Below are 66,841 nucleotides of genomic sequence, written 5' to 3' on the forward strand. Positions count from 1 at the left end.
TATTTTAGAATCAAAGTCACTTAGTATTAGAATCAAATATTAATCTACTTTGATTTTAAAAACAGTATTGAATTTGAATCAAAGTGGTAATGCATTTGTTTCAAATATGTGACATTTTTCTGCGTGTCCAAGAACCTTTTCCAGTATTCCTCCAGGAACTACTTCCAAGATTTTTTCGGGAGTATTATCTGGGGTCCTTCCGGGATATTTTTTCTCGACTTATGCCAGAAATTGCTTCTGGAATTCTTCAGGAACACCTTCGTGGGTTTCTTCGGGAAATTCTGGAATTCTTTTCACCTATGAACTATTTTCTGGATTCTTTCAAGCTTCGATATGCTCGTTTTTACACATTACTAAAATTCGGTGCAAAACATTCTGGGAAGGCGAAGTGGCATCTGTTTGTTGACGAGTTTTCCTAGTTACGGACGATTTTTCGATCTAATGTTCATTACAAATTGGTTCTTGAGTTCGATCTCTCCCTATCTCCTTCAATTTCGAGATGTAGAAAGTCAACTGTATAAAAAATTTGAACAACAGTTTTCGTTTATTTCCTTAACAAATATTGACTTGTATTGTCACGCTAAGCGTCGGCCCAAGTCCTCGAATCACTTTTTGCATTTACAGAATAACTTGAATGCGCAGATCAACAGAAAAAGTTTCTTTCGATCTGTCATTGGAACGGAAGGCCTTCATTCCGTTATCAACGATAATGGTTTGCGCTTTGTGGCATTCGCTGCTGCTAGAGGTATGTATGGCAATCAGCAATACCTACTTCGCACGTAAGAATACCCGAAAATGCACCTTGCGACACCCGAGTGGAACAACTTGTAATATCCTGAGATTACTGTTCCTAGGATAAGTCTTTTGGACACCACAAAGTGTCTCCCGATCAAGGTTGTTAATCGATAAATTATCGTTATCGTCGTTAACGATAATTGTGTTGAACGTTATCGCTCACTGCGATGATGATAAATTATCGCAAGGTTTATCGGCGTTCGATAATTCAACGCCAGTTAACTAGAGTTAACTTCAAGAATTTTGATCAAAGCAATCTTGGTCGAAAATCTTTGACAACCTACATAGATTCAATACGATTCAATATCTCGATAGAACTTGTGTTTCGCACCGCAAAGTCTGATTAGTAAATTCAACCATCGGCCATTTCGAGTCATTCCATCGATAATCAACCAGGAACTCCATTAGGGATTCCTTGCTACTACTCCATTGTGAGTCCAGCCAGTCCATCGAAAAACTGACATGATTTAACAAGAAACATCACAGAAATTGCCGCGGGAATTCCAAGGTGAATTCCTTCAAGTATCCGCTAGAAATTAGATAGCAAAACTCGCAATAGACTCTATCAATAATTCCTCGCATTTTATCGAAAGTTCCACCAGGAATTTTTCCGTATAGAGTCTGGGACCATTTGAGCAGGAGCATCTATTTTGGGCACTTGCTGCTATAACTCAGTCAATTTTGAACCGATGATTTGAATTTTTGAACATGGCTAAATACTGCGCCTTTCTGATCGTGTCTCAAAAATCAAGTTGGGCCATAGTTAAGCGGTTCAAAATTGACCGAGTTATAGCAACAAGTGCCCAAATGGTCCCACACGCTATTACTCCAGAGATTGTTATGGGAATTTCCCTTTCATCCGGAGCTCCTCCAATGATTCTATAGGGAATTCCATTTCTTGATAAACAGGATTGAACAAATGATTTTTATCCTGGGCAGCAATTTGTTGAAATGTATAACATTTTCATGCGCATCAATTTCCTTTAGATTATGATTTGAAGTTTCATTTGTCGCCAGATGTTGCAAGAGCACGATAACACAGCTAAGGTTCATAGTTTAGTCATACACACAGATTGGAACATTTAATAGCTGAAAACTTCACTCCATGTTTTTTTTGTAACGCACTGTTTATCGTTATCGACAGGTTATCGAAAAACTGTTATCGAGGTCATAGTTGGCGTTAAATTATCGACGATAATTTATCGCTTAACAACCTTGCTCCCGATGTATTCTAGCCATTTCTGGATAGGATTGAAACACGCACGTCTTGTTAGGTTTAAGTACAAAGATCAACTCCTTTACTTTCATTGTTGGTATTTACATTTTATACAAAGCCACTATTCATGTATTAGTGAACAGCTGCGAGAAACAGCGAGAAACTATCGTGTGGTACGATAGTACCGAGAGCCGGTTACTACAAAGCTTACTCCCAAGCAGACCACGTGCTGATCGACGGAAGACACTGTGAGGTCCTACTGAGGCCCGATCATTGACTCGGATCATTAATCATGTAGCTGCAAAAATCCGGACTCGATTATCCAGCGACACGAGATCAAGACACAACAGAACGATGCGTTTCAATATCTAACGCTTGCTGCACAGTACAATCAGAAGCTGGACGAGAGGATAGGAGAGATCAACGGATGTCATCAGTTTATGGGGGTTTATCCATGAAGCAGTGACAACAACAGCGCAAGAGGTGGTAGGTACCGCTCAGCGACGCCAACGTAATGGTTGATTTGACGAGGAGTGTCATCGAGCGACGAACAAGAAGAATGCCGTCAGAGGTCGAATGCTAGTGGCCGGTACCCGGCCCAACAAGGAGCGGAACAGGGTGGCAAGAGCAGCTGAAACGAATCCACCGCAGTAAAAAACGGCAGCACGAAAAGAGTGATTGGGCTGAAGCGCAGGGAAGTATGGACAGGAACGATATGCGGCAGTTTTATGCAACTGTCAATGGTGCGCGACACAAGACTGCGCCGATGCCCGCCATGTGCACTGACCGGGAAGGAAATTTGCTGACAGACATAACATAATGGTGCCAGTCAGGTGGAAGGAACACTTCGCAGATTTGTTGAATGGTACCAGTAAAGGAGCACCCAGCAACATGATTAGCATAGTGGATGACGGTCAAGCAGTGGAACCACCAACACTGGATAGGCCCTTTAGAAGCTGAAAACCAGCAATCCTGCTGGGAAGGATGAGATCTCGGTCGAACTTCTTAAACAAAGAACCGAGCAGCTACATCAATCAATCCACCAGATTATTGTAAAGATTTGAGAGGATGAAGAATTGCCTACCAGCTGGTTGGATGACCTCATATGCCCAATCTACAAGAAAGGGCGCTGACTAGAGTGGGCCAATTACAGAGGCATTACCCTTTTAATTCGGCATATAAGATACTAACTGTCGCATGTCCTGTTCAACAGACTGAGACCTCTTGAGGAGTTCTTCGTCGGCAAATACCAGGCTGGTTTTCGTGAGGCCTGATCAACCACGGATCAAACGTTTACCCTGCGGATGATCCAAGATATTTTTCGAGAATATAATTTGCAGACTCGCCATCTGTTCATTAATTTTGATGCAGCGTACGATTCAGTGAACATAAATTAGCTTTGGCAGACAATGTCAGAACATGGTTTTCCGGCAAAATTAATTAGGCTGATACGCGCAACGCTGGATGGATCAAAATCAAGTATTCGGATCGCAGACGAAGTGTCTACCTCGTTTGTGACCTTGGATGTATTGAAGCAGGATGCTGCTTTTTCAAATTTTCTGTTCAATATTGAATTCGAAGGATTGATTAGGAGCTCTGGCGTGCAGAGGAATGGCACTATCATCATACGGTTACTCAATCCTTGGCATTGTGGACAATATTGATCTATCCAATCTAATCGGTATCGATCTTAGGGCAGTGGAGGAAGCTTATTCTCTTCTGATAAGAGATACAACAAGGACAGGCTTGACGATTAACTCTACCAAGACGAAGTACATGACAGTTGGTAGAGACAGAGGCAGGCCTAGTGGTGTTAGTGCTGAGGTAGTAATTGATGGGGATGTGTTGGAAGTTGTTGAAGAATTAGTTAACACTAAGATGGACGCACTAAGTACATATCTCTGAAACTTAGCATACGAAGTATCAATTTTAACAAATGGTAAATGGTTTCAAGCAAAACATAATTCTCTCCACGGGATGTGTTCGGATAACTAACATGCTTTCATCTGGTTCTGGTGGGGTAGTGTAACACTACGTTTATTTCAAACGATGACTTTCAAACTTTCGCGTTCGTTACATATTCATGTTGGATTGAAGTTTTTGCATTTTTCACCACCTACATAGGTATATACGAGAACTAACGGTAATAGAAGCTTGTTGATAATGTATGCTTCAATAGACGGACAAATTTGTTCGAATATTTACGGCATTATTCACTAAAACAAAACAATGTAAACAAAACAATATTTACCAATTTACATATCATAATAGTGCTCTCCAGAATCAGAGAAAGAAAAGAAAATATTTGTCTCAATCGCTTTTTTTGTTGTTTTGGCTGGGACGTTTGTGTAAAATATAGAACATCGACTTACGGTTGGTATGAGTCTTTGCATACTACATATAGATATTAAGTTGATTTGGAATGGCCCTTGATTAATCTGTGCTGTTGGTTCCTAAATGAGTGACTGTAACTGCTTGTTCTTGTTTGCAAGTAATACTTTCCCTAGAAGGAAGCAAAATGCCATTTAACAATTTATATAAGAGAAGTTTATCAGTACTTACAACTTTTGGATCGTACGTATCATGAATCCAATTTCCTAAAGCTTACTCCTTGTCTCCCATCTTAACCTTGGAGGTCATGTAGATGCCAACAATCAGTCCAAACAAACCGATGGCCGATCCGAAGATCTCCACGATGAGAATCTTGACGAACAGGGCCGAGTTGGCAGCATCGGCCAGAGCCGCTCCGGATCCCACAATGCCGACCGCGATACCGCAGAACAGATTAACCAGACCGACGGCCAGACCAGCCCCGAACATTACATAACCGGAGAACCAGTTGTTGTACCGGACGTTCTCATTGGCCATAATCGTACCCCAGGAGAAGCTTTCCAACATACCGGACAGGACGATAGCCGTGATCAGACCGTAAATGGCAACCGCCTCGCAGAAGATAACCGAGATCAAATTCTTGGTCTTGATCCTGGGGGCCTTGACACCACCGCCGACGATGCTCACTCCGGTCGTGTGGATACCCATGGCCGCTCCGACGACGGACAGGGCCACGGCAAATCCGATGCCCAGGGTGGCCCACATGTAGGGCGACGTCTCCTCCAGGAACCATCCGACGCTGACACGTTCGCCCTTGCCCGTCAGGACGTGGTACAGGATCAACACTGTTGACACCGAGACCAGGGCGCCCGTGAAGGAGTAACCGAGAGTGTATCGCATCTTGGCTGGTGTTGGCTGCAACGAAAATACCGTTTCAACGTTGTTTTATACTCCGGGCACGATTCTACGATGGTTTTATGCGCTGCGCTTACCTGCTGGGGGAGTTTTTCCGAGTTTTTCCTCGCAGAATACACAATCAGTCAGTCACTTGATCCCTTGATGTCATATGACCCACAGAGCGAAAACACGAAGAAAAGCTAATGACAGCACGGATGACAGTGATTTTTTTTTGTGTTCGTTGTCACGCGTTGATCGACTTTTTTTGTCAGGGGTGGGCGCAAATCGATCAACGATGATTTTTATAGCATTTGATTTTCCTTCTTCTGCGATGTGATGTTCTCTATATACACACGCTAAAATTAAAGCGAAGACGGCTAATAACAAGACAGACAGCTCCCACCCTGTTTCAGGCGACATGGTCGAAACGCCCTCAACGATTCACAGAAACATTAAAACATGATTGTGTGCGTGTACATGCAAATACCTACACGGAAATGGTAACATCGCATGCACACTCATTCATAGCTCGCAAAGTATATGGAGCAGAAGAGGGTAGATGTCTGTCTTGTTATTGTATTTTTTACGAATAATCAGACTTTCGCGACGAAATTGAAATCGCCTCAAAATCGTACAAATCTGTCATCTCCGACAGCTTTTCGCTTTCGAGCCATGATTCTGGCGAAATCAGCGTGGTTTGTTGTGACAACAAGATCAGCTGGTGGTCGCCGAACAATGAGGATGAACGTAAACATCGGATGTCCAGCTGATTTTGTTGTGTAAACATGATCAGCTGGTGGACCGAGAACAATGAGAGAAATGTGTAAACATTGAGACGGCCGGCGAAATCTGTCATTATATCGGGCGAATTGCTAAAGACCGGCAACAGAGAGTGGCAGCGAAATCGAAGAACGACGAAATTTATTGCACTGAAGTCTAAGTGAAAAAAAAATCGCAATATTAGCCGTCTTCGATTAAAGCAATAATTAAGATGCAAGTACAGGGTCCGATTGAGTTTAAATAACATGAGATAGTTCTCTTCATCGACTCTCTCTTCTGCAAATAGGCTCCTAAAGTCCTATCGGGATTCTTGTTTTAAACCACAATATATGGTTCAAGAGTACATTTTTACTCATTTTTTGACCTTTTTATTAACCGTAGTTGAAAATATATGTATTTTTTATTTTTTTAGCCTTTTGTCTCGTCCCTAGCTTATAACACATACTTTGAGTGATTTTTTTCGCCGTGTATGTCAGATAGGAACCCAGTGCGAAAAATGTCGAGCTCAGTCACACAAGGTTGACCTCAAATGTCAAAGTAGAACTATTTACCATCTTACTTATTTCGAATTTTCTCATTATTCCTTTGTTTTTCAAGTTCGAGTAAAGTACAATTTCGATTAGAATACCATGCTTGATCGTATTATTCAATATAAGCAAGATTTCGTCTTTAATTTTAGGACCCTATTAAAGATTAAAGTGACAAGATGCAAATTCAATCGAACTTTTTTACACTTAGACGATAGATTGCATCGCAACCTAGCGATTTATGACCAAAAAGTGCAACCATACCTGCATCTTGTCACTTTAATTTGAAAAAAGAGAGTCGATGAAGAGAACTCGCTCATGTTACTTTCGCCCTTATTTAAACTCAATGTAGAGTTGACCAAAAAAAAAATATTTTCACCTCGTAAATTCGACAATGATTTCTCATAAGGGCCTAGGGTATTTTAACCAATAGTGGACCCCTTAGTAGCTGAAAATTGCTCTGATCGTTAAAACAGTATGATATTCCAATTAAATTACCCGTGCCCCTGTCAACGTTTGCTTAGCAAGTCCTATGTCTTTCCTGCACATTGCACACAAAAACCTTACCAAACCACCCTATATTTCCCATAAAATAATCATTTCAAATCTGGCTCAAATTATCCTATAGTGGTCCCCCGGGGTCCACTATAGGATTGTTGGGGTCCACTATAGGATAAATCGTATTCTCTTACCATGTTAAAACGGAGACAATAGTGGACCCCCTTGGATTTAACCAATAGTGGTCCCCCAGATTTGTTTACATTTACAAATTTGTTCAAAAAAATCAAATTATTGCTTTCCAGCGTAGCTCCACCACTACTGGCTAGGAACATGATCCATCGTCTCCCGGTGGAAGTTCACCGGTAAAAACAGATTTAAGCAGGAAAATTAGGAAAAATATAAGGGGGTCCACTATAGGTAAGAGGTCCACTATTGGCTAAAATACCCTAACTGACTTGATCGATTTCTCTTTGTCGACTCTCTCTTTCGCTAATAACCTTGATCAAAACAAACACAATCATTATTCTTTTTGTTTCTATAGCAACATGTAGTCGTCTTCTTCGCATTTCGATCAAAAAATCTTTGGAAAACTCAATACACATTCTGTGATAACACAAAGAGAGGATCGATGAAGAGCAGGGAATGAAATTATCAGCAAATTGAGACGAAAAACGGCGTTTTTCGAGCCACCGATTTTTTCTGTTTTTACTTTTCCTGTGAGAAATGTTTATCGGTCGTTGCTGTTTGTCCCCGATCAAAGATAGCCGAAAACTGGAAATCGCTGTTTTCATTTTCGCTATCCAACTTTATCGCCTGCAAAGTTATCGCGATAATTATCAAAAGGCAAATAACAAAAATTTGCCGCTAACGGGATTCGAACCTAGACCCTCCACAAAAATGTGTATGAGCGCGCATCATAACCACTCGACCGCACAAGCTGCTCGAGAGAGGATAGAAATTTTATACATAAAAGCTACAGCCGGTGACGACGGGACTACGGAAAGGCGAACAAAGAGCAGAAAGCAAACCAGTCAACTTTTCATTGCTGATGATAATCGATTTTCGGCGCTGCGGAACGAGCGAAAACACATTCTCGGGAGAAACCCGGGTCTGAATTTATCGCACGTCTTTTTTCGCCGATAATGCGTGTGGGAGAGTTTTCTACTATCGCGATCGTGATCGATAATTTCATTCCCTGATGAAGAGAACTCGAAAATGTCAGTTAGGCCCAAATGAAAAATCAGTGTCGAATTTTGTGAATCATTTTCTTAGCGTGTAAGAACATTAAAATTTTACCTCAGTTTCATTTCGTCGTGCAAATTTTATAGCGAGCTGATGGATGATGATTCAATGATTGACTGATTTTATTTTCCACAAATCAAAACAAAAATAAAACACAGTCCAGTGTGTCGCAGTAAATTTTCGAATCATACATATTTTCCTCAATTTGTGCAGAATATTCTATAAAATCACAGTTTCCCCGCAAAAAAAAAACGCAACAAATTGTGTGCAGTCTGCCAATGGCAGACTCTATCAACCATCAGCAAGACGAAGCTTCCGAATTGACACTGTTCGACATCGCCTGGGATGACGTCCTGTTCGCCAAAGTGCTACCGCTGCTGTCGCTGCAGGATTTATTCAATTTCCGGTGCTGCTCCCGGTTGAGTAAACACTTTGTTGACAATGGTTTCCAGCGGATGAGAATACTGAATTTGTCCGGAAATAATAATCGATGCATTGAACGCGCTTTCCAAGTGGTATCTAGGAACTCGGGCAACATCCGCACGGTTAACTTGGCCAAGTGCAGCTGGCTGCATGATGGGCTTTTGTCGAGCTTTCTACAACTCAATACCAGAATCACACGGATTAACCTGAGTGAATGTGTCAACATAACGTCCGCTTCGCTGCAACCGATTATTATCGAGTGCAAGGAGCTAACGGTCCTGAAACTAGCCCGCTGTAATTGGTTAACAATTGGAGCAATGGAAGCATTGACACTGCACCATTCTAAGATACAGGAGCTGGATATTTCCCACTGCAACTCGCTGAACGAACGGTGCATTTCGGTGTTTCTGCTGAACTGCCGTCGGTTACATACACTATCGCTGGCTTACCTGCCCAGTGTCACCGACAACCTACTGTACTCGATTGCCAAAAACACCAAAGAAATCCGACATTTGAACGTGATCGGATGCCAGATGATTACCGACCGGGGCATAGGGTATGTTTAATACCGTTAAATGTTTTAAATTCTTAAATACCAATTTGTATAATTTCAGAGCACTTTCACTGTACTGCAAAAAGTTGGAATCGCTAATGGTACGTGATTGCCCTTACATAACCGAGCGAAGTTTGTCCCTTCTACGAGGTAAAGTATTCATCGATAGGCCTCGAAACTACCAACAGCAGCTTCCCATGGCAGCAAATATCAGATTTCCGAGGCTATTCCTACAGGTATAAAGTGCCACTTGTACAAACCTCCAGGATGAAAGGTTAACTACTAAACAACATATTTTTATGGGAACTTACACACGACAGAAAAAAAGAAAAAAAAAACTATGTCTATTATATATAATCTTTAAATACAAATATTTATTGTACTCTTTGTAAAGTATTTCTTAGTCGTTAAGCGATGATTATTAAATTATTCACAACAAATAATTATTCTTGGGCTTTAACGAACTTTCCTGGCTTTTGCTTGTTCTTTTTCTTATTAGGATTCGTGTGTTGTGCTGTCTTCGGCCTACCTTTTCCGCCCTTGTTGAATCCCTTCTTGAGCTGAACCGTCTTGCCGCCACCCAGCTTGGCTTTCTTAGCTCCCTTCTCGTTCTCTTCCTTGTTGGCCTTGCGTTTCAGTTGCGCTTTCTGGGCGTGATCCGTTTTCTTCGATTTAACTCGCTCGACATGCACCGCCTTGCCGGCCAGCATCTCCTTATCCAGCTTCAATGCTTCTTCAACGGAAGCTGCGTCCGTAAACGTAACAAAACCGTAACCCCTCTTGGTGATAATTCTGCTGGACTGCACTTCGCCTGCCTTAGAGAAGAAATCTTCCAATTCTTTCTTGGAAAGCTGATAGTTGATGTGACCCACAAAAATCGTTGTCTTCATGTCACCTTCAACGGGTGCCGGTTCCTTCTTTTCTACCTGCTTGGTATCCTCCTCATCATCTGACTCTTCATCTTCATCTTCGTCTTCGTCTTCATCATCCTTTTCTTCCTGCTCTGCAACTTCTTCATCTGATTGTTCCTCTTGCTCTTCGTTCTCGTCAGACTCGACATCTTCCTCCTCCTCATCATCGTCTTCCTCTTCCTCCTCCTGGTGCTTTACCAACTTTGGAGAGGGTTTCTCCTGCTGTTTCTGAGCTTTCTTACCCTTGACGGCCATTTCTGAAAAGAGTAGGTAAATAAGTTCAAGTTAGGGTTTTTATCTAATTTTCGTCTTCCTAAATCTATAATTTTTCCTATTCTATTTTAGATGTGAAAACGAACACCCAAAGAGGATCAAGTTGGGAAAGGAACCAGGCATCAATCAAAAATATTTTGTGCATCTAAACGTTGACCAAACGTTTCCTTTGAACTTTACCCTTCCACTAACACCCAAATTCCCGTGACGCCTAGGCCTGAAGGAATGTAGAGGTCTATTCTTTCCCATCCCTCAGCTGTCGTAAGGACGTGGCCAGGACAGCACTCGACCGTTGGAGGATTGCGTCAATCTTGTCTAAGAGTCAGAGATTAGTCCCAAACCTTTGTGCTTTGGTAACGGACATGAAGGATGCAATCCTCATAACAGCGATCCAGGGCTGTAACACCTACGAATTTGTGCGACTTGCTTAATATGCTAATGGCTTCCATATCACGTAAAAATATATAGGGTGCGGGCACCGGTTTTGGCCAGTCTAAGGGAAATCATTTTTATAAAAATAAAAGTGGCACTGGCCAAAACAGAAGCATTGCCGCAGTTTTGGCCATATTCTTAGCTATGGTTTCTATTTTGGCCAATCACGTGTATTTCTTATGGGAGTGGCCAAATTAGAAGCAACCTGGCCAAAATAGATATATGGGAGCTGATTTTTTAAGGAAAATTATTTTTTTATTCCAGTTTTTAATCAAAATGTATGGTTTTCACAGCTGTAATCATCATACTATATTAGAACCTACTAATAAAAAATAAATTTATGCCGATTTAGATCTTAACAGGCTAAATACCGCACTATGGCCAAAACTCCGGGCTGGCCAAAACTGAAGCTTCTACCCTACTGAAAGAACTAAATCAATACTTGATTTGAATTGAATTATTTGAATTATTCATGTTTTCAAAGTATGATTGAACAGAAAGCTGCTAAAATAAGATTGATGTAGCTTTCAAATAACTACCAGAACATTTTAATTAATATTTTTGCCCACCAGATCAAAATACGCCAACACTGTGCTCCGCAGTATTCATTCTCTGTGGTTGTGAAACACAAGTCTTGTTCAACGACGCAGGTTGTACTTGCTCGAAGTTGCTGCATCTTGCTCTTACCCATTAGTCAACAAACGGGTAAGAGTAGGATGCAGCAACTTCGAGCAAGTTTAACCTACGTCGTTGAACAGGACTACAATGTTTCGTATGCAGCAGAGGTTCCCAAACTTATTGCTATCGCGGCGCCCTTTGACATTTCCAAAAATGTCGCGGCGCACCAATGTTTTTAACAAAGTTTATTAAAGTTATCTTATTGAATGAAAATGATTACACAGTACTTGACCAAAGCTTCAACTTTTTGCGGAAATTACAAAGCACCACTTTTATTTTTTTTGGAAAATTTCGGCAAACTGGGACATATGAAGAGATTGTAAAGACCTGCCCGGTGGACTTTGATTGAACTCATATTCATAAATTTCAACTTAACCCTTTGGGCATGGATTGGCCATATATAACCCCATTGATGAAACCGAGCATAACAGACTTATTCGAGTTCAGCGAGGTTCCGGCAGTACTGATGAAACAGTCCGGTTCAAAAAGGTCAAAGCTAGCTCTTCACACTACCAGATCGGTAAACCTGCATGCCACTAAGCTGTTCCGAAGACCTTGTAATTATTCTGAAAAGAACGTAAATAATGTTCTTGAAAATAAAGCTTTGGACAAGTTATAATAAAATCAAAAGCTAAGCTGAATCTTAAAAATTCCAAAAACAATTTCAAAACTTCAAATTTTAAATGTGGTTTTAATTGATATGTTTAAAAAGGATATCAGAAATCCTATGGAACAATCAAAGAGTCATGAAAGATTAAAAAAATGTAAGCGACACTAGTTTTACTAATAAAAAAAATAAAGGTGTTCCGCAATACAAATAGAGAGTTTGTTTTTTTTTTGTTTCGTCACGAAAGCCAAAATCCTGCGGCGCACCTGGGAAAGGTTCGCGGCGCACCAGGGCGCCGCGGCGCACAGTTTGGAAAGCACTGGTATGCAGAAAAGCGACGCACACTTTTGCTTGCATCCTCCTTAGACGCTTGTTGTTTATATTTTATTGTTTGCTTGTTGTTTATATTTTATTGACGGGGAAAAAGTGATTTATTTGATCAATGCAACAGCTTTTGCTGCATTCTGCAGCAGTGAAATCCAACTTTGAAGTTCTACAGAGATTTTGTGGGGAATGATTGATGGTTGGGTCAATAAATAAGTGCATCTGGTGAAGTGTGATGAATTGAACGGTGATGAAGATCAACTCGGCTAGCTGCTGCTTTGGTGCGGTTGCCGCCGTCTAATGCAAAACGAGAAAAAATGTAAAATTGCAAGTGGAGTGAAATTGAAACGTGAAATTTTGCGTAATTCTTCAATTTCCAGTGCTAACGAGGCTGATTATCGATAGTCTACATCTTTTTGCTTCTACCTAATGCGGCACTGGCAAAGGTAAGTCAGAATATCTGTAATAATTAGATATTTTTCTTCCAAGGAGACGAATATTAGCGCATGCGACGAAGTAAGTTTTTACCCTAGCATAAATTGCCTAAACTTTTGCTCAAACAGCATCAAATTAGTCAAGAAATCATAATACATACCCACGCTGTTTGCAGCTTTTCATTGTAGAAATGAAGAATTATTGATCATCTCACCATACAAAAATCCAGCTCACTACTTTCAATCTAGTACTTTCCCGATTGCTTCCTATTGGATTTTTATCACGTGCGATCGAACCAAGGATCGAACTCTGAACTGCTCAGCGATGACCAGCGGCGATGAGGTGACAAAACGAACATGATGCAACTCATAAACGATTTTGTACACATCCGACAATGCCGCCACACGCTCGCCCGAACAGCCAAACCACGCCGAATGGGATGCTTGTAGAGGGTACGTCAAGAACGCTCGACACGCACACAGAAGCAACACCTACACCACACCAATAAAGTTTCCAGCTAACGATACTTCGCGATAAGCTATCGATAAGCATCGTGCCCACACATCACTTTTGTTCATCGATTTTAAATCGGCGTATGATACAATCGATCGAGAACAGCTATGGCAGATTATGGCCAAAGTCCACGCTCCATACAAATTTCGGAAATTTTGTATGAACAAAAGTCTACGAGGGGGGAGGGGGGGTTCTGAGATGGCCGAAAAAAAGTCTACGTAGTTTATGGACAGTGCCTTTTGGGATTTCTCCAGGAATTGTTTATTGGATTTATCTGGGAAATCCTTCCTCCAGCAACTTATTCCGGGATTCCTCCAGAAAATCCTTCTAGGTCTCCTCTAACAGTAAATTTGTAATAGTTCCTTCGGAAATTTCTCCAGGATTTTCTTCTAAGATTACACCCAGGAGTTGCAACTCCAAAAATTTCACCCGGAGTATCTTCCAGGAATTTTTCAAAAGTTCTTTCCGGAATTTTTTCAGGACTTCCAGACTCCTGCAAAATAATTCAATGTTCTTCCAGGGGTTCCTTCTAAGATTTGTCCAATAATTCATCCAGGATATATTTCCGGGGTTCCTTCAAGAACTTCTTCTGGGATTCTTGCAGGATTTCCTGCTAGAATACTTGCAGAAGACATATTCTGGAATTAATTATGGATATTTCTTGAATTTTGCTCATGGAAATACTCCAGAAGTATTTTTTTTTATTCTTGGAAGTATTCAAGACTTGCTCTTGTTCTTTACGAAATTCCTCCAGCAACTTCTCAAGGAATATCTCCAGCAGTTTTGAAGGAATTTCTACACGAACGATTTTTGAGATTCTTTCGTTTCTTCCCAGAAAAAAATCTGAAGACATTCCAAAAGGTTCTGGAGAAATCTTAAAAGAAACTCGTGAAGGAATCCCTGAAAGAACTTCTAGAATAATTTCATAGAAATCATCTGGGGGAAACTCGGAAGGACTTTCTAGAGAATTCTAGGAAGGAATCCCGTATGGAGCCACAGCAGTAATCCTAGAGAAAACTTATGGAAGAACCCCAGGTCACTCTTTGGCGAGCGTTCGTGCGAGACAGTCGCAACTTTTCGTTCGTCCGGTTTGTCTCCCGATACTATCCAGTTCGGTGGCTTTTTCCAGTGCTAGTTTTCCGAGTGATCAAGTGTTGAAGTGAAAATCCCTAGTGGGACGCGTGCGGTTGGCTAGGCCACAATTTTTGCCGCAAAAGTTCGTTTAGTTTGAGTAAAGTTCACGTTTTCATTTTATCACGTGGCGCATTGACCGATTATCGAGCACATCAGTGCAGCACCCCCCGCACACCGCGCCGCTCGCGCGGCCGTGATCGGCTTCTTCCAGTGAGTACCCAAGCTCATCGTCGTCGACAGCAGCAGCCCACCGAGAGAAGAGCAGAGAGCGTTCAACCGCCGCACACCAGCGCAGCGTCGGGCGCTCAGCAGCAGCTCGCTTCCTCCCTGTGCGGGCCATCCGATCGCTTGGACCTGTCGTCGTCGAGCCTGTGGCTAAACAGAGTGCACAAAGATAAGTACATAAAGTTACCTCTCGTTGTTCCCCCCTCTCCACTGACTCTTTGATTAGATTTAATTTGGTACATAAGCAGTTTTTTCTCACTTTTCCTGTAGCGTTAATTTTGTCCCTTGTTTTTTGATTATTTCTCGTCCCTGTGATAGTGGTAGTTTAAGATTTTTGAGTGACCCGTGGTGGTAGTTAGCTACCACAATGGGCGATGATGATGATGGCGGGGGAACATCGTACCGCATCAACGAAGCTTCGTTATTGGCATCGGACTGCTCGAGCCAACAAGGCGATGTAAATGCTAATCCCTTTGTCTCCCTTCACCCTGGTGCTTCTGCAATGGACACCAACAGTAAATCTGTTTCGACGTCCCCCCGCCTCAAGGCCTACCCTCCCGACTTTGGCGGGCCATATGTTGTTTTCTTCCGACCCAAAGGCAAACGTTTGAACACCGTTCAAATCAGCAAGGATCTGACTAAGCGGTATTCTTCCGTTGTCTCCATTGACATGGTTGGTACAGCTAAGCTTCGGGTGACAGTAGGCGACCGAAAACACGCTAATGAGATTGTGGCCTGCGAGTTGTTTACACTTGAGTACTTCGTTTACCTACCAAGCGCGTCGATAGAGATTTCGGGGAAGGTCGCCGACGCATCTTTGACCTGCGAAACGATCATGCAAGGCTGTGGTCGTTTCCATAACCCTTCTCTCCCTCCTGTCCAGATACTGGATTGCCGGCAACTGCATTCGGTGTCCCAGGAGGGCGAGAAGAAGGTTTACACACCATCTGAAGAATTTTCTGTGACCTTCTCCGGATCTGCATTACCAGATCTGCTGGTGATTGGCAAACTTCGGCTACCTGTGAGGCTGTATGTACCGAAGGTAATGAATTGCATCAATTGCAAGCAGCTGGGCCACACCGCCCAGTACTGCAGCAATAAACCTCGCTGTGCAACATGCGGGGAGAGACATGTGGACGGTGCGTGTAAAACGCCGCCCAAGTGTGTTTATTGTGGCAGCGACCGTCCACATGATCTGATTGATTGCCCAAGGTACATACAGCAGAAAAAACATCAAAAACGATCGCTGCAGCAGCGATCACGGCGAAGCTACGCCGAAATGCTGAAAAAAGCTGCCCCGACCGTTGAATCCCGTAACATCTACTCGTCTTTATCTCTCGATGATCAGGGCTCTGACTCTGAGGTCGGGGACGGGGTTCCCTTTGTTTTCAAGGGTGAAACGAGGAAACGGATGAGGCTCCAGAGACCCACCAAAAAACCTCGGAATCTGCCTAGCAGCGACCCCCAACCCACCATGACAAATTTGAAGAGTGGTAAGAAAGCCACAAAACGTTCCCCTCCGGGATTCAAAATCCAGGACGAACGAGACTTTCCATCACTCCCGGGAACATCTAAAATCCCAGATGTCCCACGTTTTTCGAATTCTCAACCGGAAAGACAGCATTCGGAGCACCAGGAGCAACCTCAGGGTGCGCCATTGTTTACGCTCTCTGGCATTGTAGACATCATCCTCAGCTTCTTCAATGCTTCAGACTCCGTGAAGAATATTGTAAAAGGACTTCTTCCTTGCGTGACCCCTCTTTTGAAGCAGTTGGCTTCTAAAATGCCCCTCCTTGCGACAATCGTATCTTTCGATGGCTAATTTAACCACCGAGGTCGAAGATACGATTTCGGTTCTACACTGGAACTGTCGTAGTATTACACCGAAATTAGACGTTTTTAAATTTTTAGTTTACAATTTACAATGCGATGTTTTTGCACTATCCGAAACATGGCTGACACCTGATGTAACCTTACCTTTTCCCGATTATAATATCATTCGCCTTGATCGATCCGACTCTTACGGAGGGGTGCTTCTAGGGATCAAGAAGCAGCACTCATTTTACAGAGTCGATTTTCATCCGATGACAGGCATTGAAGCCGTCGCATGTGAGGTGACTATCCGAGGTAAAACCCTCAGTGTTGCCTCCATATATCTTCCACCGAGAACTGCAATATTTCGCAGGGATCTCGCCCACATCTGCTCGGTTATGCCCGAGCCTCGGCTGCTCATGGGAGATTTCAACTCCCATGGTACAGGCTGGGGGGAACTGTACGATGACAGCCGTTCAACGTTGATATATGACCTCTGCGACGACTTCAACATGACAATTTTGAATACCGGAGAAGTTACACGAGTGGCACCTCCAGCTCAAGATGGCAGCCCTAGAAACAGCCGATTAGACCTCTCAATCTGTTCGAGCTCACTATCGCTGGAGTGTACATGGAAGGTTATCCAGGATCCTCATGGTAGTGATCATCTGCCGATTGTTGTTTCTATTTCCAATGGGTCACATCAACCTCCATCTATCGACATCGCCTACGATCTCACCAAGCACATTGACTGGGAGAAGTACGCAGAAGCAATTATCGACGGTGAACAATCGGTAGAAGTCCTTCCACCGCGGGAAGAGTATCAGTTTCTATCAGAACTGATCATCAGTAGTGCGCGTCAGGCACAACGTCGACCAGTGCCAGGTCCGTCGGTTCGCAGGAAACCCCCCAATCCGTGGTGGGATAGTGAGTGTACAGAAATATATCGCGAGAAATCCGCGGCGTTCAAAGAGTTTCGGAAACGCGGTTCGGTCGAAAACTTCAAGCGGTTCGCTTCCCTTGAAAGCAAATTCAAGAACTTGATCAAGGCGAAGAAAAGCGGTTACTGGCGTCGGTTCGTCGAGGGTTTGTCGCGCGAGACTTCGATGAGAACTCTTTGGAACGTCGGTAGAAGAATGCGTAACGCGTCGTCGGTCAACGAGGATCGAGAAAGCTCTCCTCGATGGATCCTCAAGTTCGCAAAAAAAGTTTGTCCAGATTCCGTGCCCGTGGAGCGAATAATTCGTGATGTTTCCGACGATAGGGACGACATGGATAGGCCGTTTTCAATGATTGAATTCTCACTTGCTCTTCTTTCATGTAACAATTCCGCTCCAGGAATGGATCGAATCAAGTTCAACTTGCTTAAAAACCTCCCCGACGTCGCTAAGAGGCGCTTGTTGAACTTGTTCAATCAGTTCCTGGATAACAACATCGTTCCGGATGATTGGAGACAAGTGAGGGTGATAGCTGTTCAAAAACCCGGGAAACCCGCGTCGGATCATAATTCGTACCGTCCAATCGCGATGTTGTCTTGTCTACGGAAGCTGTTGGAGAAGATGATTCTCTTTCGACTGGACAAATGGGTTGAATCGAATGGCATGTTGTCAGACACACAGTTTGGTTTCCGCAGAGGCAAAGGTACGAACGACTGTCTTGCGTTGCTTTCTTCAGAAATTCAGCTTGCCTTTGCTCAAAAGCAGCAAATGGGCTCAGTGTTTTTGGATATTAAGGGTGCTTTTGATTCAGTTTGTGTCGATGTTCTTTCCGACAAACTACACGACTGTGGCCTTTCCCCAATTCTTAACAACTTTTTGTATAATTTGCTGTTTGAGAAGCAGATGAGTTTCGCTCATGGTGACTTGACAGTTTCACGAATTAGCTACATGGGCCTCCCCCAGGGTTCATGTCTAAGCCCCCTTCTTTACAACTTTTATGTTAGAGACATAGATGATTGTCTCATGGAAAACTGCACGTTAAGGCAGCTTGCGGATGACTGTGTTGTCTCTGTAACGGGATCAATAGCAGTCGATCTGCAAGGACCACTACAGGATACTTTGGACAATTTGTCTACTTGGGCTCTCAAGCTGGGTATCGAGTTCTCTCCGGAGAAAACTGAGATGGTTGTCTTTTCTAAAAAACACAAACCGGCAAAGTTTCCGCTCGTTCTGATGGGTAAGACAATCACTCATAGCATGTCTTCACAATACCTCGGCGTCTGGTTCGACTCCAAATGCACCTGGGGGAAGCACATTGTGTATCTGATACAGAAATGCCAAAAACGAATCAACTTTATGCGAACTATTACCGGAACATGGTGGGGAGCACACCCGGAAGATCTGATCAGGCTGTACCAAACAACCATTCTATCGGTTTTAGAATACGGTAGCTTCTGTTTTCAATCCGCGGCGAAAACACACTTGCTGAAGCTTCAACGGGTTCAGTACCGTTGCCTTCGGATCGCGTTAGGTTGCATGAACTCGACTCACACAATGAGTTTAGAGGTACTTGCTGGTGTACAGCCTCTGACAGACCGCTTTGCGGAGTTGTCGTTCCGGTTCCTCATCCGATGCGAGGTTGTGAATCCGTTGGTCATAGAAAACTTCGAAAAGCTGCTCGAACAGAATCCCCAAACTCGTTTTATGAGTGTGTACTACTGGTACATGACGCTGGAGGTAAGCCCATCTCCGGTTAACACCAATCGTGACAACTTCTCAGACTTCGACAGCTCCTCTGTGGATTTTGATCTCTCTATGAAGGATGAGATCACCGGTATACCGGAATCTTTTCGTTCCATAGGTATTCCACAAATTTTTGCAAGTAAGTTCGGGCATGTTAGCGGGGCCAGACAGTTCTTCACAGATGGTTCCAAAACCGATGATTCGACTGGATTCGGTGTCTACAACGAATTTCATAGCGCCACCTTTATGCTTCAAAAGCCATGTTCGGTATATATTGCTGAGCTAGCGGCTATATACTACACCTTAGAGTACATTCGCACTCTCCCACCTGAGCACTACTTCATTTTTACCGACAGTCTAAGCTCTCTGGAGGCTGTTCGGTCAATGAAACCGATGAAGCACTCAGCGTACTTCCTGAAAGGAATACGCCAAGTCTTGAGTGCTTTGTCCAAACGCTCATACATCATCACCATAGCTTGGGTCCCTTCACATTGCTCAATTCCGGGCAATGAGAAAGCGGACTCTCTGGCTAAGGTGGGCGCTAGCGAAGGCGATATTTATGAGCGTCAAATCGCCTTTGACGAATTTTTTGAATTGGCCCGTCAGGAGACCTTGATCAGCTGGCAACACAAATGGAGAGATGGAGAGATGGGTAGATGGTTGCACTCCATCATTCCACAGGTGTCGAAGAAGCCATGGTTCAAAGGGTTGGATTTGAGCCGCGATTTCATTCGTGTAATGTGTCGGTTGATGTCCAACCACTATTTGTTGAACGCACATACCTTCCGTGTTGGGCTCTCAGAAAGCAATCTCTGTGTCTGTGGCGTGGCTTACCAGGATATCGAACATGTCGTGTGGGGATGCAATGAGTATCGTGAGGTCAGATTTGAGCTACATGAAATTCTCCGGGTCCGAGGAAAACAACAGAAACCCGTTAGAGAAGTGTTGGCAGGACTTGATTTGGAATACATGAACCTGATTTACCAGTTTTTGAAACGTGTTGATGTCAGAGTTTGATGTAGTACGTTCCTTGTTTTCGTTGTCCGCCTTTTGGTTTTGTTGTTCGCCCCTGTCTGTCGTCACCCCCTTCCGTTTGTCCTCTTCTTGTCGTTTTCTACCGATAAAGTCCTTTCTTTTTGGTTCCGTTACAGATATGGACAATTTGTCCCATCAAAGTTTTAGTATAAGTTAGCAAATAATTTAGTTTTAAACCCATAAATCCGTCCTTCCCATTTTTTTTTCTTTAATCCTTAACCTCGAAACAGCCGCGAGTACTTCGGCTTCCCAAACTAACATAGTTTTAAGGCAGTAATAAATTGTAAAATGTATAACCATTGTAAAAAAAAACAAAAGATTTCGGCTCAGTTATGCCCATGTGGCGCCCGAGCCTTCCAAATAAACGAATAAGTAAAAAAAAAAAAAGAACCCCAGGTGGAATTTCTGAACAAATCCTTATTGACTTACTGGCAGAATATCTGAGGAGACTCCTTGTGTCCCAGAAAGAACTCCTTGAGCAATCCTGCATTAATTTCTACAGAGATCACGGAAGGAATTTCTGGAGGAATCTCAAGCAGAAATTCTGATGGAATCTCAGAGCGATTCTCGTAGGGATCTTGAAACGAACTCCTGGAATTCAGAAAGATTCTCTAATGAAATGGCTATTGTTTTTACCAGGTGTATTATGTATAGCTATACCATACAAATTTCATTAACATATCACTTTTTTTTAATATAAAATAAACTGTTTTGAGAAAATGCGCAGATTGTTTGCCAACAACTTCTCTGAAGACTGGGAACACCTAAAATCAACGAAAATAAAAACAGTTTTTTTTCTGTTGTGAACTATCCGGAAATTGAAGCAGCACGGTATAACCGTCAACCTGTATGTACGCCTATCGATGCATTGCCATTGGCGTTCAAAGCTTATCATACGAGACACATAAAAAGCAAGGATGGAGCAAAAACCGAATCCCAGTCTGTGAGAACACTCTAGGAGTTCGTTAGGAAGCAGTTCTGCCCATATAGGCCTATATTTGGACCCATCTGACTCCCGGAACATTCAACCATCACCTACAGCGACTAGAATTTTCAACCAAACGTACCTTGATATTCTCCTTGCCAATCAGCTAAAATTCAATCTTGTCCGATGTATTCCGCTAAGGAACAGATTTGCACAAAATAATTTTGATTTTTTACACGATTTCCTAGTTAAATCTTTGAAACTTTTAAACACAATTCGATAGAAAATCAAGCATGGACTGATCCCGGCGAACACGAGGTTTGTTTTGTTTTCTTGCACTGCTCCCTTCAAATTTTTGGAAGTCTCCACCGAAATCGAAATCTCTACAAACTACAACTCTACACGCTAAAAAAAAACTCGTGCAGTTGCTGATCAACTCGGGAAATTGAAATTGCATTTATTTTTATGTTTGAATCTAGTTAAAATGTTGCAAAAATAGTCAATGTCTATCTCACAATGTCCTCAAAATCTTAATAGCTTAATTATACGTCTCAGCTTAGATTGTACATTAAAAAAGCAAGTCGCAAGATATTTCTCGATTCCTCAAAATCAACCGATATCTTGGGTGAACTGAATTCAGTGTGTTCTTGCGTTTGCTATAAAATTATTAGTTTGACGTTTATTTGACATCTATCAAACTAAACAATGATGGCGTCGGCGTCACTGATCATTTTCCACGCAGACGTCCTGTTTTTGTGCCGCCGCCTGCACTATCGTTTTATCAGCAGCGCAGGATTAGTCATCGAACGGAGTCTATCGGAAGCGGATAAAGAATACCGGTCTGTCCCGTGATTGTTCGTTCAGTATATAAGCGCGAAGCCATCACAAGTGAATAAGCTATACGCTACTAAGTGGTCTCCGAACAACACCAGTGTATGCACCTGAGCCGCATCGTCAGAATGGTAGTCCGACACAACGCCAGTGGCTGGGACGAGTTCGTCAGGCTGGCCGAGAGCCTCGAGGGCAAGGGCGAACCGGTGCACGTTTTCTTCAAGGGCGACAAGGATGAGAAGGGAGACAGTTGGTGCCCGTACTGTGTGAAAGGTAGGTGCTGGTGGAGCTTTAGTCAATAATTGACAATTATTGTCATTTTATTTTCTCTATGTAGTCTAATGAAATCGTTCCGTTTCAAAGGGGTTAGTTTGGAAATTGATTAGCAAACAGGGGAAATGGTTAGTCCCGAGCGAATTACATAATTAGAAAGAATTTTTCATCAAAGGATGTCCAGAAGAGTTCAATAATTAACCTGGTTTAAATGGCATCTAGTGTAATCGGCTATCCTCAAAAGTTAGAGAGAAGATAAATTACATTTACACCACTAGCGATAAGATAAGCCCCGCCGCATTCAACAGGTGATATCAAATTCCTAGTGGGAAATACGGTTCCCTTAATGACCATAAACACTTTATTAGCATACAATTATCTCACCCTTTTAGTTGACCGTATCGTGAGAAACGCAATTTTATCAATATTTGTTTTCTACTTTTAGCTGCACCGGTTGTCGAGGAAGCGCTGAAGTTGGCTCCGGAAAATAGCCATTTCATTACCGTCGTAATCGATCGCCCGTTGTAAGTATTTATTTAGTATGATGTGTCACCAAGCAGACGACGAAACGAAACTATTACTTTTTGAGATATATTGATTTTTAAGTGCGGGGGCGATGATAACGCATGACGAAGCAGAAAGTAGATAACGAATATTTCAGTGTAACATGGCTCATCACTATCTAATCCAAAAATTGGGTTAACTATCTAAATCATTCGGAATGGAAAAGTTTTGTTTGAACTTCGACATATCATTTGTAAATATTGTTTTTCATGCAAGTAATGGAAGTTCATGTTGATAGAAGGAAATGCTCTTCGAAGACTAAGCTGAGATGCAAATCCTGTAGTAGGGATGTCATGCTAGGCGGCTTATAAGAAAAAAGCCTTGATCAAATAAATCACTTATCAATCAGGGTGCTTGTGGGTAATTTTTGACCCAACTGTTCCCAACGTAATGCATTAGGAAGATTATATGAGCAAATTAGAATCAATCTATGAATCACTTTTTGTAATTTCTTAAGATACAGATAATTGCACATTGCACTGCAAATCGTTTGTCGACAACCTGGATAAAGCATCCAGCATAGCTCTGGTCCTTACAAGTTCTTGCCTTATGTTTCCACGGGGGGCAGAATACTTTTGTCCTGCTGATTTCAGTTCAGACTGAAAAGGTACGTCCCGAGCGTCTGTTAACCATGCAGGTGCGATTCAGCGACTAAATAGGAAATACTCCTTTACAGAAAACTGTATCTAATGTGGTAGCCCCACCATGATAGATAAGCGGCCATAGGCCAACAACCTAATGTTCCGAAACCTCAAAAACAAGCTAGAAACCGAAAGTGAATTACCCTGAGGTCGCCATTCACTGCCCATGCCCCATTCACCGCTCATTATGGGTCAATCATACAAAAATTACCAAATGTTTGTAAACTGCCCATGATCGCATAGTTGACGTAACCACCATTGACAATGTCAGCATTCTCAAGCTAATATCTATCAAATGTGCATAGGGTAGGTAATCATGAATTGAACCAAATTGCGCCTTTCTGAAGCAGCGGCACTTTTGATCGATTTTTTCATCCACACGGAAATAATTTGCTACGGTAAGGTCTCACGTATATGAAAGCCACGGGTATTAGCTTTCGGTAAAGTGGCAAAAAGTTTACATTTGCACCAAATTTCATTGAGAAATTGAATTATTTGTCAATAGTGATTTTAATCTTAATTTGAACCATCGTAATCATAATTTGAACCAATTTTAATCTAGATTTGAACTAGTGGCGGCAGCAGCTCGAGCAATTCCCGCAACAGCCAATTTCATGCTAAACAACTAAAAATCACATGGATCTGCTAGTTCTCATAACTCTTTTTCATTAGGCAGTGGAATTTCAGCTCAGAATGTTCGGAATCCTTCAGGAATTCGAAAACTAAATTTGGAATTTTCCATCGCCCAAGAGTAAACAAAGCAACCACTAGCGCAGTCTGCAGGCCAACACTGGAAGCTCGCCCCCATTCACTAGTTCAAATCTAGATTTCAAATGGTTCAATTCAAGATAAGATTCTCCAAGTAAGAATTACTTAAATTTGATAATTTTATGACAAATAATGCGGAATATTATTCGGTTGGTCGATTCTACGATAAATAAGCTTTCATTTGACGTGTTCACTTATTGCGTGTGATACAATGCATGAGCTGTACGAGTGCACCGAAAATGTGCTTTCTCTGGGGGGAAATGGGTGGAATCTCAGTGATTTTTCAATTGCCTGTTTTCCATGACAAAAACGCATTTTTCAATGCTTTTAAAGTCCATGTTATCAGGTTATATTACGGAAAGATGTTTACCATCTTTTTCGGGACAATAATTGCCTAAAAAATACGTCGTTTTAATGAATTTCGAAATGGTTCAAATTAAGATTACAATTTGACTAGTTCAAAGTTCGATTTCTTACCCTAATTGAATGGAACATGCTACCACATTAAAAAACTTTCATTTCACTAAGTTATTATATGGATGTGCCTGAAATCACGCTCTTAAAAAAAATCCCTCACTGCGCTGCAGGGCAACATGGGAACTGTTCAGGGAAAACAGCGGGAGAAATATCCAACAGTAAAACCCGTAAAAAATCCAGTTTGATAAAACAGGATGAACTGAACATCATGAATCATCAATATTATGGTGAAACGGGACGCCGTGTTATTTTTCCTATCTTGCCTCTCTTTCTAACAATTTGCCTCGCGATTTTGAAGATGGTAATCTCGAGTTCTATCGCACTGAAGATGCTGAAAAACAATCAGCATATGCACTGCAAGTGAGCATACACAGTGATAGGTTTTTGTTGCAAAATATGAAGTAGAATCTGAGATTACCATCTTAGTAGCAACAGAGCAATGGCGGATATTTCCCCGACCGTCCCGTCCGCCCTTATGGTAAATAAGAGTTATTTTGTTTTTATAAATGAATAGTTTATGTGGCTTCATGAAAAAATAATCTAGTGAGCGGTGAATGGATGCATGAGCGGTAATAGTAGCCAATAGATAACACATTTCAATTTTCATTTTTTCGGTTGTTAACATATTTTACGATCGTTTTATATTTATTCTATAATAACAACATAATTATTAAGTTGTTGACGAAAATTGATGTGCAACTTTCGCGAACGCCGATTTTCCCTGCCCTTCGGTTCAGAAAGGGGTATGGGCGCGTTCTGCCAACTTGGTCGAGGCAGATTTCTTGTATGAACAAGTTGCAAATGGACATTCAAAGTGCCTGAACGAAAAATGCTTCTTGTGAGGATCACTTGAAGGTGGGATTCTTTTTATATATTCGTGTTCGAGCATTTATTTATTCGCGTTCGTATAGTTTAAGCATTACCGTACACTGAGTTTGATGAGCGCTGCAAGCCCAAGGAGAATACATTTTACTAAGGTGGCGCAGATAAACATTGCAAACCACTGGTTGTCTCTTCCACTCTTCTGGTGTTCTTATGCAACTAAAATAGTGACGTCACTATTTCAGTTCCATAAGAACACCAGAAGAATGGAAGAGACAACCAGTGGTTTGCAATGTTTATCTGCGCCACCTTAGTAAAATGTATTCTCCTTGCTGCAAGCCAGCAGGGATGATCTTCTCATCTGCACCCGTTGAACCGTAGTGATAGTATCACCAAAAGCACTAATATTATCTTTCCTCTCCTTTCATGTACCTCAACTTTAACAACGCAATGTATCGAGCATTGATTTCCGGCAAAGCATCACAATATGAAGTCAGGATGAGTCTAAACCTATAATAGGGGTAGGCGGGGCAATATGGACACCCTAAGGTTTTTGCCAACTTTACCTGGCAAGATGTCAAAAAAGTTTAGTTTTTTGATACATGTATCCTTTTAAAGTCTATTTAGCATCTATTGCATAAGAATGCTCACGAAGAAAAATGATTTATCCACTTCAAAAAATGTTATGAAAAATGTTAGTTTTTCATGACCGTCTTCAAGCATACGGGGCAGAATGGACACCCCCATGGGGCAATATGGACACCATGAAACTTTTACGAATTTCGTACATTATTTACACCTATAAAGTCATTTCATTACAAAACAACTATTATGGATGAATAATACGCCGAAGTAGTTCATTTTTGTTCAGTTAATTTAAGGACAGACTTGTTAGAATCCCAAAATGGCCGCCACAATGGCCGACTTCGGCACCTACTCACGATTTTGAGCGCACAAATCTCTTCGTAAACAAAACCAGCGCACCTGATCTTTTTATTTAAAGCTTAAAGCTTATAGCAAGAACAGAATAATAAAATGCACTGTCGTTTGAAGTTTGCTTCTTGAGATTTGTGCGTCTGAAGTTCTGATGCACTGTTGAAGCGGGATTCCATGACGTTTGTCCTTAAATTCAGGCTGTTTTGGAAAAAGCTTCGTTTTTGTCGGCATGTATAGCTGTGCCTAGAACAACTATTTTCCACTGCTGTCGTTTTTTGACCAATTTGTTTCACCTTATGTCTACTATAGTGAACATTTAACCGAAAATATACTGAAATCGAAGAATTTGGTTGGTTTGTGATTTAGGTTATATTTTTCCCTTGCCGCTTCTTTCAAAAAGGTGAGTGTCCATTTTGCCCCGGCAGCAGAAGATATTTCCAAACTTGATTTTTGATACAATAAAGAAGAAAATATAAACATGTTAAGCATGTAGATACAGCAAAACTACTTGCATGTGTTCTAGAAATATCAGGTTTTATTCGACCTGCAATAAATTAATCACTAAATCTTATTTTAGATGGTGTGAAAATTATAATTTCCATGCACAAAAAATGGAGGACGCAACTTTTTCGTGTAAAATCAATTATAATTTTAATTTCGAATGTTTCTTTCCTGAAACTACGTTTTAGACAAATGGACTATATCCTCCATTCATGAAAAGTTCGCATATTTCAACATATTGAGGGTTTCCATTCTGCCCCGGGTGTCCATATTGCCTCGCCTACCCCTAATAGCTAACACTGGAACAAATTCGCAAGTATTACATATAAAATGTTCACTGATTACCCTTAAAATCAGCATAAAGGTAAATAACGATGACTATATAATTATTAACGCATTCTATCCACAGGTTAAACACACCAAATTGATCTCCCACCTTTCCCAATCTCTTAGGCAACGCAAAACTTAAAACCCAATCCCTATTTCTAAAATCGCAACGTGTTTTATGAACGAGCACACATACTTTTGATCTGCTTATACATAGCTCTTGAAATTTTTCTACGATTTGAATAATATTTTCACTTTTAACGTTTTCAAATGTGGTCGTTTTGTGATTAAATCCTAATACCTATGCACCGCACCTTACTTCCATTGATACTTAGTAATGCTTTCTTTAATTAAAAATTAAAATCAAACAAATAACTTATGTTGAAAACGAAAGCCAAAATTAAATAATGATGATAGTTTCAAAGCTAACGTTTGATCAATACACACATAGACGTATTTTTGACACCAATGTAGATTGACACGACGAAAACTAATTACTTCTTTGACTTGCTGTGTTTTTTGTATGGCAAAGTAGACATTTTGACGTTTTCGAATGTTGGCATTACATGAAGAGCGATAGACTGTGACATGCATCTATAAAAAATTAGGACTATTACTGTACTCTTCATGCTTGTGGACGAAAGACGACTTTTTATCTTGGTCAAGTACAGTATAAAAACGCGTATCTTCAAAAATAAAAATGACAAACATAACAACTATCTAACATTCCACTTAGACTTTCCTAATAGTACTGAATTAATGAATAACAAATATCGAACAAAATAAGACAGTACCGTGCGAGCACCATATTATAGACAGCTCCATATTCTGAACAGTCGGCAAATGCAACATAGATTTTCCTTTTATGAAGCATATATTGAATCGAGAGTTGATGTGTTAATTTTATTAAGCCCCTCTATTATCCAATCGTTACAAAACATATCGTTTTTGACTGAACTGCGAACGTAGAGAATGTGTTTGTACATAGTAAGTAACACTATGTGTTCAGAATTAGGATCACGGCTTCTTATGGTGTCCATAATTAGGAACACGTCGTCCACAAACAAAAATATGTCTAGATCAGAGACTGGAAGTTATTATGAGATTTAATTTATTTTATACATTTAGCTAGACAACAAACACATTTGATGGTAATGTGAAGTATTATCTCTAGCAACAAGAACTTCCATTTATTTTAGTGTTTGTTGTGAGATTCCCTTAACCGTTCAGAATATGGGTACCGCACGGTATTCCAGAAATTAAAAGGTCTTGATAAAATATACGACAACTGACGACAAAATAAGAAAAATAATAGACCATACCACAAACATAAACAAAAAGACAAGTACGAATTGTGTGTCTAGAACACGACATAGACAAATCCTGATAAATGACTACTTAATGACTGACTGACCAATTGAAAATTTTCCAAACTCCTACCGTAACTTTCTGAGTCAGTTTGCAACAGTGTCTTAATGGATGCCGGTATCCGCGTACGCCTGGTAAACTGCTTCTGAAAGATGGGTCTGGTACGTTTGGCATAAGGCCGTTTGGCATAAGGACATTTGGCATAAGGACGTTTGGCATAAAGGACATTTGGCATAAAGGACGTTTGGCATAAAGGACATTTGGCATAAGGGACGTTTGGCATAAAGGACGTTTGGCATAAAGAATATGTGAAATATATTTTCCCTCTGGAGAAAAATTAAAGAACAGCCTTCAAGGGAAAGAAGGCAAACTTGTTGTTGGTGCATTATATTGGATCTCTTATTTTCGAAATAACCTTTTGCTTCCATGAATTCGATTTTTTTTCGGAAGGGGAATGTTCCTTCTTTTGTATATAGGCTGTTCTTCATCGATACAAGCAATTTAGATTCCGGTAATGGTTCTTTCCAGCAAATCATCCTTGTCTGCATATTATATCCATAAAAATTAATGCATTATAATGTATTATCCTTCTTTTGTATACTTATCCTTCTTTTACGTTAAGTATGTAATTCACTTTTTACTGGAATCATTTTATGCCAAACGTACTTTATGCCAAATGTCCTTTATGCCAAGTGTCCTTTATGCCAAACGTCCTTATGCCAAATGGCATTATGCCAAACGGCCTTATGCCAAACGTACCAGACCCCTGAAAGATTACGTATTCTGTTCTATCTTCAGGTCTAGTGTAGAGGTTTCGACTCTATTCAGAGTGCAGCTAAAAACCTAGCAAAAAAAAAAAATCGCCAAAGCCGAATTTTAATGTCCTGAACTTTACGAAAATGCCGTTAGGTAAATGAGCGGTGAATGGCGACCTCACGGTATTTGACTGAGAATTCTTTGGTGTATGTTTATTATTTGTGCCAAATTTCATAAAAATCGATGCATTACTTTTAACTGTGGATGAAAAACAAACAGACGTGGTTGTAAGCATTTTGTACAGTTTTGACCAATTTTCATTCGCATAATAGATGGTTCTTTTACTAGCGTACAAAGTTCTGTGATGCTAATTATGAAATTTTGTTAGCAGTTATGATACTTGTACCGAGGTTTATTTATTTATTTCACTTGTGCCGAGGTGAAGAAATTGGCCCTAACAAAAATTTAATTGCATCATCCAATCCAATTGCAGTATCCAAAACATAATATGCATAGCACTTGCTGCGTTACGCTCGAAAGTAGCTTATTGGAATTATACTTACCTACGTTCTAATTTAATTTTCTTTCAGCTGGAAAGACCTGAACAATCCCTTCCGCAAGGATCCTCGGACGCATCTGGTGTTCCTGCCGACGTTGCTACGCTGGAAGTCGCCCCAGCGTTTGGACGGCGAGCAGGTTTCCAACAAGGATTTGGTCGAGATGCTTCTATCTGACGAGGACTAAATCCGGTGGCCTTTTGGAGCGCAAATCTCTTCGGCATAAAACTTAAGTGGCAAGGTGTAATTTTCGGTTTTGCTAATGTAGTGTTGTAGTTTCGTAATAAACGGCCACACGCTTTGTCTTTTCCGTCACAGCATTTTACTAATCGTCACTCTATTATTATTCGTCGTATAAATAAATCACCAATCACACTTAATAGTTACTCTTATACTTTTTGATTTCGATCATGATCACGTGAATGTTGACCAGCTGAGCTCGGGCACTCGGAGTAAGTAGCTTATAGAATTTGTGATAATACTGCACCAGTTGAGCCAGGGCCAGTTGTAAAAGCTGTGATCCGGTTACCAGCGATGGGAATGATAAGAACACCTCGCGGTTCAGCTCCTCCAGCGACTTTTTCCAGTTGGCGGAGAAATTGGCTACCAACTGGAGCGAACGCCGCTCTTGGCGCTTGAACTCCTCGGTTTGTTCCTTTTCCAGCATCTGTTCACAGTCCTTGACGTACTGGATGATGCCTCCCAGGTGGGGAGCCAGTATTTCTTCCACGTATTCGGAACTACGGGTGCTGAGCAGCTCGCGGAATGCTTCGGCCTCCTTGGAGTTGTCTCGGGTTCGCTCCATCAGGACACCCAGGACCAAGTCGTAGTTGTTGATCAAGTAGATGAGCTGTTCCTTGCGGGTCGTGAATATCGCTGCCATACGAAGCATAAAACATTTTACCTCCTCCTGCAATTCCAAAAGAAGATGACTGACCAACTCATTTGGGAAGTTCTCCGAAATTCCGACAATGGCAGCGGAAAATTCTGCGTAACGGCGTGTAATCTACACAAAGAAAATAACAAGAATTAGTGTAAAGAAATGTCATATGAAACTTTCTACGTACATAGTGCGGACCGGTTTCCTTTGGGAACTTGGTAGGATCACACTCCTGAATGCTTTGGATGTTCATTCGGAAAACCTGCTCGAAGCGAGGCCAGATGACTGCCTGCAGATTGTCCCAGTACCTATGATAGACAAGATTGTTATACTATATTCCTTCCTTCTCTGTATTAGCATCTGCACCCTCTCTTTTCTACTACATCATTTAACATGAAAAGGTTGGAGTGTGTATCACCGAGTTACCTATCCAAAGCCGGAACGCATCGTTTGTGGCACATCAGTTGGTAGCGCAAACAAAGTTGAATGCACAGAAACAGCGCGATGGTATCGTAACAGTCCTGAACGTAGGTCTCGAGATTTTTCTGAAACGAGAAATGGGAAAATCTAGAAAGAAAATTTCAAAACCCCATACTAATCCAACAACTTACAATTAACAACGCCATCGTTTTGCCCATAATCTGGTTGAACAGTTCTTGCGTTTGGGGACCCCGTACGATGAAAAACTCCGTCACAAATAGATACTCTCGGCAGGCATTGTCCACCAGGGCGTACTGTTCCGATCGGAACAGGGACTCGTACGGGTAACGGATTTTCTGCTGCGCATGCGGAACAATGATCGGTGCCTCCAGCTGCTGGTTAAGTACATCCCCACGGTCTCCGATCGAAAACACCGTGCTTTTATTTTTCAGCGAACTCGTCTTGGAGAAGATGCTCCTCGTAACGGTGTCCTCTAGGCCCATCAGGTCGTCTTTCGAGACGGCTTCCTCGAATTTGAGAGCAGCGAGCCGGGTCGAGTAGCTCTTGAAGTAACTGTAGTAGATTTTACCCATCGTGTCGATGTATTCGTTGCAAATCTCCTGCGCCACAATGCGCTCGTTCGAAAGGATAAACTCAAAGAAAAATTTAAACTTCAACATTGCATTCTGCGGAATCTGATAGTTGGTCATCGGTTTACGGAATTTGTAGATCTGCTCCATCAGGTAAACCCTGAGCTTACTCATCGCTTTTATCTTTAGCTTTTGCAGCACATCGCTGACGTCTTGCGAAGACTTGGACTCCTTGAAATTGAGTTCCTTCATCAAGCTGAGCTTGTGGTTCAGCTCGTTCAGATGGGTTACGAACTCTTTCTCAGTGACGGGCGTGTCCATGATCGTACTGTAGAAAACCGTAAAATAATCAAAACACGCTTTCAAATTAGTATGTAGCCTACTCACGTTATCATCTCCTCCGGCACTGCCATGTCCTCAATGAACTGAGACAGCTGCGCCCTGACCGACTGCCGATTGGTCAGCTGCACCGACATCGACACCGATTTTTTCTGCAGCGTCGTAATCTCGGTGCTGATATTATTCAGCGCATCCTGGATGTCCATCAGCATCGATTCCATCCGTTCCAGAATGTTGGACGTGTCACCGATTTGGTTGTGCAGGTTGGCAATGTTCTGGCTTTCCTTGATGTAGTCCTCGATGGAGCGGTTTTCCACCTCCTTGAATTCCTTCTCGATCTGGGCCGAATACTGGCGCAGGTCGGTGCCCGTTTTGAGAATCTCCTGCACTTCGTCGTCCTCGATTTGGTCCGAGCTGGACATGTTTTTCTTCCAATTTTACTGCGTGAAAACCGTGGAAAAGGTGTAAAAGCTGCTTTTACGTTTTCTGAAAATTATTTGATGTTGGAACTGATGACGAAATATCATCGATTTGTTTTGGTGATTAATCATCAAAACACAGGAAACTACTCACATCTCTTCCTTTGAATGATTTCTTTTATAGCAACATTTATAGCATACACGCTAAGAAAAGTTGTTTTTAAAGCGCACATTCGCAAAAATCTTGGCAAAAATGGGTAAAACGAAAATATAGGGTAACCACAGATAACAGACGTTTATGCTAACATACGAAATGCGAGTGAATCCTTTCATCCGCCAATTCAATAAGGAACCCAACTTGCAACCATTTAGAGATGGCGCAACGATCGTTTGCACAACGCTTGAGTGTATTCCCAAGTAACCACAAGCATTATATCAGTGCACGAATAAGACTGCATATCAACCTTTGCAATGCGAAATGCAGTAATTCTACACATATCATGCAATAATCCTTTAGATTGGCATTATCAATGTTTTGATGCATTACATTTTTTCTTTACATTAGGGTGCATTAAAAGGTGATATACGATAATTCAATAATTCAACACTGCAGAAACTGTATAAATGCAATGTACAAACTAGCAAAGGTTGCTCTAACAATACAATTATAAAAGCTTGACTCTAATGGTAAACAAATGAAATCAAGAAGAGCTAACAACTTCACGGTCAACTATAGCGGTCTTCTGGTTGGACTCCCGACCAACTTAATCCTCGTTTGAACCACCGATCGACGACTTTCTTCGGCAACACCATTTTAGAGATGACCTTTTCTCTTTTCTGATGATCACATGCCAATAATGATGGAAACCGCAATTAGCATAATGTTATGAGCAGTGCACGAAGGGTGTTTTAATTTTCTTATATTGGTTAAATATCTTCTAGAATGCATTATTTATTTATCAGTGATTTATCAGAATGTGATTACAGGGATTCTATTACATATGCCATAGTCGTTTTGCCCTCTACTGCAATGGTTGAGGCAGAAGAACATTTTCCTTTTAGTTAATGAAATATCTCTTGTTACCACTGTAGCAGAAACGGTCTACGGCACCAGCGCTCATGGAACTCATCTAGCGGTCTTCAACACTTCTGGTTCGACTCCCGACCCGGCAACAAAAAAAATGGTTAAAACATTCATGTGGGGGGGCATTAGTACCGTCGATAACGAAACGGTGCTAAAAATAGATTTTTGTTTTGGTTTTTCGTATTGCACGTATTAAACTGTGCTAATGCAAATGTACAGCACATGCATTTATGTCACTTTAGCAATGGCTGTCAACGTGCTGCAATATGTGGCACTAATTTAATTTTAGTGGGGCCCTTTTCGGCTTTAATATTGCTTCAATGATGTGTTTAAAGTAGTGCAGCATTATTTACACAATTCTAAATATAAATATATGGCCAAATTGATGCACTTATATACAGCTTCGTGGTTACTTGGGTTATGTTTCCAGTTCAAAACCGAATTAGCGACATTTTTTCTTTGACTTCCGCTGCCTTTGCCCTGCGTTAAACATAATGTCGGAAGTGGGGCGCTGTATTGTACACCTGGTGCACTATACAGCGCCCCACTTCCGACATTGTGTCCAACGCAAGGCAAAAGCAGCGGAAGTCAAAGAAAAAATGTCGCTAATTCGGTTTTGAACTGGAAACATAATAAATGACAAACGCAAATAATCCCTGTGTTTCGGCCAGAATGTCTAGCCCTACATTGTATTTGATTTACCGTCTTACCCCGCTTGTTCGACACGTTTTAATTCGACACTTTAATTCGTACCCCGCTTATTCGACACATGTCGAATTAAAAAGTGTTGAAATGTCACAGCGATGTACACTGTAAATGCAAAACAGTTTAATATTGCGCTTATACTCGCATCCGCAGCAGCTCCTCTTGCAGACGCTAATTCCGGAAGTTCTGTTTTGGTGCTATTTGACGCCCAAACCGCCTGGAGACCAACCGGAATCGACTGAGGATGGCAACAATCGTAAAAATAACGAGCTTTTCATTCGCACCTCCGCAATATCTGTTGAAATTATGTTTCATAACAAATCCGAAAATCAAAACAAAAACAAAAATAGAGTTGCCAAATTTCAATGAGCAACGTGGTGTAGGTGTCGAGTCGCTCCGGATTACGTGCAGTTTCGGATGCTGCAGAAATTCCGCATACCTCACTCAAGTGACGAACAGCGCTTTATTAGTCACTCCGCTTTCCGATGTGGTTACACTTCTACTGTTATTGTTTATTTTGAGCTTCTCAATAATGACATTTCCATAGACAAATAGACGACTAAAGCTTGAACCAAAGCGTCACAGACAATAGACATACAAATGACAAATATAATGCAAATCTAATTACCGCAGGGTACATCAATAGTGTTTATATACTCTACATTCCTCACCTGGTCCGAGGATTGAAATATGCATGAAAACAAAGAATTTTATTGATACCGACATAGTGTTGAAAAATAAAATTGACCCAATCATCCGTTATAACGCGTTGGCATTTTTGCGATTCTTCTGGAGCGCTTGGGTGGTGGCGTTTCCTTAGAAATCGGGCTTCGAGTCATCTTATTCTCGGTAGCTGTTTTTTTTGCATCTGCCGTAGCTGCACCTGTCACAGCGGGATCTGTCGTAGCTGGATCTGTAGGATCTGGATCGGTCGTTGCATCATGCGGAATGACCATCCCCCTCAAGTGCGCTACAGGCCAACGATATCCAACTCCACTGCCAACAAGAACAACAACGTCACTTCCACCTCTCTGAATCACCGAACACTCCGGTCGAAAGCTGGGCTCCAATTCTCCCGTCTCATAACCCTTGATCATGACGGCGTCTCCAATTGCTACTTCTGGCCCTTCGGCGTGCTGTCGCTTATCGGCGCACAGCCTGCCCTGCAGTGAAGTGCTAATAAAGGCAGCAGGCCCCTTACAGGTCCTCCAGTAAGCAGCTCCATCGGAGACCCCCCGGCAACAGAATGCGGGGCGGTGCTGCAAGAATACACACAATCCTCAAGCGCCCTCCTCCAGTCCTCCCAGAATGACCTCGCAACGCTCGGAGCATCCCCTGGTTCCGTCGTTCGACCAACTCACTCATTTGGGGCCAGTAGGGGATGGCACCAAGGATGGCACGGACTAGTCGGATGCTTCCCGCTGGTACAGCAGCTCGAAAACTCCTCGCTGGCAAATGGAGGTCCATCATCCATTCGAACCGCTTCAGGACAAGTGTGTTCCGCGAACACTCGCTCCAGTGCCTCGACACTCTTGTGCGCACATGCTGTCCTCATCTCAATCACAGTCAAAAATCGGCTGCAGAAATCAACTATAACCAAATGTGTCACACACTCCTTTGCAGGAAAAAAAAATCCAATGCCAAATCCCGCCACGCACGATCAGGCATTTCTTTACGTAGCATCGGCTCAGGATTTCCTTATTGGCACTGATGCACACTCTGCACACTCTTGCACGCGATTTTCCACGGTCCATATACGGCCATATTCTGATTGAAATAACTCCAGGATGGCCCCTATGTGCGATATCCAACGCACCCTGCTGAAGCCCCGATGAAAAAATGACTCCGCCATTTCTCACCATGAGACCATCTATGACCCCCAGTTCCTTCGGAAAAACCTGATATGAAAACATCTGTGATGGCCACACTAGAGATTCAATAGCCTTCGCAATCTCTGTGAGTACGTCATCATTACTGGCTTTCTTTCTGATCTCATCCAACGTGACGGCCGACAAACATAGTGCTCCAAATAAGTCTCATCGAATGGTGGATCTGTCCGCTGCCACAGCCTCGAGAAGATGTCAGAGATATTGTCGGCTCCAGGCACAGACACAACTGCGTCAACACAGCACCAAGACCCACTGCTGACGCATCCACATACAGTTCGGTTGGGTAATTAGGGTCAAAGAATCCCAGACGATAAACAGTGCTGGCTAGCTCGCTGCGCAGGTCGTCAAATGCTGTCCTCTGCTCAGTACCAAACAAATCCACCTCACCTCTAATGAAACGACGCAAAGCTTCGAACCTCTCCCCTTGTCTTCGGCACCCTAAAGCTTCTGATTGCTGCCACTTTGTCGTCGGCAGGGCTTCTACTATGGCCACTGATCTTGAAACCAAGTATCTCCAGCTCCTCCACCTCAAACAAGCATCCATCCTTGTTCAGCAAAGCGTGATTCCTCTCAAGGACAGCCAACACCTTCTATAACCATTCATTGTGCTCGGTCAGTCGCTCCCCACACAACAACATCATCGATACGAACTATCATCCCATCAATGCCCGCCAACATCTCGCTCATTATTCGTTGAAAAATCTTTTTCGCGCAATTTATGCCATACATTAGGCGCCTGAAACGCATCAGACCCCCGCTCGTCAAGAAGGTTGTTACCTCTCGCGATTCAGGGTGTAGTTCCATGTGGTAGTAGGCAGAGGAAACATCAAGCTTTGGGAAAACAACCGCTTCTTTGAGCTTATTAAGCAAAGTATCAAAAATTGGAAGTGGATAGTGCTCAAGTTGTATCGCTTGATTGGGATATCGCACATCAATACATAGCCGCATATCATCAGTCCCCTTGGGGACCACTACCATTGGAGAAATTCAGTCAGATGGCCCAATAACTGGTTCAATCATATCGGCATCGAGCACTTCCTGAAGCCCCTGATTGACCCTAGCCTCCATTGCCACAGGGACTCTGAGGTAAGCCAACTTCCTTGGAGGCATGGTGTAATCAATCGACAGCTCCACCTGGACGTTCGTAAATTTTTGAAACGCAACCCTCTTTTCAACACCTTGAGATCCTCAGTCGTCTCTTTGCTAAGCAGACATCGTTGTGCCCCTTCAATCATAAAAAAATCTGCATAATTCTTGGGCTTTGTATCATGAATCGTTATCCCAGCTTTGAAAATGGCCAAAACCCGCAAGGGTTCCTGAGAAGCATACGCTGTAAACTGTCAATCGCATTTAAACCCTCTATTCTTGGCGCTACGGTCTTCAACCGGTCTCGCATCTTTTCAATTTCGTTACACTCTCAGTGTGCGCTACGGTCTTCAGCCGGACTCGCATCTTTTCATTTCTTCTTCAGTTGTGCGCTACGGTCGCCAACCGGACTCGCATCTTTTTTTTCACTTCATCCTCGGTGTGCGCTTCGGTCATCAACCGGACTCGCATCTTTTCTTTCTTCTTTTCTTCACTGCGATTTCACTTTTCAGCTTCCAACTTCTAGAGAATCGATTTTCATTTTAGAACTTGCGACATCCCTCACGATGCCGTGGAATTTTTGAAATCGTCCCCGCAATCAATAATCATCGTAGACAATCCTCTCAAGCATACACACAATGATCACTGACCGAACATGTAGCATCAAGAACTCAAACACTTAAAATTTATTATCGTTCACCTTTCAAGTCCCCTCTTAAAAACCGGAACCGCTGTTAAAAGGAAACTTACCGTAGCAAACAAATCGTACCGGCTGCGCCAAATTGTCGAGTCGCTCCGGATTACGTGCAGTTTCGGATGCTGCAGAAATTCCGCATACCTCACTCAAGTGACGAACAGCGCTTTATTAGTCACTCCGCTTTCCGATGTGGTTACACTTCTACTGTTATTGTTTATTTTGAGCTTCTCAATAATGACATTTCCATAGACAAATAGACGACTAAAGCTTGAACCAAAGCGTCACAGACAATAGACATACAAATGACAAATATAATGCAAATCTAATTACCGCAGGGTACATCAATAGTGTTTATATACTCTACAGTAGGGTGACCAGTTCGTCGAATTAAAAGCTTACCCCGGTTATTCGACAACAGTCGGTGTCGTACAGTGAGGATTCGCTCGTTGGGTCACGACTGCGCCCCGATTACCGAATCGTGTTCGTTCGTTGGGGCAACTGACAACTGACCAAAATGCTGTAGACACACGCAAGTGACGAAAAATATGTCACGAAACATTCACATACTTGCACAAACGTTCTGTATATAGAAGCTGCGATGCGACGGCGGTCAGACGTCAAACTCTTTTTGACATCGATTTTGACATTGACAGTGCTTTTTAGTTGGGTTTTGCCCCAACCAGTGAACATTCAACTATCGAGACAACCCATCTAACGAGCCGTCAACGAACGAATCGGGACTGTATTTGCGGGGTAATACGGTATGCAGTTTTCGTTTATTCCTAGAGCGAACCTAGTTTCGCCCTAACTGCTGTCAAAACGTTCGGTTATTCAATTGTATCGGATCTGAATCCGCCCCAGATCCGACCCAAACAGAGCGAGGTTCGCTCTGCCGATTTTTTCCGATTCAACCCGAGCGGGGTCCATCTGTCAAAATGGATGTAAACAAACCAGCAAAATAAAATTGGAAATCAGATTTGCACTCTCTTTGGGCAAATATAAGTTTAAAACACAGACAAACAGACGTATCACTTGGAACAAAATGCGATAAAAAACATCGTCACGCAAACATTATCGCCCACTGCAAATTACGATGTGGTACGCAAATCTACTGAGTAGATGGCGGTAGTGAGCAAACGTCAAACAGGAGCAAAAACTATGCGAGCGCCATAGTGAGCGATTTGCGAACTACGGAATATTTGAATTATTCGTTAAAAAGAGAAACGATGGGAAGTCAGTAGAGTGAGACGTCTGTTTGTTTGTGCAAATACCATCAATAAAAGTTTTTAACCACAGACAAACAGACGTCTCACTCTACTGATTTCCCATCGTTTCTATTTTTAACGGATAATTCAAATATGATGGCGCAGGTGGACAAACGGCAGCAGAGAACAGCGTGCGGGAATCGGGATAGGAAGCGCGAAATAACAAAACACGCGAGAAATACTTTCGGTAGAAAACTTTATTTAGCGAATGAAAAACACGTTTGAACGCGACGATGTCGTACTTGGTTAATGCTGAAAAATAACGGTACACAGACTCGCTGTCGATGTCGGCGACGTCGGCGTCGGCTCGTTGGGGTCTGCAGTCGGGTGGAGATGAATTCTCTATGCATGGCGCACCGAGGGACGCGCTGATGTGGAGCAATGCAACAGTACACTCTCAACACTCCTCCTTACTGTGGAAATGCTTCACTGGGGGTTTCCCAATCGCAGCAGCTCGCAACACCTCTTATGCTTCAATGGACCCAGCGGCTTTGTGAACACGTCCGCCAGCATCTCCTCAGTCGGGCAGTACTGTAGGGTTATCTCCTTCGCAACGCACAGCTCGTACACGAACCGCTGCTTTGTGTCAATATGCTTTGACCGACGGCTCTGCCTCTCGCTTTTCACGAAGGTTAGACAGGACTGGTTGTCTTCCATAATCGTTGTTGGATTCACTTGTCCCTCGCCGAACTCACGAAGTAGCTGCCTTAGCCAGATGGCCTCTTGGCAGGCCTCGCTGAGAGCCACATATTCGGCCTCCATGGTCGACAGGGTGACGCTGGATTGCCTTCGGCTCGCCCAAGAAATGGTTCCACCGGCGAACAGGAACACGAACCCCGAAGTCGATCTTCTGGTGCCAGTATCTCCTGCCCAATCGGAATCGGAGTAACCGATCAGGCTCTCCTTCGAATCTCCTCCAAACTGTACGCTGTAGTCTCGAGTCCCCTTTAGGTAACGCAACAATCGCTTTGCTGCGCTCCAATCTTTCTCAGTGGGCGAACAAAACTTCCGCCCCAGAATCGCCGTACTCGCCACGATATCCGGTCTAGCCACAACACCTAGGTAGAGAAGCGCTCCTACTAGGCTCCGGTATTTCGTTACGTTCTCCAAAGGCTGGCTCGTATCCTCGGCCTTTAGGTAGCCGATGTCCATCGGGGATCTCGCTATCTTCGCATCTGCCATGCCGTGCTTCTTGATCAAGTTGTCGATATAGGTTCCGAGACGTATCGTATACCGACCATCGTTGTGCTCTACTTCCAGGCCAAGGAAATGGCGCACTTGACCCAGGTGAGTCATCTGGAACTCCTGCTGCAGACTCTGGAACAGCTTCAAAATCTCTGCCTCTTCGGATGATGCGATGAGCAGGTCATCAACGTAGACCAACAGGAAGATCGTTGCCGTTGCTGTATGCTTGATGTAGAGACACGGGTCCGATTCTGCCGGCTTGAATCCGTACTTCGTCAGGGTTTCCTTCAACTTACGGTGCCAGCATCTTGCCGACTGTCGCAGGCCGTATATGCTGCGCCTGAGCCGGCATACCAGCTCCTCCTTTCCCTTTGCTTCGTACCCGACAGGCTGGCGCATGTATACTTCCTCTTCAAGCGATCCGTAGAGATAAGCGGTTTTAACGTCGAAGTGCTGGACGATCAACCTTCTCTTGGCCGCTACAGTCAGGAACGTACGCAGGGTAGCATGGCACGTAACCGGAGCAAACGTCTGCTCAAAGTCAACGCCAGGACGTTGGGAGAACCCCTGGGCGACTATTCGTGCCTTATGTTTCACCACCTCACCATGCTCGTTCCGCTTCAGACGATAAACCCACTTCGAACCTACCGTCTTTCTACCAGGTGGCAACGGGACGAGCTCCCAGGTTCCGCACTGCTCATGGGATTCCATTTCATCGTTCATTGCCCGCCGCCATTGCGGGCTCTGCACAGCTTCACGGAATGTCGCCGGCTCTTCCATGGCACAAGCAGCGATTCCAGCGTCGTAATCCAGCACATAATCATCAAAGCGCCGCGGGGCCTTACCGCGCGTTTCCCGACGGGATCGTCGGACGTCCTCCACAGCTTCGTCATTCGCAGATTCGAAAGAGACGTTCGGTTATTCAATTGTATCGGATCTGAATCCGCCCCAGATCCGACCCAAACAGAGCGAGGTTCGCTCTGCCGATTTTTTCCGATTCAACCCGAGCGGGGTCCATCTGTCAAAATGGATGTAAACAAACCAGCAAAATAAAATTGGAAATCAGATTTGCACTCTCTTTGGGCAAATATAAGTTTAAAACACAGACAAACAGACGTATCACTTGGAACAAAATGCGATAAAAAACATCGTCACGCAAACATTATCGCCCACTGCAAATTACGATGTGGTACGCAAATCTACTGAGTAGATGGCGGTAGTGAGCAAACGTCAAACAGGAGCAAAAACTATGCGAGCGCCATAGTGAGCGATTTGCGAACTACGGAATATTTGAATTATTCGTTAAAAAGAGAAACGATGGGAAGTCAGTAGAGTGAGACGTCTGTTTGTTTGTGCAAATACCATCAATAAAAGTTTTTAACCACAGACAAACAGACGTCTCACTCTACTGATTTCCCATCGTTTCTATTTTTAACGGATAATTCAAATATGATGGCGCAGGTGGACAAACGGCAGCAGAGAACAGCGTGCGGGAATCGGGATAGGAAGCGCGAAATAACAAAACACGCGAGAAATACTTTCGGTAGAAAACTTTATTTAGCGAATGAAAAACACGTTTGAACGCGACGATGTCGTACTTGGTTAATGCTGAAAAATAACGGTACACAGACTCGCTGTCGATGTCGGCGACGTCGGCGTCGGCTCGTTGGGGTCTGCAGTCGGGTGGAGATGAATTCTCTATGCATGGCGCACCGAGGGACGCGCTGATGTGGAGCAATGCAACAGTACACTCTCAACACTCCTCCTTACTGTGGAAATGCTTCACTGGGGGTTTCCCAATCGCAGCAGCTCGCAACACCTCTTATGCTTCAATGGACCCAGCGGCTTTGTGAACACGTCCGCCAGCATCTCCTCAGTCGGGCAGTACTGTAGGGTTATCTCCTTCGCAACGCACAGCTCGTACACGAACCGCTGCTTTGTGTCAATATGCTTTGACCGACGGCTCTGCCTCTCGCTTTTCACGAAGGTTAGACAGGACTGGTTGTCTTCCATAATCGTTGTTGGATTCACTTGTCCCTCGCCGAACTCACGAAGTAGCTGCCTTAGCCAGATGGCCTCTTGGCAGGCCTCGCTGAGAGCCACATATTCGGCCTCCATGGTCGACAGGGTGACGCTGGATTGCCTTCGGCTCGCCCAAGAAATGGTTCCACCGGCGAACAGGAACACGAACCCCGAAGTCGATCTTCTGGTGCCAGTATCTCCTGCCCAATCGGAATCGGAGTAACCGATCAGGCTCTCCTTCGAATCTCCTCCAAACTGTACGCTGTAGTCTCGAGTCCCCTTTAGGTAACGCAACAATCGCTTTGCTGCGCTCCAATCTTTCTCAGTGGGCGAACAAAACTTCCGCCCCAGAATCGCCGTACTCGCCACGATATCCGGTCTAGCCACAACACCTAGGTAGAGAAGCGCTCCTACTAGGCTCCGGTATTTCGTTACGTTCTCCAAAGGCTGGCTCGTATCCTCGGCCTTTAGGTAGCCGATGTCCATCGGGGATCTCGCTATCTTCGCATCTGCCATGCCGTGCTTCTTGATCAAGTTGTCGATATAGGTTCCGAGACGTATCGTATACCGACCATCGTTGTGCTCTACTTCCAGGCCAAGGAAATGGCGCACTTGACCCAGGTGAGTCATCTGGAACTCCTGCTGCAGACTCTGGAACAGCTTCAAAATCTCTGCCTCTTCGGATGATGCGATGAGCAGGTCATCAACGTAGACCAACAGGAAGATCGTTGCCGTTGCTGTATGCTTGATGTAGAGACACGGGTCCGATTCTGCCGGCTTGAATCCGTACTTCGTCAGGGTTTCCTTCAACTTACGGTGCCAGCATCTTGCCGACTGTCGCAGGCCGTATATGCTGCGCCTGAGCCGGCATACCAGCTCCTCCTTTCCCTTTGCTTCGTACCCGACAGGCTGGCGCATGTATACTTCCTCTTCAAGCGATCCGTAGAGATAAGCGGTTTTAACGTCGAAGTGCTGGACGATCAACCTTCTCTTGGCCGCTACAGTCAGGAACGTACGCAGGGTAGCATGGCACGTAACCGGAGCAAACGTCTGCTCAAAGTCAACGCCAGGACGTTTGGGAGAACCCCTGGGCGACTATTCGTGCCTTATGTTTCACCACCTCACCATGCTCGTTCCGCTTCAGACGATAAACCCACTTCGAACCTACCGTCTTTCTACCAGGTGGCAACGGGACGAGCTCCCAGGTTCCGCACTGCTCATGGGATTCCATTTCATCGTTCATTGCCCGCCGCCATTGCGGGCTCTGCACAGCTTCACGGAATGTCGCCGGCTCTTCCATGGCACAAGCAGCGATTCCAGCGTCGTAATCCAGCACATAATCATCAAAGCGCCGCGGGGCCTTACCGCGCGTTTCCCGACGGGATCGTCGGACGTCCTCCACAGCTTCGTCATTCGCAGATTCGAAAGAGTCGTTGGCCTCCGAGTTGTCACTGGCCGGATGCTCCTTCACCTCCTCCTTGAAGGGTATCAGCTTGATTTCGCTGTCCGCCGCCGGTTGCTTGCCAGTATCCGGCGGAACTATCGGTATCTCGACGGAAGACGTACCATTTCCGAGTTCCAAGAACTTTGCGTCTCGGCTAATGGTGATGAGGTCCGTTTCCGGGTCCAGAAAACGGTAACCCTTGTGCTCGACCGAATAACCGACGAACACCAGCTTCGTTGCTTTTCCGTCCATTTTGCTGCGCTTGACATCCGGAACATGCACGTAGGCGTGGGAACCGAACACCCGAAGATGACTCAAATCCGGTTTGCGGCCCCACCAAAGCTCGTGCGGTGTCTTGGGTACAGACCTGGAGGGCAAACGGTTCTGGAGATAGGTCGCTGTCAACACCGCCTCGCCCCAATAACGCTTGTCGAGCTCGGCGTCCAGCAGCATGCAGGTGGCCATCCCGGTAATGGAACGGTTCTTCCGTTCTGCCACTCCATTCTGCTGGGGCGTGTAGGGCGTGGTGAATTGCGGTTTGATGCCTTCCTCCTTGTAGAATCTACGAAGTTCCCCGTTGTCAAATTCGCCGCCGCCGTCCGAACGGATGACCTTCGGTTTGCGGCCGAAAATGTTCTCGGTCCAGCGAACATAGTCCTTCAGGTTCTGCGCAGCATCGCTCTTGTTTCGTAGCAGATACGTCACGGTGAATCTGCTGTAGCCGTCCACAATGTGCATCACGTACCGATTGCCGCTCGGCGTCGTGTGCTTCATCGGGCCACACAAGTCTGTGTGCACGATATCCAGGACGGCTGAAGACTTCCGGTCAGTTACCGGAGGAAAGGGACTACGGGCAGACTTGCCCTCCAAGCAGCACTCACATACTAGTTTGAGATTACAGTCACTCACCTTTACGCCGCTTGCCAGTTGCTCTTTGTTGAGTCGCTCGATGGCCGCCCAGTCGCGGTGGCCCAGCCGGCGATGCCACTGATGTTGGCAGTTCACCAGATGGCCCTCACTCACCTTCAACGAAGACTCACCGCATCGCAGGTAGTACAGGCTGCCACACCGACCGCCCATGGCAACAACATCGCCGGTAGCATCAACCACCCGGCAACTCGTTTCGTCGAAACACACCGTCAGCTGCTTCTGCGCCAGCTTGTAACCGTTGGTTCCAATTCGTGGCTTGTTGGCTTTGCCACAAGTTCCTTTTCCTAACACCGTAACCTACCAGTAAGCACCTAAACCAATTCCATCCCAATCGTAGAACAGCCTTACTGGTGGCGTATACCTAGCTGTTCTAGAAATAAGCTTGACCGAACCGTGCATTCGAATATTAGTCAAAGCGTTTGCTCACTCCGACACGTTACCGCCCGTACTGAGCTAGGACAACCACCCTTTATGGAGTTGACCTAATCGTAATGTGACCCTGCGTGGAAGGGCTGCCAACATTTTTGAAATGACACCTTCGGCTTTTCACGAAGATGTGAAAAACCGAAGCGAATAAAACTATGAACATAGCATTGGTCGGGTCTCATTCCTAAAAAGGCTACCCTCTAGTTTAGTAGTGCGCGCCGTTCTGAGTTTCCGTAATTCAAAATGTGTATTAGAGTGTAGCATCGTGTATTTAACCTGAATGTGTCCTTTTTTTAGATAAGCATTTGAAGATTGTCCGTAAGCGACTGATCCTAAAGAAAACGTGTTAATTTGTGTTATTAGAAGAAAAGGTAATTAATAATAAGGCTCATTGTTATATTGTGAAATCGTGTTACAAAATGGTGGTTTTAAAACAAGAGAGAGAGATTAAGGTATACTAATTGCGTAATAGGTCCGTGAGTGTTTCCGGACCTTTTCTTTATTCTGTGGTGGCCTCGGGTGATTCCCGAAGAGTCTCGTTTACTTCCCAGGATCGAAACACTGGACAGAAACCTGCGGCACGACCCTCGTTTAGAGCTAGAGCCCTAGTACGCACCGGGATCGCCATTGCTGCCTCCGCCATCTTGTAGACCGCGCAATCGGCCGCGTGGTCACTCAGCAGACGCCCGTCAGAGTCGATCACCGAGATCGTCCCCAAAACCAGGAACGCGAATCCTCCCCACCGCTGGTAGGCCTTAGCCACTCCAGTGGGACCCCAGAGTGTCATCGGTCCAGTGGGAGTACTGACGGAACAGCTCCTTCCCAGCTTCCCAAGAGTATCACCGACATACCTGGACCCTGGTGACGGTAACCCACGATCAACCGTAACCTCGCTGGTGGGCCGTAGCCTGTCCAGAGAGTCGGTCCTCCTCTCCAGCTTTTGTGTGGGCCGCCTGGCCTGATTCAAGCTAAATCTTCATCGCCGCCTCCGTCATCGTGTGTGCCGATCGAAGGACTTCCGCCACCAGCCGCGCTGAAGCCCGACCAAGCCGTCGTGCCGTGAAGAAGCGTTCTACCAAGCCATTTCACCCCGGTTTGCCCGTTGGAGGTGCCAAGCTTTCCCAACAACCCGTACGCCTACTGGTGGGCCCTAGCCTATCCGGTTGAGTACCTGCCATTCAACAACGATCTTTGGACAGCCATCTCGGGGCGGAAGTGCTCGCCCGTCGTTAGTAGCAACCTCTCCGGTGCCCGCCTGGCTCCCCTTCGAAGATGCCATCCACAAAGCTAGCCAACGTAGACCGTCGCCGCCAACCATCCCGCCACCAACAACCGCCAATGTAATACGCAAGTATACCACCTCTATATCTCTCTCTCTCTCTATTGTCCAATGGACGAATAAAACGATTATGTTAAGTTAAGCACTGATAGTTACGTCATTTTAAAAGGCGCACTCCCTCAGGTTGAATACATTTCCGCTACTTTTGGTTCGATTCCGTACCTAAAGGGGTATCCAAGCCTCGGCTTTGGGTAGTCAGTTTAGTACTTCGACCTCTTTATTGTTTTGATCCACCTTGGTTACATACAAACCGGTTGGCTACCTATTCCACTCATTGATTACAAACCGATGCTCTTACCAGGTAAGTGATCAGCGTTGCAGTGAACGAATTGTTAATATTCAGAGTGAACGACCCTGGAATCAGCAAATATTCCCACATATATTTCCCGTCTGAGCAGCTAGAGGCTACAAATTGGCGCCCAACGAAAATAAATTCAAATTAGCATTCGTTCAAAATATTTTTCTATTTTCCACCCCGAGCGGAGGGGAATAAAACATTTCACGTTTTAGTTAGTTCGTTCTTCAAACGAATCTGCTAGATCAGGCAAAATGGATTTGGAACTCGAGTTGCATTACAAGCGTTTAATGGTGCATCATCTGGAGAAGCATGAAATCGAGCATGAATTGGCGATTCGAGCAGTTCAATTCGATCCAGCAGAGACTCGATCGGCGATACAGAGAAGACTGAGAGATCGGTTGAAAGAGGAAAAAGAGCTAGATACGTTAGATTTGGACTTTTCTAGGTGTAATATAACCATCGATAATGAAATCAAAATTATCGATTCCAACGTAGAGCAAATCAAAGCTTACTTGGAAAATGAGAAACGTTTTGAGGGTTTGAGGGACAGCCTAAAGTCGCGGTTGGTCCACTATTTCGCGCGGGTTCGTCGAGCTCAAGAGCACGCAGAGACCGACGAAGATCTCAACGACTTCGATAAGCTCCTCAGTGCAATTCGAGGACTTATTAATACACACTTTTCCATATTTTCTCCCATACAATCGGTGAGAGAAGACATGTTGCAGGAAATTGTACGTTCAGTCTCGAATTTGAAACTGGGAGCAATTCCCAAGACAAATCAACCTAAACAGGGAGCTGAGCGATCTCATAGAAACTCCAAAAGAAAGGAGAAGGACAACACTAGTGCAGGGACTTCTGATGGTAATGAGGAGGAATTGGGGGCGGTTGGTCCGGTTACTTCTGCGAATCGCCGCGTGTTGAAATCTTTCGAACAATCGTCCAAACCGAATCTTGGAGCCCTCGCCGCGTTGTATCCATTCGGTTTCCCGCCGTATCCCATGGGATGGCCGCAGCCGGACGCCAGTACGGATGCAAATCAATCGGAAACGGTTTTGCGAAAATTCTCACTTCGGAAAAAGTCCAAGTCTAACCCGGTTCAGCAGGTACAGACTTCGGAATCGGTTACAGATTCGGAATCCACGAATTCTTCGGCCTCGTCGGATCGTCCGGTAGTCAAAGCCCAAAGAACTCGTCGTCGTCGCGATTATCACAAAAGCCGGCCAATCTCCGAATGGAACATCAAATATGATGGGAGAGATAACGGCCAGAATTTGATGAAATTCATCAAAGAAATCGAATTTTACGCGAAATCTGAAAACGTGTCGAGGAGAGAGCTATTCCGGTCCGCGATTTATTTTTTCAAGGATCAAGCGAAATCTTGGTTCATGTCGGGTGTCGAAAATGAAGATTTCGGTGATTGGGATGAGCTTATTACGGAATTAAAACGCGAATTTTTGAGTCCGGATCACGACCACGTAAACGAAATCAAGGCGATCTCGCGAAAACAGGGTCCAAAAGAGAGATTTTCTGATTATCTTTCGGAGTTGCAGAAAATTTTCAATTCCCTTACAAAACCTATCTCCGAAGGCAAGAAATTCGAAATAGTAATGCGTAACTTACGGTCGGACTATAAAGGCCACGCGGTCGCGTCAAACATTAACAACTTGGCCGATCTTAAGAGATTTGGGAGGCAGCTAGATGCGACGTATTGGTATAAGTATGCCCCAAATGCTCAAGATCAACCCGCGTCGCGAGTTAAAGCCCAAGCGAATGAAATTACTCGAGAACCACGGAATAAAATACAACCTCCACCCGAGGAGCCAAAACGAACCTACAAATCGAAGAGCTTTTATCGGTCGCAAAAAGAACACTCGGAAGAAGAACAACCAGTGAACAAACCGTCACGCGATACTCCGAAACTTACGAAACAGGGGAACCAACAAGTGAGGAAATCCGAAGAGTCTAGGGCACCTCCACCTTGGATTGACAGTTACATCCCACCTGTAGAGGGCACTTGCTTCAACTGCCGACGTCGTGGACATAGCCATACTGAGTGCAAGGCACCGCGCTATAAATTTTGTCTCCGGTGTGGTCTACACCAGGTAGAAACGAAAAATTGCCCATTTTGCGCAAAAAACTACCAGTAGACTACCTGAGAGGGCAGGTCAGTCCAGTAGCGCGCCTAAATCCCTCGTCTAAATCTTTATCAGATCATCTTTATCAAGTTGGCTACCGTAAGACTCAGAATACCGACTATGCATTTTCCGAGGAGACCCAGGTTGAGGAACTATTCGTTCGTTTAGAGGATGACGATCGTCCATTCGTTCAAGTAACGGTTTTTGACACTCCTATTATCGGACTTCTCGATAGTGGAGCCCACCGGAGTATTCTAGGTGTAGGATCTCTAAAATTGCTCAAATCGTGTAAACTAAAACTTTTTCCAGCCGAAGTCGACCTGGTAACGGCCAGTGGGCAAAAGCTAGAAGTAACGGGTTACGTAAACCTTCCCGTTTCCTTTAATGGTCAAACTAAATTGATCGCGACGTTAGTGGTTCCAGAATTGAAACGTCGTTTACTGTTAGGTACAGACTTTTGGAAAGCGTTCGGTATAATTCCAACCATACAATCAGTATCGGTGGAAGAGGTACAGGCCAATCCGGAGATTTGTCCCTTGACGGTAGACCAGCTTCAAGAACTGGAATCGATCAAAACCCAATTTAAAGCCGCTCAAGAGGGCACATTAGAAATGACCCCTCTAATCGCCCATCGCATTGAGCTCACTGAAGAAGCTAAGAAGTTAGCTCCAGTGCGGATCAACCCGTTCCCAACGTCACCGAAGCGTCAGGAACAAATTAACAATGAGTTGGACAGTTTACTCGAAGCCGGAATTATTGAACGCTCGTACAGTAACTGGGCCTTGAGATTGGTCCCAGTTGATAAGCCTGACGAGACCGTAAGACTTTGCTTAGATGCTCGAAAATTGAATGAGCGTACAGTTCGGGATTCATATCCATTACCACACGCGGATAGAATCCTCAGCCGAGTCGGACCGTGCAACTTTATCTCTACTATAGATTTGTCGAAAGCCTTCTTACAAATCCCACTCCATCCTAAATCTAGGAAATTCACTGCCTTTTCGGTATTAGGCCGTGGACTGTTTCAGTTCACCCGCATGCCATTCGGTCTGGTCAATAGTCCAGCGACCTTGTCCAGACTGATGGACCGAGTATTAGGCGCGGGTGAACTCGAACCTCACGTTTTTGTCTACTTAGACGATATCATCGTCGTAAGTGAGACCTTCGAACAGCACGTCCGATTACTGCGAGAAGTGGCCTCGAGGTTAACGAGGGCGAATCTGTCGATCAATCTTCAAAAATCGAAGTTTTGCCTCTCCGAACTTCCATACTTGGGGTACATTCTTACCACGGACGGCCTCAAACCTAACCCTGACCGAGTGGAGGCCATCATTAACATCGAACGTCCCAAAAGCATCCGTGCTTTGAGACGCTTCCTTGGAATGTGCAACTATTACCGGCGATTTATCGCCAGTTATAGTGAAGTTGTTCGACCTTTAACAGACCTTTTGAGGGACAAACCGAAATCCATTCGTTGGAACGAGTCCGCTGAGGCCTCGTTCGTTAGAATCAAGGAGCTTCTTATCAGTGCTCCGATACTCGCCAATCCCGATTTCACCGAACCGTTTTGTATCCACTGCGATGCTAGTGACACGGCCATTGCCGGAGTCTTGACTCAGCAACGAGATGGAGCCGAACAGCCAATAGCCTACTTTTCCCAAAAACTGACTGGCCCAGAACAACGGTACTTCGCCACGGAGAAGGAAGCCTTAGCTGTCCTAAAATCCGTAGAAAAGTTCCGCTGTTACGTGGAGGGGTCGAAGTTTACCGTGATCACAGACGCTTCGGCGCTTACGTATATCTTACGAAGTAGTTGGCGTACCTCGTCTCGTCTCTGTCGATGGAGTATAGAGCTTCAACGGCACGATATGGTCATCAAACACCGTCGAGGAATCGACAACGTGGTGCCGGATACCTTATCAAGAGCCATTGAAGTTCTATCACTACATCAACAGAGACCAGACTGGTACACGAAACTAATTAAAAATGTCCAAGAAGAACCTGAGAAGTATAAGGACTTTCAGCTTGAGAATGGAGTTCTGAAAAAGCTCGTGTCCACTCAGGCGGACACACTTGATTACCATTTTGAATGGAAGGTTTGTATTCCCAAAGAAATGAGAGAAAATGTACTGGTGGAAGAACATGATGATGCTCTGCACCTCGGAACGGACAAAACCATAGCCCGGGTCAGAAAAAAATACTATTGGCCCAATTTAGCCAATGATGTTCGATCTCATATTCGGAAATGCTCCGTGTGTCACGAAAGCAAACCTGCCAATCACTCCCAACATCCTCCGATCGGGTCACCAAGGCTGGCAACTAAACCCTTTCAGTTGATCGCCATAGATTTTATACAGTCGTTGCCCCGGAGTAAGTCCGGAAATGCCCATTTATTTGTCGTAATGGACATTTTCTCCAAATTTTGCTTATTAGTTCCCGTGCGAAAGATAAGCGTGACAAAAGTCTGTGAAATCCTGGAGAATCAGTGGTTCCGGAGGTATTCCACACCAGAGATTCTCATCTCAGACAATGCGTCGACCTTTTTATCCACCCAATTCCAACAGTTGCTGCAAAAGTTCCATGTCCAACATTGGACGAACCCCAGACATCACAGCCAATCTAACCCGGTAGAACGGTTAAATCGGACTATCAACGCTTGCATTCGCACCTATGCTAGGTCGAATCAAAAGTTGTGGGACAGCCGAGTATCGGAAATTGAATACGCCGTCAATACTACCCCACACGGCGCAACCGGTTTTAGCCCTTACCGCATTCTATATGGCCACGAGATCGTGAGTCGTGGTGACGAACATCGTGTGGACCATGACATAGTGGATTATTCAGATAGTGAAAGAATTGAACGAAAATGTCAGATCGATCAGTCTATTTACGATCTGGTTAAGAAAAACTTGCACAAACAATTCAACAAAAATTCACAATCGTACAATTTAAGACACAAATCGTTCGCTCCAACGTACACCGTAGGACAAAAAGTTTTCCAAGCGAAACTTCCGCCAATCCTCAGCTCCGAATCAATATAACGCCAAATTGGGCCCCTGCTATCTCCCATGCACTGTGGTCGCCCGTGTTGGAACCTCTTCCTACGAGCTCGCAGACGAAAGCGGCAAATCCATAGGGGTATTCTCCTCCGCCGACTTGAAGTCAGGAGAATCCTGAAATGAAACATAAACAAATTCTTCAACTTAACACCTTACGATACGTATCAAATAAAACTCTCCTGGTACAGCTGCGGCCGAAGCTGGAACCCGATTAGTTACACCTGTAACAAAACCAAAACAAATCAGTCATGCAACCAAAAAACCATACAACGCTAGACTATTTACAACTCGATTTCAATACCAAGAATGGCTCGTTTCTGTGTATGTTTCCCTATAACAGACTGCTGGAAACGAAAGTGAGGTACTTGAACGGAGAATGTATAGCAGCTTCTGTTGATGTGCGCACCATCCATTTCGGGACATACAACGAAAGGACCCATTCCGATTTCACTGCCGATCAACTTTATCACTTACCTGTAGTTAGATTTCCCGTTTTTCACCTACAAAGATGCATCAATTGTCCAAATAATTGATGTGCAATTCGCGTACACCTCCGCTCCATTTACGATTTTGTTGTTTTGATCTCTCCGTTTGACAGATGTGTGTTTTTGTGTTGATGAGTGACTCATGTTGTCTTTCCAAATGAGTGAAAGAGTAACTCACAGGGCACAGTGTTGCCAAGAATATTTGTACAACTCAAATTGTTTTTGAAAAAGAAAAGCAGATATGATGTTGATTTGAATGTTTGTTTTACATCCCTTGCTCAGTCAAAATGAATGATTCTCATTCATTTTGAACTGGGAGGACGGGGTATTTGTATCCGTTGGTTCCAATTCGTGGCTTGTTGGCTTTGCCACAAGTTCCTTTTCCTAACACCGTAACCTACCAGTAAGCACCTAAACCAATTCCATCCCAATCGTAGAACAGCCTTACTGGTGGCGTATACCTAGCTGTTCTAGAAATAAGCTTGACCGAACCGTGCATTCGAATATTAGTCAAAGCGTTTGCTCACTCCGACACGTTACCGCCCGTACTGAGCTAGGACAACCACCCTTTATGCTACGTTCAGACTACGCTCTATATCAAGTAATATAGCGAGATGATATCCTATATCAAGAAAGGTGTTCACACTACGCCGACATGATATAGGTTGACGTTTATGTTGGCGAGCTAAAAAACAATAACATTGCGCGTAAACTTACAGAAAATATTTATTTTTTATCAATGTGGCGAAGGTTGCGGTGAAATTTCGGGGCAAATAATTGATTTTAAGGATTCTGATTGCTCTCCAAAGGACTGCGGAGATAGTCTGGTTCGCAGATACGGAACTTAAAGTGAAGTACGGGCAGAATGTTGAAGATAATTTCGAAGAAACTAGCGGTATTCCAAATTGTGAACAATCCGGCGGCATTGTGAACATTACATAATCTGATTGCATTCGTGTGATTATCTCCCTTGGGAATATCTCAAGATGCTTCCCTAGATTTGTTTACCAGTTCACCGGGAAGCCCCCCTGGGGCTCCCTGGGAATTAGCCTAGGAGCCCTCCAGGAGTTCCCCGAGAATTACTTTAAGAGTTCTCGAGCAATTTCTCCAAAAGTGGCCGAGAATTTCTCCTGGAGTTCTCAGAGAGTTTCTCCAGGATTTCCCACGGGAATTCCTCCAGAAATTTTCCGAAAATTCATCCGTTACTTCCCCGTGAATAAAACGGGATATTTTTTAGAATCTCGCCAAGAATTCCAGTATCATTTGTGGCAGAATTACTCCGAGATTTCCTTAGAAATTACTACATAATTTATTCGGAGATTCGCTCCAGGATTTGCATGAAATTAATTGCAAGAGTTCACCAAGGAGCCCGCCAGCAATAATGTTTAATTCTTTCCAGGATTTCCCAGGAAAGTTTTCCAGTATTTTCCTAGAAATTCCGAAAGAATTTCATCGGGAATATTTTCACGAGTTCCACAGGAAATCACCGGAAATTTCTCCAGAGACCAGAAGCACCTCAAGAATTCCACCAGGAATTCTTCGGAAATTCCTACAGGAGTTCCCCAACAGTTCCTGCAGGTGTTTCACATGAATTCACCGGAAGTCTCTCCAGCGAAGCTTCACGGGAGTTTTCTCATGAGTTCTTCGCCAATTTCTTAAGAATTTCTTCAAGAATTCCCGGTAATTAATCAAGCATTTTAATAGGAATTCTTTCATTATAATTTCCCGAAAATTCCTTCAGAAGAGCTTTGGGAATTGCTCCAGAAGTACCACGGAAATCTCTCCAGGAGTCCCCAGGGAATTCCTACAAGAGTTCCTCAGGAATCCCTCTAGGAGTTCTTTGGAAAATCCTCTAGGAGTTCCACAGAAATTGCTCTACAATTCCTCCAGGAATTAATTCAAGAGATTCTTCCATTAGTTCCTCTAGTTCCTGGGAATTCCTCTAGGAGATACCTGGAAATTCCTATAGAAGTTCCTAGGAATTCCTCCAGGAGTTTTTCGTAAATTCCCTATAAGTTTTCCGGGAATTCCAGAAGATTTTTGAGGATTTCTCCAGGAGCTCTTCGGAAATCCTTTCAGGAGTTCTTCGGAAAACCTTCCAGGAGTTCCCAGGAAATTTTTGCAGGAGTTCCTCGGGAACTCCTCCAGGAATTCCCCGGAAATCCTTCCAGAAGTTTCCAGGAAATCCTTCCAGCAGTTCCTCGGAAATCCTTCCTGCAGTTCCCCGGAAATCCTTCTTGCAGTTCCCCGGAAATACTTCCAAGAGTTCTCCGGATATCCTTCCAGCAATTCCCCGGAAATCCTTCCAGCAGTTCCCAGGAAATCCTTCCAGCAGTTCCTCGGAAATCCTTCCTGTAGTTCCCCGGAAATCCTTCCAGCAGTTCTTCGGAAATCCTTCCAACAGTTCCCCAGAAATCCTTCCAACAGTTCCACTGAAATCCTTCCAGCAGTTCCTCGGAAATCCTACCAGCAGTTTCCAGGAAATCCTTCCAGCAGTTCTCAGGAAATCCTTCCAGCAGCTCCCAGGAAATCCCTCCTATAAATCCCCGGAAATCCTGCCAGCAGTTCCCCGGATATCCTTCCAGTATTTCCCCAGAAATTCTTTCAGTAGTTCTCCGGAAATCCTTCCTTCAGTTCTCCGGAAAACATTCCTGCAGTTCCCCGGAAATCCTTCCTGAAGTTCCCGCTGGAATCCTTCCAGTAGTTCCCCGGAAATCTTTCCAGCAGTTCCCCGAAATCCTTCCAGCAGTTCCCTGGAAATCCTTCCAGCAGTTTCCCAGGAATCCCTTTAAGAGTTCCTCGGGAATTTCTCCAGGATTGTCTCAGGAATTTCTCTAGGCATTCCTTGGCAATTTCTCTCCAATTCCTGAAAAAATTCCCGAGTATTTCCTGGAGGAATACCCGGTGAACTACAGGAAAAAATCCCAGAGAACTGCTGGAGAAATTCCCGGGGAACTTCTGGAGGATTTCTCGAGGAACTCCTGAAAGGATTCAAGGAAAACTCCAGAAAGGATTCTCGAGAAACTCCTAGAGCAATTCCTGGAACGATTCCTGGGGAAGTCGTGGAAAATTTCCGGAAAACTCCTGAAAGGAACGCCTAGAGGATTTTCCGATCCTTCCAGGAGTTCTTCTGGGAATCCCTCTAGGAGTTCCTCGGGAATCCATTTTGGAGTTTTCCGTGAATGCCTTCAGTAGTTCCTCGGGAAATCCTTCAGGAATTCTTCATGGAATCATTCAGGGGTTCCTCGGGAGTTACTTCAGGAGTAACTTGAGAATTCTTTCACGTGTTCCTCGAGAATTTTTTCAAGAGTTCCTCGAAAATTCCTCCATAAGATGTACTGGAGGAATTCCCAAGGAACTCTTAGAGAAATTCCCGAAGAACTCTTGAAGAAACATACTCCTGGAAGGATTTCCGGGGAACTCGTGGAAGAATTTTCGAGGAACTCCTCGAGCATTTCCCGAGGGACTCCTGGAGCATTTCCCGAGGGACTCCTGGAGGATTTCCCGAGGAACTCCTGGAGGATTTCCCGAGGAACTCCTGGAAGATTTCTCGAGGATCTCCAGGAGGATTTCCCGAGGAACTCCTGGAGGATTTCCCGAGGAACTCCTTGAGGATTTCCCGAGGAACTCCTGGAAGGATTTCCCGAGGAACTCCTTGAAGGATTTCCCGAGGAACTCCTGGAAGGATTTCCCGAGGAACTCCTGGAAGGATTTCCCGAGGAACTCCTGGAAGGATTTCCCGAGGAACTCCTGGAAGGATTTCCGGGGAACTCCTCGATCATTTCTTGAGGAACTCCTGGAGGATTTCCCGAGGAACTCCTGGAGGATTTCCCGAGGAACTCCTGGAGGATTTCCCGAGGAACTCCTGGAGGATTTCCCGAGGAACTCCTGGAGGATTTCCCGAGGAACTCCTGGAGGATTTCCCGAGGAACTCCTGGAGGATTTCCCGAGGAACTCCTGGAGGATTTCCCGAGGAACTCCTGGAGGATTTCCCGAGGAACTCCTGGAGGATTTCCCGAGGAACTCCTGGAGGATTTCCCGAGGAACTCCTGGAGGATTTCCCGAGGAACTCCTGGAGGATTTCCCGAGGAACTCCTGGAGGATTTCCCGAGGAACTCCTGGAGGATTTCCCGAGGAACTCCTGGAGGATTTCCCGAGGAACTCCTGGAGGATTTCCCGAGGAACTCCTGGAGGATTTCCCGAGGAACTCCTGGAGGATTTCCCGAGGAACTCCTGGAGGATTTCCCGAGGAACTCCTGGAGGATTTCCCGAGGAACTCCTGGAGGATTTCCCGAGGAACTCCTGGAGGATTTCCCGAGGAACTCCTGGAGGATTTCCCGAGGAACTCCTGGAGGATTTCCCGAGGAACTCCTGGAGGATTTCCCGAGGAACTCCTGGAGGATTTCCCGAGGAACTCCTGGAGGATTTCCCGAGGAACTCCTGGAGGATTTCCCGAGGAACTCCTGGAGGATTTCCCGAGGAACTCCTGGAGGATTTCCCGAGGAACTCCTGGAGGATTTCCCGAGGAACTCCTGGAGGATTTCCCGAGGAACTCCTGGAGGATTTCCCGAGGAACTCCTGGAGGATTTCCCGAGGAACTCCTGGAGGATTTCCCGAGGAACTCCTGGAGGATTTCCCGAGGAACTCCTGGAGGATTTCCCGAGGAACTCCTGGAGGATTTCCCGAGGAACTCCTGGAGGATTTCCCGAGGAACTCCTGGAGGATTTCCCGAGGAACTCCTGGAGGATTTCCCGAGGAACTCCTGGAGGATTTCCCGAGGAACTCCTGGAGGATTTCCCGAGGAACTCCTGGAGGATTTCCCGAGGAACTCCTGGAGGATTTCCCGAGGAACTCCTGGAGGATTTCTCGAGGAACTCCTGGAGGATTTCCCGAGGAACTCCTGGAGGATTTCCCGAGGAACTCCTGGAGGATTTCCCGAGGAACTCCTGGAGGATTTCCCGAGGAACTCCTGGAGGATTTCCCGAGGAACTCCTGGAGGATTTCCCGAGGAACTCCTGGAGGATTTCCCGAGGAACTCCTGGAGGATTTCCCGAGGAACTCCTGGAGGATTTCCGGGGAACTCCTGGAAGGATTTCCGGGGAACTCCTGGAAGGATTTCCGGGGAACTCCTGGAAGGATTTCCGGGGAACTCCTGGAAGGATTTCCGGGGAACTCCTGGAAGGATTTCCGGGGAACTCCTGGAAGGATTTCCGGGGAACTCCTGGAAGGATTTCCGGGGAACTCCTGGAAGGATTTCCGGGGAACTCCTGGAAGGATTTCCGGGGAACTCCTGGAAGGATTTCCGGGGAACTCCTGGAAGGATTTCCGGGGAACTCCTGGAAGGATTTCCGGGGAACTCCTGGAAGGATTTCCGGGGAACTCCTGGAAGGATTTCCGGGGAACTCCTGGAAGGATTTCCGGGGAACTCCTGGAAGGATTTCCGGGGAACTCCTGGAAGGATTTCCGGGGAACTCCTGGAAGGATTTCCGGGGAACTCCTGGAAGGATTTCCGGGGAACTCCTGGAAGGATTTCCGGGGAACTCCTGGAAGGATTTCCGGGGAACTCCTGGAAGGATTTCCGGGGAACTCCTGGAAGGATTTCCGGGGAACTCCTGGAAGGATTTCCGGGGAACTCCTGGAAGGATTTCCGGGGAACTCCTGGAAGGATTTCCGGGGAACTCCTGGAAGGATTTCCGGGGAACTCCTGGAAGGATTTCCGGGGAACTCCTGGAAGGATTTCCGGGGAACTCCTGGAAGGATTTCCGAGGAACTCCTGGAAGGATTTCCGAGGAACTCCTGGAGGATTTCCCGAGGAACTCCTGGAGGATTTCCCGAGGAACTCCTGGAGGATTTCCCGAGGAACTCCTGGAGGATTTCCCGAGGAACTCCTGGAGGATTTCCCGAGGAACTCCTGGAGGATTTCCCGAGGAACTCCTGGAGGATTTCCCGAGGAACTCCTGGAGGATTTCCCGAGGAACTCCTGGAGGATTTCCCGAGGAACTCCTGGAGGATTTCCCGAGGAACTCCTGGAGGATTTCCCGAGGAACTCCTGGAGGATTTCCCGAGGAACTCCTGGAGGATTTCCCGAGGAACTCCTGGAGGATTTCCCGAGGAACTCCTGGAGGATTTCCCGAGGAACTCCTGGAGGATTTCCCGAGGAACTCCTGGAGGATTTCCCGAGGAACTCCTGGAGGATTTCCCGAGGAACTCCTGGAGGATTTCCCGGGGAACTCCTGGAAGGATTTCCCGGGGAACTCCTGGAAGGATTTCCGGGGAACTCCTGGAAGGATTTCCGGGGAACTCCTGGAAGGATTTCCGGGGAACTCCTGGAAGGATTTCCGGGGAACTCCTGGAAGGATTTCCGGGGAACTCCTGGAAGGATTTCCGGGGAACTCCTGGAAGGATTTCCGGGGAACTCCTGGAAGGATTTCCGGGGAACTCCTGGAAGGATTTCCGGGGAACTCCTGGAAGGATTTCCGGGGAACTCCTGGAAGGATTTCCGGGGAACTCCTGGAAGGATTTCCGGGGAACTCCTGGAAGGATTTCCGGGGAACTCCTGGAAGGATTTCCGGGGAACTCCTGGAAGGATTTCCGGGGAACTCCTGGAAGGATTTCCGGGGAACTCCTGGAAGGATTTCCGGGGAACTCCTGGAAGGATTTCCGGGGAACTCCTGGAAGGATTTCCGGGGAACTCCTGGAAGGATTTCCGGGGAACTCCTGGAAGGATTTCCGGGGAACTCCTGGAAGGATTTCCGGGGAACTCCTGGAAGGATTTCCGGGGAACTCCTGGAAGGATTTCCGGGGAACTCCTGGAAGGATTTCCGGGGAACTCCTGGAAGGATTTCCGGGGAACTCCTGGAAGGATTTCCGGGGAACTCCTGGAAGGATTTCCGGGGAACTCCTGGAAGGATTTCCGGGGAACTCCTGGAAGGATTTCCGGGGAACTCCTGGAAGGATTTCCGGGGAACTCCTGGAAGGATTTCCGGGGAACTCCTGGAAGGATTTCCGGGGAACTCCTGGAAGGATTTCCGGGGAACTCCTGGAAGGATTTCCGGGGAACTCCTGGAAGGATTTCCGGGGAACTCCTGGAAGGATTTCCGGGGAACTCCTGGAAGGATTTCCGGGGAACTCCTGGAAGGATTTCCGGGGAACTCCTGGAAGGATTTCCGGGGAACTCCTGGAAGGATTTCCGGGGAACTCCTGGAAGGATTTCCGGGGAACTCCTGGAAGGATTTCCGGGGAACTCCTGGAAGGATTTCCGGGGAACTCCTGGAAGGATTTCCGGGGAACTCCTGGAAGGATTTCCGGGGAACTCCTGGAAGGATTTCCGGGGAACTCCTGGAAGGATTTCCGGGGAACTCCTGGAAGGATTTCCGGGGAACTCCTGGAAGGATTTCCGGGGAACTCCTGGAAGGATTTCCGGGGAACTCCTGGAAGGATTTCCGGGGAACTCCTGGAAGGATTTCCGGGGAACTCCTGGAAGGATTTCCGGGGAACTCCTGGAAGGATTTCCGGGGAACTCCTGGAAGGATTTCCGGGGAACTCCTGGAAGGATTTCCGGGGAACTCCTGGAAGGATTTCCGGGGAACTCCTGGAAGGATTTCCGGGGAACTCCTGGAAGGATTTCCGGGGAACTCCTGGAAGGATTTCCGGGGAACTCCTGGAAGGATTTCCGGGGAACTCCTGGAAGGATTTCCGGGGAACTCCTGGAAGGATTTCCGGGGAACTCCTGGAAGGATTTCCGGGGAACTCCTGGAAGGATTTCCGGGGAACTCCTGGAAGGATTTCCGGGGAACTCCTGGAAGGATTTCCGGGGAACTCCTGGAAGGATTTCCGGGGAACTCCTGGAAGGATTTCCGGGGAACTCCTGGAAGGATTTCCGGGGAACTCCTGGAAGGATTTCCGGGGAACTCCTGGAAGGATTTCCGGGGAACTCCTGGAAGGATTTCCGGGGAACTCCTGGAAGGATTTCCGGGGAACTCCTGGAAGGATTTCCGGGGAACTCCTGGAAGGATTTCCGGGGAACTCCTGGAAGGATTTCCGGGGAACTCCTGGAAGGATTTCCGGGGAACTTTTGGAAGGATTTCCGGGGAACTCCTGGAAGGATTTCCTGGGAACTCCTGGAAGGATTTCCGGGGAACTCCTGGAAGGATTTTCTCGGGAAATCCTCCAGGAGTTCCTCGGGAAATCCTCCAGGAGTTCCTCGGGAAATCCTCCAGGAGTTCCTCGGGAAATCCTCCAGGAGTTCCTCGGGAAATCCTCCAAGAATTCCTCGGGAAATCCTCCAGAAATTCCTCGGGAAATCCTCCTGGAATTCCTCGGGAAATCCTCCAGGAGTTCCTCGGGAACTCCTCCAGGAGTTCCTCGGGAACTCCTCCAGGAGTTCCTCGGAAAATCCTCCAGGAGTTCCTCTGGAAATCCTCCAGGAGTTCCTTGGGCATTCTTCCAGAAGTTCCTCGGGTATTGTTCTAGAAGTTCCGCAGGAATTCTTCCAGAAGTTCATCTGAAATTCTTCCAGAAGTTCCACTGAAATTCTTCCAGAAGTTCATCCAGAAGGAACTTCTGGAAGAATTCCCGAGGAACTTCTGGAAGAATTTCCGAGGAACTTCCTGGAGAATTCCCGAGGAACTTCTGGGAGAATTCCCGAGGAACTTCTGGAATAATTCCCGAGGAACTTCTGGAAGAATTCCCGAGGAACTTCTGGAAGAATTCCCGAGGAACTTCTGGAAGAATTCCCGAGGAACTTCTGGAAGAATTTCCGAGGAACTTCTGGAAGAATTTCCGAGGAACTTCTGGAAGAATTTCCGAGGAACTTCTGGAAGAATTCCTGAGGAACTTTTGGAAGAATTCCCGAGGAACTTCTGGAAGAATTCCCAAAGAACTTCTGGAAGAATTCCCGAGGAACTTCTGGAAGAATTCCCGAGGAACTTCTGGAAGAATTCCCGAGGAACTTCTGGAAGAATTCCCGAGGAACTTCTGGAGGAATTCCCGAGGAACTTCTGGAAGAATTCCCGAGGAACTTCTGGAAGAATTCCCGAGGAACTTCTGGAAGAATTCCCGAGGAACTTCTGGAAGAATTCTCGAGGAACTTCTGGACGAAATTCCTGAGGAACTCCCAGAGCAACTCCTAGAGCATTTCCCGGGGAACTCCTGGAGCATTTCCAGGGGAACTCCTGGAGCATTTCCAGGGCAACTCTTGTAGGATTTCGCGAGGAAATCCTCCAGGAGTTGCCCTGGGAGTTCCTCAGGAATTTCATCCAGAAGTTCCTCGAGAATTTCTCCAGGAATTCCTTGGGGACTTACTCCAGAAGTTCCTTCGGGGGATTCCTCCTGCAGTTCATCAGGAATCCATCAAGGAGTTCCTCGAGAATTCCTCCAGGAGTTCCTCCAGCAGTACCTTGGGAATTCCTTCAAGTGATTCTTGGGAGTTCCTCCAGCATTTTCTCGGGAATTCCTCCAGAGAGTCCTTGGGAATTTGTCCAGGCATTCCTCAGGAGTACATCCAAAAGTTCTCGGTAATTCCTGAACGAGTTCCCCGGGAGTTCCTCTAGCATTCCCGATAAAGTTTCGGAGGAATTTCTGGTAAAACTTCTGGAGAATTTCCTGAAGAATTTCTGAATAAATTTCCGAAAAAGGAAGCCTCAAAAAACTCGTAGAGGAATTCCCGAGGAACTGCTAGAGGAATTCCTGAGAACTTCCGAGGAAGTCATTGAGGTATTCCCTAGGAATTTTCGAAGAACTTCTGGAGGAATTCCCGAGGATTTCCTGGAGGAACTTCCGAAGAACTCCCGAAGGAGTTCCTGACGAATTCTTGGAGAAACTTACGGGGAACTTCTAGAGAAGGAACATCTGGAGATATTACCGGGTTCTTCGGTAATATCTGGAGAAATTCCCGAAGAACTGCTGGAGCAATTCTTGAGGAACTCCTGCAGGAATTGCCGAGGAACACCTGCTGGAACCCGTAGGAAATCATGGTGGAATTCGTGAGGAACTTTTGGTAGAATTTCCAGGGAACTTCTGGAGAAATTCCAGAGTAAGTTCTAGAGGTATTTCCTAAAAACTCTTGTAGAAATTCCCGAGGACATCCTAGATGGATTCATAAGGAAAATCGCAAAAAAAATCCCGAGGAACATCTGGAAGAATTCTCAAGAAACTCTCGTAGGACCCAAGAAACAGAACTAGCTTAATCACATTTTCTTAAGCTAAAGTGTGCTTAAAAATGGTTTGTTCCACTCTTGTGCAGCAAAAATGTTTGTTGGGGAATTCCCGAGGAACTCCACGAGGAATTCCTGAGGAACTCCCGGAGGGATTCTCGAGGAACTCTCGGCGGAATTCCCGAGGAACTCTCGAGGGGCCCTTGGCGGAATTTCTGTGAAACTTCTTGAAGAATTCTTGAGGAACTCCTAGAGGATTTTCCAAAAATTTCTGGACGAATTTACGGGGAACTCTTGGATGGGAAATCCTGAAAAAATGGTCAAGGAATTCCTGGAGGAATTCTCGAGGAACTCCTGGAGGAATTGTCAAGGAACTCCCGGAGGAACTTTTAAAGAACTCCTGACCAACTTCCGCAGAAACTCCCGAGGAACTCTTGGCGGAATCCCCGAGGAACTCTTGGTGGAATTTCCGGGCAACACATGGGGGAATTCTTGAACAACTCCTCGAGGAATTCACGATAATTCCTGAAGGAGCTCCTGAAGGGATTCCCGGGGATATCTTGGAGGAACTCTTGCAGGAATTTGCGGGGATCTCCTGGGGGGCTGGAACGCCTGGAAGAATTGCTGGAGGAATTCCCGAGGAACTTCTGGAGGGATTCTCGTGGTTGAGGTGGAGAAATTTCCTAGGAACTGCTGAAGAGATTTCCGAAGAACGATATCCCGAGGAACTGCAGGAGGAATTCTCGAGGTATTGCTGGATAAATTTCCGATGTACTGCTGGAGGAATTCCCAAAGAACTTCTGGAGGAACTCACGAAGAACTCCCTGAGAAATTCCTGAGGAACTCCCAAAAAATCCAGAAGGCAATCTTTGGATTAATGATGGAATAACTTTCAGAGAAATCACAGATAATTTAAAAGGAAAATCCTGAATGGATTCTACCACAAAATCTGAAGTAATTCTTGGAATTTTTATGTCACTCCTGGAAGTATTTTGTTGGCACTGCTGGAGGTGTTCCTGAAGAACTGGTGGAGGAATGCCCCGGTAAGTCCTGGAAGTATTCCTGAGGAACCTCAGGTGGGTTTTCCGAAGAATGCTCAAAGTAAATTTGCGGCGACCTCACGGAGGGAATTTCTAAAGGAATGGTCGAGCTAATCTTGTGTATTCCTGGAAGAATTTCCAGGTAAATCTTTGAAGAATTTCTGTGGAACTCCTCGGAGAATTCGAAGCGAAATCCCGGAGGAAAATCCATGAAAATGCGGCTTGAATTTCAGAGGAATTCCTGGGGGAATTTCCAGTAAATTGCTGGTGAGAATTTCCGGTGAAATTATGGAGAAATTTTCGATAAATTTAAATCAAAATCCTGGAGGGAGTCTCACAATGCTGGAGGGATTCTTGTGGAACTCCCGAGGAACTTCCTCTAAACTCCCGAGAGATTCCCGTAAAATTTCTGGACTATCCCTGGAGGGTTTCCTGAGGAACTTCTCCGGAAAATTTGCGAGGAAAGTCTGAAAGAATTCCCGTGGAATAGCAGGAGTGGTCTCTGAAGAACTGGAAGAATTCCCGGGGAACTCTTAGATGAACTACCGGGCAACTATAAGGAAATTTTCCCGGGGAACACTTGCAAAAATTTCATGGGAAATATTAAATTTCCAGTTAAATCCTGAAAGATTTCACATAAAAGTGCCTATGAACTTAATTCAGTCTGCTAATGTTGTGCAGATGTTTAAAAATCCTGTAGGGATTGTCGAGGAAATCCTGAAATAAAATCCTTGTTGATCTTGTAGAGAATTGTCGGAGAAATTTCCTAAAATATCCTGGAGATTCTCTCATATACATGCTGGAGGAATTCCCGTAGCTCCTGGAGGGAATCATGTGGATAACTGCTGGAATGATTCCCGGGAAAATCCAGCTGCTGCGATTATTTCCAATCCTTCCAATCCAACCCGGTTCGGTGCTGGAACTTCTCAGCGAAACTGCACTATATGCAAAGAAACTGCTGCGACTGTTGATATTACGCATCCGGAAAAACGCCTGTGGATCCCATGGAGCTGCTAGAAGAGTTTCTGATTGCTGGCTGGGGAAATCTTCAAAGAACTCCAGCAGATCTGCTGCAGCGGTTGTTTCCAGCTTCAAAGTTATCCGTTTTTTTTTCGATGCCTCCAGTGCGTTGCCACCCCGGAATTCTCGCTGGAATTAATGAAGTTTCTCAAAGGAAACTGCGGAAGGAACTCCACAAGAAACATTTTTGTTTTCACGGTTTTCACTATTTACCGGTGGAATCCACCGAGTCCGAGTTTTTTTTGCTTTTTTTCTAAAGATTTTGTTTTGGTTGCGTGCGACTTGACGTTTCGCAACATAAAATATCGCCCAGCGCTATGTTGGCCGGGTTGCCAACCACAACTTTTCGGGTTTATATTACGAAACGAACTTGATATACGCTATATCACGTTCCGTTCTTAATATAGGATGACAACTGATTTGTATGGTATCCCAAGTAACCATGACGCTGGATATAGAGCATTAATTTCGCTTTATAGTGTATTATATGACAAGCGATATAAAGTTGTTTTGTCATTTAGGAACCATTAAAGTAGGTTTAAAGTCGAAAGTGGCGCTACTATTGTTGATTTAAAGCAAGCTTTACTGTGGTGATTGCTAAAGCATATAAAATGCTTATACCATATAGCTAATGCAATAAAATCGTATAGAATGTATACTTAAGACATCATGTCAACAAAAGGAAAAAAAGTATTTTTGTCATTTTTCTATCTATTTTTATCTGTTTCGATACTCTCACTCTGATTTTTTTTATTCTATTTCGAGAATTGAACCAAGACTGCTGAAACTGGACCACGATGGAAGGCGGACGCGCTAACGCTGTGTGCTACGATGACGATGTATTTTGCACCTGGAAAAATGTGCAACATAAAGTAAAGTTTACTCAGATCGTGCCTTTATTGAGTTGTGTTTTCGGCAGCTCTAAAAGTTGTGCTGGGGTCGGCATGCTACCAATTATCTTACTCTCCCAAACTCATCCTAGTCGAAAACAAGCGAATACAGAATCGATTGATTCCACAAACGAAGATATAAATTCGTCTATATTGATTCTGTTCTTTTTGTTTCCATACGTGCTCAAAAAACACAATAAATAAAAAAAAAAAACAATACAAGGAGCGCAGCGCTGCAATCCTTTCTTTTATGAAATCTAAGCACTATGTTAAATAAGGCAACCAATACCCCACATAAGTTTTTTTGCCCTCAGCATCTGATTGTCTTCATCATCTTCATGCCCCAACCAGAAACCCAAAAAAAATATAAAATATAAATTTTCAAACAGCAACATCTGAGCATGATAATCTAAGTGCTACGCAGCAATCCATGAAAATTTGGGTCTATTTTTCTTTTCTTTTGAATGGTTCTGTTTCTTAAAATGTTTTACAGTTTTTTTCTTCGAACTGAGTGTTTTCTCTGTTTACAGCGATGGAAGCTTTAGTAAAGACATATATAAAGTAATAAACGCTTGCATTATTGATTGCCATAAAGCCTTTAACATGATAATGCAATGAAGCATTAAACAACGGCCTTATAGAACTATACTGAACTGTCAAAATCCCATAATGCTTCAATGCTTTCATAATGTAGATTAAACGCCTCATTACTTGACAGATGTAGAATAAAAGTTATCTTGCATTAGCTAAACTAGAATACGATTGAATTAATGTTATGATATAATGCTTGTGGTTACTTGGGATATCAAGTAATATAGAACTTGATATAGCCTCTATATCAAGAATCGCTCTATATTACTTGATATAGAGCGTAGTGTGAACGTAGCATTATGGAGTTGACCTAATCGTAATGTGACCCTGCGTGGAAGGGCTGCCAACATTTTTGAAATGACACCTTCGGCTTTTCAC

At 44.7% G+C, this 66,841-nt stretch overlaps 6 protein-coding genes across 6 annotated transcripts; 3 read left to right on the top strand and 3 right to left on the bottom strand.

Moving 5' to 3' along the window:
- Window positions 1–4,021: 4,021 nt before the first annotated feature.
- Window positions 4,022–5,493, bottom strand: LOC109404801 (V-type proton ATPase 21 kDa proteolipid subunit c''). Its single transcript, XM_019677751.3, has 3 exons — window positions 5,335–5,493; window positions 4,574–5,257; window positions 4,022–4,514 (listed from the first exon to the last, which is right to left on the bottom strand). Exon 2 carries the CDS (start codon window positions 5,240–5,242, stop codon window positions 4,616–4,618), a length of 627 nt encoding a protein of 208 aa, XP_019533296.1. The 5' UTR covers window positions 5,243–5,257; window positions 5,335–5,493; the 3' UTR covers window positions 4,022–4,514; window positions 4,574–4,615.
- Window positions 5,494–8,409: 2,916 nt separating this feature from the next.
- On the top strand, window positions 8,410–9,708 carry LOC109404807 (F-box/LRR-repeat protein 15). The gene is made up of 2 exons (XM_019677756.3): window positions 8,410–9,268; window positions 9,327–9,708. The coding sequence occupies exons 1-2, from the start codon at window positions 8,568–8,570 to the stop codon at window positions 9,505–9,507; spliced, it is 882 nt and encodes a 293-aa protein (XP_019533301.3). The 5' UTR covers window positions 8,410–8,567; the 3' UTR covers window positions 9,508–9,708.
- LOC109423921 (nucleolin) lies at window positions 9,609–21,586 on the bottom strand. The gene is made up of 2 exons (XM_019698985.3): window positions 21,393–21,586; window positions 9,609–10,433 (listed from the first exon to the last, which is right to left on the bottom strand). Exon 2 carries the CDS (start codon window positions 10,429–10,431, stop codon window positions 9,709–9,711), a length of 723 nt encoding a protein of 240 aa, XP_019554530.3. The 5' UTR covers window positions 10,432–10,433; window positions 21,393–21,586; the 3' UTR covers window positions 9,609–9,708.
- Window positions 21,587–21,973: 387 nt separating this feature from the next.
- On the top strand, window positions 21,974–30,391 carry LOC109404799 (thioredoxin domain-containing protein 17). The gene is made up of 3 exons (XM_029871440.2): window positions 21,974–22,354; window positions 22,800–22,878; window positions 30,105–30,391. Exons 1-3 carry the CDS (start codon window positions 22,186–22,188, stop codon window positions 30,256–30,258), a joined length of 402 nt encoding a protein of 133 aa, XP_029727300.2. The 5' UTR covers window positions 21,974–22,185; the 3' UTR covers window positions 30,259–30,391.
- On the bottom strand, window positions 30,371–32,820 carry LOC109423919 (vacuolar protein sorting-associated protein 52 homolog). The gene is made up of 5 exons (XM_019698983.3): window positions 32,349–32,820; window positions 31,563–32,289; window positions 31,378–31,496; window positions 31,139–31,259; window positions 30,371–31,077 (listed from the first exon to the last, which is right to left on the bottom strand). The coding sequence occupies exons 1-5, from the start codon at window positions 32,720–32,722 to the stop codon at window positions 30,448–30,450; spliced, it is 1,971 nt and encodes a 656-aa protein (XP_019554528.3). The 5' UTR covers window positions 32,723–32,820; the 3' UTR covers window positions 30,371–30,447.
- A 12,439-nt stretch (window positions 32,821–45,259) lies between these two features.
- Window positions 45,260–49,254, top strand: LOC134287619 (uncharacterized). The gene is made up of 2 exons (XM_062849810.1): window positions 45,260–45,863; window positions 47,196–49,254. Exon 2 carries the CDS (start codon window positions 47,341–47,343, stop codon window positions 49,234–49,236), a length of 1,896 nt encoding a protein of 631 aa, XP_062705794.1. The 5' UTR covers window positions 45,260–45,863; window positions 47,196–47,340; the 3' UTR covers window positions 49,237–49,254.
- Window positions 49,255–66,841: the final 17,587 nt, after the last annotated feature.

Source organism: Aedes albopictus, chromosome 2, assembly GCF_035046485.1.
Source record: "Aedes albopictus strain Foshan chromosome 2, AalbF5, whole genome shotgun sequence".
NCBI classification, from domain to species: Eukaryota; Metazoa; Arthropoda; class Insecta; order Diptera; family Culicidae; genus Aedes; species Aedes albopictus.

Bases quoted from the DNA above. Each gene is read 5' to 3' on its own strand.
- LOC109423919 (XM_019698983.3), bottom strand. From the start codon at position 32,722: ATGTCCAGCTCGGACCAAATCGAGGACGACGAAGTGCAGGAGATTCTC. The intron at 31,260-31,377 runs GTAACTCGGTGA...TGTCTATCATAG, and splicing joins TGCGTTCCGGCTTTGGATAG to GTACTGGGACAATCTGCAGG. The intron at 31,078-31,138 runs GTACGTAGAAAG...TTCTTTGTGTAG, and splicing joins AGGAAACCGGTCCGCACTAT to ATTACACGCCGTTACGCAGA.
- LOC109423921 (XM_019698985.3), bottom strand. From the start codon at position 10,431: ATGGCCGTCAAGGGTAAGAAAGCTCAGAAACAGCAGGAGAAACCCTCT.
- LOC109404801 (XM_019677751.3), bottom strand. From the start codon at position 5,242: ATGCGATACACTCTCGGTTACTCCTTCACGGGCGCCCTGGTCTCGGTG.
- LOC134287619 (XM_062849810.1), top strand. From the start codon at position 47,341: ATGGATTTGGAACTCGAGTTGCATTACAAGCGTTTAATGGTGCATCAT.
- LOC109404807 (XM_019677756.3), top strand. From the start codon at position 8,568: ATGGCAGACTCTATCAACCATCAGCAAGACGAAGCTTCCGAATTGACA. The intron at 9,269-9,326 runs GTATGTTTAATA...GTATAATTTCAG, and splicing joins ATTACCGACCGGGGCATAGG to AGCACTTTCACTGTACTGCA.
- LOC109404799 (XM_029871440.2), top strand. From the start codon at position 22,186: ATGCACCTGAGCCGCATCGTCAGAATGGTAGTCCGACACAACGCCAGT. The intron at 22,355-22,799 runs GTAGGTGCTGGT...TTCTACTTTTAG, and splicing joins GTGCCCGTACTGTGTGAAAG to CTGCACCGGTTGTCGAGGAA. The intron at 22,879-30,104 runs GTAAGTATTTAT...ATTTTCTTTCAG, and splicing joins GTCGTAATCGATCGCCCGTT to CTGGAAAGACCTGAACAATC.